A 72,089-nucleotide genomic window follows, 5' to 3' on the forward strand; every position below is an offset into this window, starting at 1 on the left:
CGATTCCATCGAAGATTCCCGCACAAACCAAAACCCCCGGAGGAAAAGACCTTGGGAGGGGCCTTGAGGGGGGGTACTGTCATGATGCCTACCTCCAAGGAGCCAGGCCGGGCCCAGCAACCCCAGAGGCAGACATCATTTTCCCCAGGGAAGTCTCAGTGGGCCCAAGTCGAGGCCCTTTGGACTCAGTCCTGGCGCCTTAGGCGCCAGGCTCATAGCGGACCCCAGTCCTGGCGCCTTAGGCGCCAGGCTCATAGAAGAGGATATGTGTTTAAGTGCTTGGGTGCACACTTACCTGATGCAGACCTTGCTGCTTCATCCAGGCCCTCTTGAGGCCAGAATAGGACTACTTTACCTGTAGGACTACTTCACCACCCGGGTGTGGTCGGGGAAGGATACATACCTGATTGGTGGAAGGATACATACCAGGAACTTCTTCCAAGGCTATTTAAACCCCACCCGAACAGCCACACGTGCTTCGCGTTGTTCTGCACCTAGCAGCTGGACGCTCACCGTGTCAGCTCCTGCATCCTGACTTCAGCCACGCCTGCCAGCATCCTGGAACACCTGCAAGGGGAGAAAGGCAGAGAATAGGAGAAGAAAAGCCCTTACCTGCTAAATCTGCATCCCGGAGTCATTTCTCCAACGGCCCTGAAAAGGAAGACATCATTTTAAAGGCATTTTGTTTCGATCGCTGCAGCGCTGCATTTTACTCACCTTTGCAAGGCGCTTCCATCTTCAGCAGCGATCTTCCGGATTCAGCTACGCCCCGGCGCCTAGAGGAAAAAAGACAAGAACAAAGGTGAGAGGGAGAAAAGGAATAAGGAAAGCTCAGTTTCCTTTTAAGTCTTACCTGTTGGATTATTCCCACTGCATTTCGGGTCCCGCCGCTTCCTGGCATCTCCGGACCCCGGCCCCTATGGGGAAAAAAGACAAAGACATTACCTGAGCGCTCATCCAGAACTGTTTCACTTCGGGTCGGCGCCATATCTCCGGCACTCCGAACCCCGGCCCCTAAGGGGAAAAAGACATAAGCATTAGCGCTTGCTGCAATTAGACAACGAACATTATTATTAAGCTTTAACTTTTGAACAGAACTTTTACAGCGCCTTACCTGAACAGTCAAGCTTACCTGAACTCCCATCAATCCTCAATCCAGTGAAGTAACTGGGTTTCAACACGCCCCTGCATCAGAAGCAGGATGAAGAGCTCATCCTTCCAAACCCTAAGGTGAGGCTTCACGGGGAATCGTGGAGGAGGTATCGTGGAGGGTTGGAAGGGAGTGGGAGGCTTGAGCATTGTTCCACAGTTGGTAGTACTCCCTTTTCACGCACAGGAGGGTATCCAACGAGCCAGGGAAGCCAGAATAGAGGGGCCCTTCCTGTCCATCTTCAGAGTTCTGCGCCTTCGACGCCGCGCCTCCGTGGGAACCAGGTGAGCATTACATTTTGTTCCTTTTTTGGTCAAGTGTTTTGAACACGTGAATTGAAGATATTGTAGATCTTGTGGCCTTTATCAGGATAAAAGGGGAAGGTGGTACCTCAAAGTCATCTTCTGAGCGTGAAATCTGCCTCTTACCTTTTGTTTCTTGTAGTGCCGATGTTTGTGCAATTACAGCGAGTATCCTGTTTGTTACCTCTTCTACTAGATCATCAATAGGTTCCTCATTCTCTGTAGTGGACAGGTTATTGATTTCTTCGTCCTGGCTACTGGCTTCACTTTCCGTGATGGTCTAAGTCAAAAGATGAATCAAATCTGCTTCATCTTCTTCCTCGTTAATAGGTTCCGGCCCTGGCTGCTGATTGGGAGGCAGGAGGTCCCTTACTCCTACTGGAGTTAAGTCGCTAGTGTGGACCGAGCTACCAGAATCTTGGCGTTCAACCTGCTTGCCAAGGGCCCCCTGTACAAGGAGCCATAAGATTTCTAATGGCAAGGCTTGGTCCACTAGTTTTCGTGGATTGACCCCTTTTCAAGGGTGGTGTCTGCATTTTCTGTAACCTGGTTTGCTTTGATAAAACCCCCTTTAGGAGTGATATTTTCGTTTGTGGAGACGATCCTGTATTCACCTCTGGTCCCAATTTAGAGAAAATCTCATATTTCCTCTGCAGATCAGTCAAACCCCTAGCCTTGGTGAGGGTCAAAGCCTTAGTTTTTGAGACAGGTACCCGCAAATCTGGTAAGGGAGAGGCCACATGTTGCCCATCCCCCTCCTGCGGAGCGAAATCCTGTCTGATGAACGTGAGGCTGCTCCCAGGTCGGATTGTAAGGACATAGGCCCACTCTACTTTTGGACCATTTGTGCTTCTGAGGTTTGCATGTTCAATCTCTGTCTCCATAATTGACAAATCCATCATGGTGCATGTAGCTGTTACCGGGGCTGGGGCAGAATCCATCTGCTTGTCTAAGTCAGCCTGTGTCTTGATTTTATCTTGAATAATTGGGACAATTATGCTGTGCAAGATCTTGGTTATGTGTTCTGTGTTTTGTATCCAAATTGGACTGTATGGCTGTGACAAAGCCTTCCAGGAACACCATCTTGGATTTAATAATCAGAAGCAAAGTCGATTGGTCCCGCAGTTGGTCATTTAGGGACTCTTGCAATTTCATGTAAGGGTCCAATGTCAAGGTAAGAATCGCAATAGAGTTGGTGTCGACTTGCCCTTTACTGGAGACCTGGTCCTCCATTTGTGCTGCCACCATGTCCATTAAGAGGTCTTCGTCTGACAAGGGATTCTCCACCCGATGATCTGGGAGTGGACCATAGGGTTTATAGAGGTAGCCTTTATACTGAGGTCCATATTCCCCAGTCGGTGATCTACGTGTGTGCCATTAATCTCCTGATGGCCGTAGTGGCCTCTAAATGTATTACATGTGGGCCTCTCGCTTTGCATGCGTGCGACCCCGCCGTTCAGCCTGGGCGATGATTCTCGCCTGATCAATGCATCTTCAGGTACGTTTTGTTGGAGAATGTTTTCTGTTCTCCGATAGAAAAACCTTTGTTTTGAGGCGAGAGTTGCTGGGGTAAGGGAAAGCTTCCATATTGACTTAATTGACGCTTGGTTCGACTTTTTAGGTGGTTGGTCGTGTAAGGATTTGCAAAGTCTGTAAATCATGTTGGCAGGTTTGACCAAAGTTGGCGTGTCCGTCCCCTCGATAATAAGGGTGAAGGCCCCTATCCCCCATTGCCTCCTCCATGGTCAAGCCCCTGGCTTCAATGTTCAGGCTGACCTTTCTTCTCCTGCTCCACGGCTCCTATGCTGTTTACGATTCCGCTTCACTCATCCAGTGTTCTAGGATTTCGGGGTGGAACGAGAGACTTACGTGGTTGAAGTATATTCTTTGGTGAGGTCGTTGTTCAACCTATTTCCACCATTATATTAATAGGGGGGGTGTTTCGTCTGTGTTACATCAATAGTTCGCTCAGACACCTGAACTGCCTGTATTTGATTTAGATCGCCAGTTTCATTGTGGGGCTCTTTATGTTTCGGCCCCACCACAAGCTTATTAGGAGGCAGTATGGCTAAAAACCCTTCCTCCTCCCCTCTAGCCATTTCTTCCAGACTTAAATCATTAGTTGGCAAACTTTAAGAGAGAAATCTGACTTTCCGCTCGCTCGTCGTGTACAGAAATGTCCAGCTGCCACAGGAGTCAAAGGAATAGTTCTGGCAGTCTTCCTACAGCTTGCCTTTCCCCCGATAGAACGGCAGAACGAAGTAATCTATTGAGAGCAGTATCTGGTCATTGCATCGAATCCATTGTATCGACAGACCAATTCATCTAAAAAATAGAATCGAAAAAAAATGCATTGAATGCATGTTTTTGGAATGTAAAGGGTTTATTTTTATTTTAATGGGTTTTAAAGGGTAAAAAAAGGGGAATTAGGGGGACCCCCCATTAAAAAAGTACATTAAAAAAATGCATCTGATGCACTTTTTTTCAATGCATTTTTTTAGATGGATTGGTCTGTCGATGCTTTGGATGTCAATGGAATGACTAGGAACCGTTGAGAGCACTTACTTTGTGTGATGGTACGGTGACATCCAAACCTCAACGTTCTCTCAGGGTCAAAATAGCGTGCACTGGGGTGCCTCCCGCCAGCCAGCTGTCAGGCACTACCACCTAGATGGACCCTACTTGGTATAGGCTTAGGCGATGTTCGCAGGCTCCTTCCGTGGTGGTTCCCTCGTCGTGCTCAAGATGTTGTCAGATTTAGCAAAGACCTTGCTTATATTATTTTTATTGCTTTAACTGCAGTAACTGCAGGCCACTTGATCAGCTACTTCGCGGAGTGAGTGGTGTTAAGTATGGAAGGAGAGGGGCAGAGCACGTCCGCTCAACACAGCGTCCCCAAGCTGTCGATTTTCTCTTCCTTAAAGCAATATTATGCTTGTGCACGGCGCTCGTCAGAATCCGCCTTGGATGCGTTGAAAGCAAAGTCATTTTCACACTGAATAAACAAAACACAGAACAGCAGCGTTATCCTTCAGTAACTGCAGGCCACTTGATCAGCCACTTCCAAATGGACTGTACTACTCTCATTTAAGTATGTGATGTGATGGATGTGTTTCAAATGCAAAAAAGGTTTGTAATAAACAAAATTTTGCTCTTAAAAAAGTTTTAAAAAAAGAAATGGGGGCTTTTCGTCAAATGAAATCTTTATTGATTTGATTTCTCCTTTAACAATAAAAAAGACAAAAACAAAACACACCAAGTCAATAAAACCACACAAAATAAAAAAAATTACATAATGTACGGAGTAATAGCCCTTCTTGAAAGACATCTTGATACAAATGCATATGGACAATACAAAAAAGATGTATTGTCACAATTCATTATTAAAAAGGAGTGAATCCCTAAATTCCCTAAAAAAGGTGTTTCAAAATTCCCTGCATAAATCAGAGTAACATGTGCAAAACAATGTAAAATTACTCAGATTCTCAACCCCTCCTGCATTGCAATGACATTTCCTATCTATCACGGACTTTTCCCACACTCTTCAATCTTTTAAAGGAAGCAAGTTCAGTCTGGACATTAGCGCCAATCTACTGCATTTAGCTGGTGTAATAGAACATATTGCGCCACCACGACACGGGATGACATTGAACTGGGACAGCCGACTCAGCCCTTTAAGACGAGGTAGCAATACTTTGAGATGAATGGGGATGCAGAAGATACTCAAACATCAATAATCCAACTAACTCAGAAAGTAGGCAAAGTTTGACTGTTTTAATATCAATTATCTAAAACAGGGAGTACAACGGACATCAACCGACGTCTCACAGCATGATCTCAACGAAGTTCATAAAAAACATCACTTTTATAGCAAAAACCCATCATTTCTGACGTCAACCTACGTATATGCTAACATCATCCTATGTGTCAAACTACAAAAACCTAGTGGCAAATGTGATTGGGTCGAAAAGAACATCCAAGTATATGTTCTATACTAATCTAAGAAAGGGATAAGCTCTTTAACGTTAGGTGGGACAACTAAGCCTTCCCTTCAAACAGGTCACTATGAAAGTCACTAAATCCACAACGTCCCATTGGTTACACAAGCTATAGGGCTCTTGACTACGCAGCCCACTATAATTGGTTGGCACTCTTACATCCGTCAGTACTTTTCCACCTACGCTAGCAGCACGCAGGCTGGTCTCCAGGTGCTGGTGGGTTGGTCTTGACCATAGCTTCCCACCAATTAGCATGTCGTCTATCATCATCTCAGTGGTCTGCACGTCTATTAAGGCTTTGAGCTTGGCCTTGGAAATGTTCTTTGCTCTGGAGAATATGAGAATATTTCGATCCTGAAATGTTACTTCTCTTCAATGTTTATAGACTATCTTCATTTTCTTGTCTCTTCATCTCTTCTGGGTGCGTCAGTCTCACTTCGTGTGATGTCATCAATCTGCTCTTTTGCTCATTTCTGACTCTTCTTCTGGGATTTCATTCAAATGGCAATCATACTGTCTTGTATGCAGGTATGGCTTTCTCAATGGGGACCTTGCTTCCAGTATTTTACTTAGTATTGGTATTTTCACTGGTACTGCACGTACTTCACGCTCTGGTTCCCAACATATAGACAATATGGGCGAGATGCTTGAGGTGGGGGTACTTGGCTCCTCCTCTACAACAAATAGACCAGCGTTAAGATCAAGCGAGGAGAGTGTACCACTATCCTCAGACTACTCCTGGTCCATCCTTACTGCTCTTTGTTTCACAATAGTTTTCAGCTGAGACAGAGGGAAATGATGAGAGGGGTCCATTTATGGTATTGACCAAATGTCCAGTAATGTACGCCCTCCCTATACCAAGCATAGTTATTGGATGCAGGGGACCGCTCAATTTCCCTGTCCACCTCCTTCAAATTTGGATTATCTGAGCGACTCAGGCAAACGTTCAAAAAATAACAAACTAAGTCGCACCTGTGCCTCAATACTAGAAATCCCTACTTAGGAACAGCGTGTAATTGGAGGTACTTTGATGGAGGCCTACTAATTTTTTCAAGATTCTATTTGGAATCCTCCCCAAAGCGGAGCAATCAGAATAGTCCCAGATCTCACTCCCGTACAACAACAGTGTGCGAAGCTTAGCCTTATGAACATCGAGACATCTGTCAAGCATACACCTGACATAGATGTGGTAGAATCTTAACAGCCCCCAAACCTTGCAGCAGCCTTCATGGAAGTTGCCTTTATTTGTCTTGACCCAAATTCCCATTTTGGGTAAAAAAGTAAGCCTAGGTAGAAGTTTGACTTAACTACCTGTTTGTTTTTTTTTTGCCATTGAGTGCCAATGAGAATTGGTTTATGTCTTTCCCGAAGATCAAAACCCTGGTCTTTGCCCTGTTCAATTTCAAACCATGGGCTGTAAAATATTCCTCAGCATAAGAGGCCACCTTGCAACCCCCATGGAGACAGATCGAGTAGGACTTTATCATCGACCTACAGGAGGGCCAAAGGGAGTGCCATGAAGCAAGGGAGGATTGGCACTAGATTCCACTGTCCCAGTATCAAAATTGGAAAGAAACAAAATAAATAGCAGCAGGTCTAGAGCCCAAACCTGCCTTACCTCTTTATTTGTTTGAAAGGTTTCCGACAGTCTTCCAGAGCACTGACACCTATTCATTCTATTTTATTTGCATTTTTAAAGCACTCACACAGCCCGAGGCGCTGTTACAGGAATATGTCTCTTAGTTGCGTATTCCTAACGCACTTAATACCCCGAGGTTTCTAAGCGTGGACCCGGGGATCGACCTGTGCTGCTTCATGTCGTCTTGTTTTCAAGCGAGCATGTTGCCGCTGAGCTATCCTCCCGGGACAATTTGTCCTTATAACATAATTGTAATAAGTTCAGGAGCCCTGTGGGTATCTTCAGCTCAGAAAAGTCTTACTTGCTGCGATGCCCTAGGGGATACCATTCTCTGCCAAATGTGCCAATGCGTGATCTACCAGGAATTCCTTGCAAGGAACAGATGAAAGGACACACATATTGCTTATAAAGCAAGTGGCCGATGGCATACTTGGTTAAAACATTTTTATAACACCAAGAACGTATTTATAGCTGCATTCCATACCAATAGATTTTAAAAGGCTGCTTAGAAATAACAATCCATCCCCTTAACACCACAGAGCTAGCTGTGAAATCCTGGGGTGGGAGTGTTGTAGGTGAAGATGGGCAGCTATTGGGCGGGGACGGCCATGGGCAGTCAAAGGGTGGGTAAAAAGTCAACAATCACCCACAAGCTGTGCCCCTCCTCACATTGCATCTCTCTTACAGCTTTGCTTCTCATGGTAATAGTTTTGGCTTATATGCAGCGCTAAATAAAAACGTTTTGTCTTTCAGTCAAGCCCTTTAAAAGTTGTCTCTGCTTTATTGCAGGGAAGATGAATATTCAACGAAGAGGGATATATTTCAATGAAGGAAGTTAGCTCAAACCACACCTGAAACAAAGCGATTTATTTCAGATCAGGCCTTCTGGGCGAAGAGCCCAGAGTGCAAAGTTTACAGCCCCCGATTTATACACGCACTACTAATGCTGATGAGTGATGTTTAATGAGGCGCCTATTTCCTATATGTGTCAAATGGCCCTTAATGTACCGGGATAGGGCTTTCACGTGGTGCTAATGTGTTTATAACCAGTGGCACAGTTTAGGGGCCACTGTAAATTCAGCCAGCTGACGGTTGCTCCTTACACCGAACTGTGGGCGCTACTGGTCTTTTTAGCACCGGTGACGCGAGCCTTGCACTGCAGTCCTCCCGGGAATTCTAGCGGGCAAATATAGCCGCGCGGGCAGGCCCTCACAATCCGAGAAACCGGCCATTGCTGCAGTCACATCAATGACCATGAATAGAATCCAAACAGACGGCGACTGCCCCCCTAGCCCGGGTGCCAGCGCACGTGTTTATCAGAAAGCTTCGACCGCAGGCACACATTCGATTACCTTTCCCGGCAACCACTGCTCATAGGAAAGTCAGCAAATAGATGTGGTGCGTTAACCGCAAACAGCTGCCCTTGCGAGGCATGTGCTGGATGTCATGGCCGGCATTGCTGAGCCGCTCCGTCATTGCTAGTGGAATGAAGAGCTCACATTACGCCCCAATTCAAGTATTCCGTGCGATTAGGATGCTCTGGACGGGTGTCACCCTCCTTCTATGCTGGCCCCTCCCAGCCCGTGAACTCACTATCTGCAGACTGGACACTAGATCTGGCAAGGGAGCGCGCCTGGAATGAGCCCACACCTACCCCTGGAGTCTGCCGCCAGGCAGCGCTGGGTTTCCCGGCTTGGAATATTACCTCACTGCGCCAGGCTCCTCGCGCATGCGTATATAAGCGGGGCCGCTCGTGGAGGCTCACACAAGATCTGACTTGGCCAGTGAGGGGATTCATCTGCGCGGAGCACCACATAGAGACGACTGGCAAACATCATGATGCTGAAAGTGGAAGAGCTGGTAGGTGCAAGACCTGCTCCTTGGATTCAATATTAAGGCTTAAGGCACAAAACAATGAGCGATCATCATGTCTCTGTTGATCACCACTAGTCCATTTGTAATTTATAATTTTAAAAAGGAATCTTATTAATTGTTTACTATTGTATTTGAATTCGGGTTTTCCTCACATGCTTTTTTGGCATTCGTTGACACACATTATTGTTGTCATTTTGACACAAATCAAGTGATGAATTCACTTCAATTTAGCTGTACAAAAATAATAAATACACTATAATGGAAGTAGTGTGTTCTAATCTTTATGATATCTGGTCTTCTTTAAAAGTTGCCTTGAGTTCCTGGAGACAATGCAAATGTATATATTTCATCATAACATAACATTTACCTTATTTTTTTGTTTTTTAAAAAAAGGTCATGTCTTGTAGATTTAAACCTGAAGAAATAAGCGGAACCCAGCCCAGAAAAAAAAGTTCTTTTGGCTTTTGCTAATGTTTGGGAGGAATTAACTTGCTGTTTAGAAACAGCCTGATTTACAAAAGTGTTTTACAATGGCACAATTCCATTGGAAAACGCTTTGTAAATTAGGCCCAGTATGTATAAAACAGACAATAAGTTCTTGAGTTATTCATATTTTCTCCCATATTTATATTTTCTGTCTATATGATCCACTGGACCAAAGCAATGCATTTTCACCTATGCACACCTCAGTAAGGTGAATTTGAGGGGACTGAGGCTGAATTGTGGAGACTAGCAATTGCAACCCTGGTCTACTTTGTTTCTTTTAACGGAGGACCTATTTAAAGGCCTTAGTTGTGTGAACCTACCACCCACTCATTGTGGCTTCTCCTGTCTGCAGGTAACAGGAAAGAAGAATGAGAAAACAGCAACTGGGGAGTTCCTCCCCGGTGGCCTTGAGAACGGAGAATACGAAAGCGCTGTCACTTTAGAGAAACAGGACGATTTGAAGACACTCCGCAAATCCTGGCCATCCCAAGAAAACACCACTGCCAAAGACGAGAAACAACTAAAGGCAGAGGTACAGAGACCCACATTATCTTTGATATTTGAATTATATTTTTGAATATTTTTTCCAGCGGTAAAGTTAAGGTGACCTGATGCCATGTAATATTGTATGTATTAGAGGTCCTTCTGGTCGTCATAAATCTCTCGCACACACAACCCAAGGATAGCATATTTAACATTTAAGCGGGATGTAGGAATACAAACTTGTGAAGCCCAGAAAAGCATTCAACAATTGCAGCATTCACAGCTGTTAAGCAGACAGGATTCTCAAATCCCAAATAACGGAAGGGCCGATGCAAAACCAGTTAACTCACCACCCCCGCATATTTGAGTGAGTACCTTTTGATGAGTGATAGTTTGAATCCTGGGCCAGAGGTCTGCAAATGAAGTTCTATTGATTTGTGTCCAACAACACAAGCTGCAAAGTTGGGGTAGGTAAGGAAGCGCAGTCAGTGCTTACCTTTGTCTCTTTCAATCAGGCCCTAGTGTTGCCATCACTGTTCCCTATATTCCTAACTCTGCCGTGCTTAGATTCCTGCCACTGTCACACTCTGCCCTTAAGGTGGAAACCTAGGCAAAGCGCTGCATTCAGTTCAGTTTGCATATGGGGTAACTGAGGCCCAATCTTTGCTCCATAACCAGCCCCGACCAGAAGTCCTCTGCCTTTAGCTGAGGAAGTGCCACTGCAACAAGCTGATGATCACTCTCCTTTTAACTTAGAGAGATAGACCCATCAGCCATCACGCGACTCAGCCTGAGAACTAACTCCCATCGCTGCCACCTCCACTTGGCAGACAATTGCTCTACATTACTGCCAGAAGACACACCATCCAGCCCTTTAACTCTGCCCCAATGCTCCACCTGCCAGGCTTATAAGGAGCAATTTTAACTCGCTGGCTTATCGCTTCCCCACCATGCTTCACTCCACTGCACATAGTACCTTCTACACATCTATTCCCCTTGGACCTCTGCCTAGCATGCGCATTGTCCTGCCTCAACTCTATGTGTTTTGCATTTTCTGACGTAAACTGGTCACTATCATCCACCCTAATGTGAGGCACCTGGTCGCAGGATTGCACAGTAAAATGCTGTTCTGTTGTAAGTGTTTCTAACTGAAACACCTTGTGCCCTCAATAAATAAATACAAATAAAAATGCATAGAACTCAACTCAACATAGAACTCCACAAAACACCTGCATACATCTAAACAAATGTATGGCTGTGTTGTATGTGTCAAAATATAATGTAGTTATTATTAACCTTGTAGGCTTGTTTTGCTCAGACGCCATTTTGGAGCTACTGTATGCTACTCAAATTACGTCCCACACACATAGCTCATGTATACTGTATTTCCTTCAGCTCATAAAGAAGAAACTGGAACAGAGACCAAAGCTTGAAAACTTAGACGATCTTCAAACTATTATTACTTTGAAGAAAAGGAAAAAATGCAAGAAGGTTATTGTTCCAGTGGTAAAAGAACCGGAACCAGAAGTTATAGTATGTATCGTATTGTGCTACAGTAAGCATGTTGCATGTTCCTTGAGATTTCGAAGGACTGTGTAGTGTGTCACATGTACTCACACGTTCTTATTTTCATCAGACGGAACCCGTGGACGCTGCAGCATTTCTGAAAGCTGCCTTGGAAAATAAGATGCCAGTAGTTGAAAAATACTTGTCAGATGGAGGGGATCCAAACGCTTGTGATGAGGTATTTATTTTTATGTTTTACCCTTGTTATGGTCACGTGTTTTAATGAATACAAATGCACTTGTTTTTTATGTAATTCAATTGTATCCCTTCCATTTTGATTTAAGAAGAATGGTATGCTGCTGGGGAGCAACTTGTCAATGATAGGGCGGCTGATGGCACAATTATTTTGCATTAAACTAAGTGTAATGAGGCAGCCCTAACCAACAATGGGGGAAGGGGAAAGTCCCCTTCCACCAGCCGAGTTTCTTTCTTAAATAGTGGGATACAATAGTGCATTTTACAGCACGCTTTCGGTGTAAAATTATGTAAAAAGCCATACAGTTTACAAACAGATTAGATTGGTAATTTATGAAAGAATCCAATAGAAACCACATACTGACAGTACGCAGGAGCATTTTACAATGCATTTTCATGATGCCTTGTCCACAAAATATGCCAGTACTCTTCCAGTATGAAAAAACATGTTCGTGCTCGCTGCACCATTGCATGTCAATATCCCCACTTAAGAACATACTCATGTTTGCTTTGCCCATAATGGAAGTAACAATACTATAAGAAAACATGTCCTTTCTCGCTTCGTCGGTTTAGGCCAGTAACCACAATTTAATGTTGGCATTGCCCATAATGCCAGGAAAAATGCTGTAGGAAAAGATATCCATACTGGCTGCACCAATACAGTTTGCACCCACTCAAGAACACTCATCATGTTGGCTTTGCCCACAATGACACTGTGAAAATATGTCCATACTGGTTGCACTAATGAAGTCCCCCTGCACTTACTGACACCCATCATGTTTGATTTCCCCAGTAAGATTGCCATGCCACACTATTAAGACATGCCCATGCTAACAGTGCCAACATAGGCCAGTATCACCACATAAGGACACTCACATTGCCTTTGCCCATAATTATAGTAATATATTGCCATGACGTTATAGAAAACATGTCCATGCTGGTGTGCACCACCCACTCACCAATCACTCCTGTGCCCCACAGTGGCCTCACGCTGGCCCCTTGATTTGCAATTCCCCCTCAACCCCTCTCTCTGTTGACCCGTCATCACATAACACTTAATCGCCTAGACTCAATCCTCTCATTTAGGCATTCATATACACATGCTCACGTATATGTAGACAGACACTCAGACATGCAAACAAACATATGGTCATATCACACATTTCAACACTCACAAAAATATTCACTCAGATGCACGCGCTCTCAGACACACTCACACACTTGATCTTTTCCTTACCTTTGGACAGTGGCTGTGATATCTTCTCCACATCTTCTGCCATTTTGGCACGGGCTGAGTAGCTTAGGTCATGGGTGAAGAGAATCCGTTCACTGCTCCTCCTTTCTGCTCTGAATCAGACTGGAGGCAGTGTCAGCATTCTGATCCCGCCCCTGGCCTGAGACAGGCAGCAGTGTGAGGGGTCAAGAGGCATTTGTTTCTCTGCATGGGGTGGATTTCCAGCACTCATTTAAGGAAATAAATCTTGCAGCGTCAGGTAATTTCTCCATAATGGCTTTAAAAGGGATGTACATGAGACATTGCAGCTCGCTTATTGCCTCTTGCCCTGGCCCATGTAAAGCCATATGAAAGACTTTGTGGACACCACCAGTCTTTGCATATTTTAGATTCTTTGAAAACGCAAAGACTATATTTGCATTATATATTAGCATTATAAAATGCAAATAAAAAGATTATTTGTTAGTTTCGTTTTTTGGACAGAGAGGTTCTGAAAAATTGGGTGGGGCGGCGCCCTAACGCTTCCCGATGGGAAGCCCCTCCCTGCAGATGGGTAAATGCTGGTGTGTGAAATGCATAACTTCTCCAGGAACACACACACATGGGCCTTTTTAGATCATCTGCCTCACAATTTAGCATCACATCAGCTACACTAATCAGTTGCAAGATGTATCACCAACACAAAGTATCCAAGTCCTTTTTGGATGACTCTGCGCATCATAGAGATTGTGTTGTTTAATTTGATCAAGAGTTATCACCTTTATGCCAAGGTACAAGTGCATATCGAAATTAAGGCAATCAAAGCCACAGCTGGCTCCACAGAACGCCAATTGTAGGTAGATGGATCTTGGTGTTCTGCGAACTGGAGGGCACCACAGTAAGCCAGACCAGCCCTAGAAACAGCACAAATATCCCCACGGCCACTGGCACATGTCAATCTCTCCCAGGCTTCATTTATCCTTGCCGCTATCCTTCAACAGGCCAATCTGATTCCACCACCGCCACATATTCAACATTTAGCCCCGCCTCCTGTTTCTATGCAGGAGTGTACTGTTCTCAGTTCAGAACACAGTGTGCCTCGTCTTACCCATCTCCCCATAACTATGTGCAGCCCCTGCATCACCATTAAAAGGTCAGGACGTTGGATGCTTCATCACCTTCCCATAAGGCTTTAGAGGGAAACACACTAGAATTGTAGGATCCTTTACACATTTCCATAAACATGACATACCTGCTTGTCACCAAACTTTTATTTAATGTCATTGTATGATTATATTTGTAAAGGTGCACAAAGCACACAGGGTGGATATATTTAATGTTATTAAGGGGGCCACAACAAAAGCCAGAGAACAGTGATTATTGTGGGCTTCGAAGTTCCCCGAGCAGATGGGAAAGGGAGGTGTTGATTATTCTACCTTATAGTCTGACGAAGGTTTATGAGGGGCTAGGGGGCTGGGCTAGGCATTACAAAGAGATATGTACGGCACATGCCAAATATGACATACAGTTAGAGACCTCAGGCACCACTTTCCCCTGTGCACAAGGCACGAATGACTTATCAGTGCTCAGTAATGGGATTTACCCTGTCAGTCACATTTGAAGCCTGACAAAATTGGCCTGTCAACCCAGTCACTATAGAAACAAGCATTGGTAAAGCCAATATGTGTTTGCTGTCACAAGCGCAGCTTCAAATACCCCCATTCCCGATATCATTCAGTTAAACAACTAAATAAATGTCATGCCATGACTAAAGGCAGCAGGCGATAATAATTAAAGTACTTAACACAAAAGAGGCAAATCCTCAAACAAATAAGGAGAAGAAAGCAAACACTGTTCTATCAATCCTGGACATCTGGGACTCTTGTCAATAGAATGACAGCAGTAAACCAATTGCATCTAAGGCAAACACAGAATGGCCTCCTTTCAGCAAATCACAATGCTAGAAAAATGTAAAAGTAGGGAATATTGACACATCTGTAAGGTACACGTGAATCATACACATTTGCCATCTACTACTATCTATACCAATTGTTTCTGCTCCCTCCACTAGATGTCACTTCAGTAAGATCTATAGCATGAATGAACATCTAAAAATGGGACCCAAATGCAAAGTAATCATGAAAATTACGAAATTGTCTTGAAAAGGAATGATAAAATTACATTCACAAAATTTTCGATAAAAACAACGGGTCTATTTTCTTTAAAATGTTTGCTTGGAGTGACATTAATTGTGCTTATTATTTGATGAAGATACATTTCTGCAAACAAATACGAAGACTGCCTCATTACGAGTGTGCCAGTCCGGTAACAACGGTGCCGGTAAGCCTACCAGCACTGTTGTTACCGCACCGGCACACTACGTGTCTGTGGGCGGGTGCCATCCTGCCCCCACGGCCAGACCTGGCGGAAGGAATGGCACCTGCCCGCAGAGTTTCACGGAACTCCCGGCACAGTTATTAGCGGTGCCGGTGCTTCCGTGATCCCCATTGCCATTGAGTCCTATTGGGATTGTGGATTAACAATTTACCGGCGCCTGACTTCCCGGAATGCCGAGGTCGTAATCCCCTGGTTATTCTGGCCAGTCAGGCGCCAGTAGATATTGCAAGTCCGGTGGCAACCCGTCGGCAGCACCGGTAGGGTTACCACCGGACTTGTAATGAGGCCCAAACCCCTCACAATGATTTGCAAACTGTAGAATGTGAAAAGAAAGATGAATCCCAAAATAGCCCGAAGAATGACTGTGGTCCTCCTGGCCCAGCAAAGCGTGAAATAGCCGGGCTATAGCTGGATCTCCGGTTCATACTGGTCTCAGACCTACGACCATTACAACCTGGCAGCAGGTTGGTGGATGATGACGCAGATGAGCTATATATATCATATATGTGTATGCGATTGAGTTGTCCTAATTCAGTCGGCATGTGTTTACAGCGTGACTGTAGAGCGAAGGGAGAAATGTGGGTTTAACAGCATCAGCACAAAGCAGGAATGATCCAAACCGGTACACACTACACAGTAAACACATTCACGATTCCCTCTCATTAACTCAGTGAGACCACCTGAAGACCTGGAAAAGGAATGATGATAACAGAACAGGGAACGACATTGCTGGGAGCTGAGTGCTATATATCTCCTGCTTCTAGCCTAGGAGAGCCTGGTTAGCTTGAAACCAACAGCAATCAGGAGCTAGTTTTGGCTCCCCAGGGCAACCTGTGCATTACAAACATCCATATATGGCATTGACTTTGAGCATTTGAAAATGGTAATACAGAAGAATTCGGACATATCTAATACACATTTAAACATAAAGGATCATATATAAAGTGCAAAATGTTAGTTTGCCTCTCCTGTAGAAGTTAGATTTGCAGTGCACTGTGTACTTGCTCCTGGTTCCCCAGCAGTAGCTCCTACTTACTGGGTGATTTCCGACTCCCAGGAGCCTGTTTTTAGCTCCTGCTTATTGAATCTTAATTTCGTGCCCTGCAGAATAGAGGGGAAATGATAGGAGGCCCTGAGGTTAGATGGAAAATGAAGGGTGCCATCATTAGAGGGACGAAGAGAATTCTGAGAAAGGGAGAAAATAGAAGAGGGAGACCTGGTGACAAGACAGAGAGATGAAAACAGAAAAGAAGAAGAGAAGAAGAAATAGAAAAGGGTGCAGGTAGAAAAACAGCCATATGCAGTCAGGCGAGGTGTTAAATGGCACAATGGTACATTTTTGGTATAGAGTCTCCGTTGAATATAGGAAAACAAACAGCTAATTTGGCAAAACACAACAGAAGAGGAAAGGAGACAAGCATGAAGTACAGGGGAAAAGGAAATACGTGGAAAAAGCAGTGTGGCAATATGAACCGGACAAGCTAGACACCAGTTGGAGAGAGTAGATATATGGGTGAGGGACTAAGGCCAAGAACACTGCAGATAAGGCAGGACTGTAAGGCTAAGAACACTGCAGATAAGGTAGGACTGATGGGGAAGCCAAACAGCAAAAGAGGACAGAAAGAGAGCAACTCAATGAAGGATGAAGCTAATGGCACTGAGGACTATCACACGCCCCCTTTTATCTTCTCTAGTCTGCCATACTTAATGTGGGCGCGGATCTCAGATGCTTTTCATGTGGTCACCCCATTTCATGTCTTATCCCAGCATGCACGGCCAGACCCCTGACTTAGGCATATGTGTGTTTGTGTGTAGGCATAATGTACCTTAGCAAATTGCGCCTAGCTTTTAGGAATTATAACTATCAGGGAGAAAACCCGTTTGTTATAACACGCATCAACTAATGGTTGCAATATGTAAAATAATTGTAAAGCGCATTGATGATCTGTGAGGACATCAGCAGGTTTTATATGCAAGGGTAATGATAAACCCCCATGAGCAAACACTAACTGGACCATGCAGAACTGCAGAAACCTAGAAACCCACGAGGGAGGCCCCTAAACACCTAAGGAAATTGCTGCACTCAAGAATCCCCCCCTTCCCTATAGCACCCCCTACTGCATACTCGGTAAATGGATGATGAAGACTGGATAAGGAGACAGTTTATGTTAATGTTATCAGGTTATTGTTTATTGTTCAGAAGTTATTTCTTCTCCTATGTCTTACCTCCTCTCTCTCCCCCTTTCCCCCTCCCCTTCTTACCCCCCTTTTTTTAGTATTTTTATATTTTTTTTAATTTTTTAATTTCTTTTCTTCCCCTTCTTTCCTCATCCTTTCCCTCTTCCTCTTTCTTTTCTCTCCCCCTCACCTTTGTTCATTATTATATTATTCCAAAGAGTTTGCATTGTATGGCATGATTGACCTGCCAAGTGTCACTGTTTTTATGATAAATGCCAATAAACAAACTTGAAAATAAAATTAAGGTGGGGTTAGTACACCTAACCTATATACAAGGGTAATTCTACATTCAGTATGCATGTTGATCCATTTTTCTCGATTTGTTGCCACAGTACAAGAGAACCGCCTTGCACAGAGCATGCTCAGAAGGACACATGGCTATTGTAGAAAAGTTGATAGAGGCTGGAGCGAAAATCGATTTCCGGGATATGGTGAGTGTCTTTTCTTCCCTAACCAATAGGAACACATTGCCAGTTATTAAGCAGCATAGAAGTCAGTGCAGGGCAGAGAGCTGTCATCTTGGCCAGGCTGCTGGTGCAATCATTCTTTACAGATGACACACAGGAGTCTTGGGAGACACTTTGAAGGAGTGTCATTTGTCTGGCACCTTTCACCAGGCCATGAAGATCAGCTGCGCCTAGAGTTACAGCTTACAGCACCGCTGGCACTGGAAATCCTAACTTTCCACTGCATACAACTTCCTGAAGTCATTCATTAACATAATGATGTAATGTTTATTTTTTCTTTTTCGAGGACTTATTTTAGACTTGTGAAGTTTGAAATGCAACGTTGATACGCTCTGGTGTATTTGTTGGATCTGAATTGCATGCAAACGCTGTAATGCTAATTTAAATGTAACATGCTGATTTCACAGGTAGTGGAATTATTTACAAATAAACACTCTTCATTGGACAAGTCATGCTGGCAACCGCAGATCACAATAACAGGAGGGTATGCCGGTAGTACTTTAGGTGTTGACACTGGACTCACTAGAAGACTTTGGGCCGCCTTAGGAGTTGGCCGGTCCTAAAATAAGGTGCCGGTAACAACTTAACATGAACCAAATGTTTTGGCAGGCAATTGTGTACTACAGAGATGCAATGTGTGTGATAGAATCATTACTATGGGTCTCATTACGGGTCTGCCGGACCCGTAAATATTTACCGGTGCCTGACTTCCCGGTAACACCGAGGGATTACAACCCCGGTGGTCCAGAAAGTCAGGCGCTGGTAAATTGTAATTCCCCATAGGATTCTATGGGAATGGGGATCACAGAAGCTCCGGCACTGTTGTTAACGGTGCTGATGCTTCTGTGATGGTATGCATACCGTGACCGCTGGGCCCGGCAGGGTCCAACATGTCCGGCACAGCGGCTCCGGCATGCAGACCTGTAATATGCCAGTCCAGAATCAACGGTGCCGGTAAGATTACCGGCACCTTTGTTTCCTGACCAGCAGGCTCAGAATGAGCCCCAATGGGCCTCATTATGGGTCCGGCAGTAACCGTGCTGGGACTACTGGTGGGTTGCTGCCAGACCCATAAATATTTACTGGCGTTTGACTTCCCAGTAACACCGGGGGATTACAACCCCAGCGGTCTGGTAAGCCAGGCACCGGTAAATTGTAATTCCCATAGAGTACCATAGGACTCTATGGGAATGGGGAACATGGAAGCACCGGCACCGTTGTTAATGGTGCCGTTGCTTCCGTGATGTCTGCATACCGTGACCGCTGTGCCTGGCAGGGTCCGACCTGGTGGGCACAGCGGCTCTGGTATGCAGACCTGTAATATGCCGGTCCGAGAAACAACGGTGCCGGTAAGCTTACCAGCACTGTTGTTTCCGGACCGGCATGCTCAGAATGAGCCCCTATGTCTTAAAGATGTATTTATATCATTTGTAATGTGCACCGTACAAATGAAATCCTGCAAAGGTGCAACTTGGACAAGAAAGTGAGTGAACAACACAGGCACAGTGGGAAGAGAGGCATAGGAGAATGTAAGTGTGGGAGGCAGAGGTGAGCAGCGTCGTGATAGTGATTAGGAAGACAAGGTGTAAGGAACAGTCTCTGATGGTAGGTGGGATGTGCTTGAGGACTTGATGAGAGCAATTCTCACCACTTCTGAACCTTTTGGTTTTGGTGAATTGTTGTGGCACTTGAGAGAGAGAGAGACAATGGAGGTTCTGAACTGAGAATATCTGGTTGGCATAGCCACCAGCAATGCCACCGCATGAAACTGCCATATCACAAAATCTCTTTTTCTAAACTGCCCTGCCAAACTACCCAATGAGAACTTCCCAAACAATATTTGCTCCAATCAGCAGATTTGTTAGAAGCACGTCTGGTGCTGGGCTTTCCATTTCCCACCTACACAGTGATTGATATTAGGCTATTTTATGGGAAATGTGGCTATTGTGTGTGTTAATTTTGACAGCAGATCTATTTTTTTTGTCCTCCCGATGCTACCTTTCTACTATCACCCAACAACCCCCCCAACCACTCTCTTTATGGCCACCCTCACTTTCTCTACACCACCCATTCCAATGTCTCTACCCCCTCCCAGCCATCCAACCTCCATTACGTGTGTTGGTTGGGTTTTGTTTGGGCGATTTTGAGCTACCTTTGATGGGTCCTCCCATGGCTGCTTTGTTCTTCATGTTTTTCCCCCCAACCAACTATCATCACCAACCCCACCCCTCTCACCCTACCCCAGTCCTCTCTACCCACTCACCCTTCCTCCGCCCTCTCTACCCTTACCCACCCAATCCCCACCCACTCTACCCTCATCCACCCTACCCCAACCTCTCTTCTCCCACCCACCCTACCCCCCACTCTCTAGCCCCACTCACCCTATTCCCACTCCCTCTGCTCCCACCCACCCTACCCCCACTTTCTCTAACCCCACCCACCCTACTCCCAACCTTTCTACCCCTATCTACCCACCCTACTCCCACCCTCTCTTATCCCACCCACTTAACTTATCCTTCTTCTCACATCCTCACCTTTGCTCTCACCCTCCCACTCACACAATTTCTCCCTAATATCTCCGCGTACTCATCATCCATGGCACGCTCCCTCAAGGACAAGGGCTTCATCCCTTTCTCTAGTCCCCTTGTAATCCACTTGCACACCTGCTTCGCTTCTCAAATCCTCCCTTAAAACATTGCAACTCTCTGTATTGTATGCTGGTGCCTGTGAAGGCAAAGAACAGCAGTAAACGCCACAATTATTGGCTTTGCCAATGCTTGTTTGAGGTGGGAATTGGCAAGAGATTGTCACTGGAGGATCCGGGAGCGGAGGCATGACTCCCTCTGGAGATTCATTCTTTTTCAGAGCGTTCAAATTTAATTCTGGCTCAAAACAGCTGCCAGTGGAGGTTGGTGAGGGCAGGGATGAGATGGCCTCTTTCCTCAAAACCAGTAGCAACTCATGCAGCTGTGCTTTGGGCTCTAAGTCCTATGGATCCTTGTGGAGGCCACAGTAGAGCGCATTTGTGTATTCCAGCTTGACTTTCATGAGAGTGTCTGTGTGAGGTCGACGCCTTCCCAAGGGTCTGGATTGATGAAAGGAACTTTAGGGTTGTTGGCCAAGACTTCAGAAAGCTTTCCTATAATGAACTGCATCACCGTAATTTCCTGCTTTCTGCTTTGAAGGGATTTGGTCTCGTTGCTCATAATTAATTTACACTATGGTTCGCTAGTTGGCCATCATTCAGAAGTTCATGCTGCGAGAGCGCCACACTATGTAGTAATAACACGTGGTAGGCATTTTCTTAACTTCACCACTCTGGTTAGTACCATTCTGTTTAGAACCATTAATATGTGACTCTGTGGAACTTGTGACAAAAACTATGAATCCTGTCTTCCCAAGGCTCGAATTCTATCAAGCACATTACTGCTCCTGGCTTTAAGTGTACAGCTAAATGAAGATGACTAAATGATGGTCAATGGCCACTTTCCACTGGCTACAGGACCTCTTAGGCGAAACATGACATTTTATGTTAATTTATGAAAGAGATGAGGATAGGGTCAGAGGTTATCCAGAGATATTGAGTGCTCCTGAATTCACAAATTACACAAAAAAGCATCTATCATCTCAGCTGACCGAATTCGGGTTCCGTCTTTTAGAAGGTGAAGTTATGAAGGAGCCTCGCATCTACATGGTGGCCTTTTGAAATGTCCATTTTCAATATTGCAATCCAAAGATACCCTGGAAAGCTCAGGATGGTTAATCAAAATGCAATGTAAACCTACCTTAAATTTCTCTTGTGCAAACCTTTTCACATTTGTTTCCGTAGCTGGAATCCACTGCCGTTCACTGGGCTTGCAGAGGAGGCAGCTTGGAAGCGCTGAAGCTCTTGCTGAACAAAGGGGCCCACATCAACGCCAGGGACAAGGTATGGACGAGTTTCCAAAGTGCTTATATCTGAGAAGTAGGCAATATTGCTGAATCTGATTCATGTGTCGCAATTAAATGTGTAGCGCTCACAACACCTCCTCATTAGGAGGATGTCCCTCCTCCCCCATTATAATAATTTCATCCTCCTAGCAAGCAAATGCTTCTCAAACATCAATGTGGTCAATTATCGGAAAAAAAACCTTCACCATTCCAAATATTGCTCATCTCTATTTGCTCAAAGGATTTCACCTTCCAAAAATCTCAGACTTCACCCTCCTTAGAGACTTGACAGGTATAGATATGACTTTGACAATCTTTCTTTCACAGTGCATGACATTCGGGTGAAGCTATGTAAAACATGGACAATATTTCATCTTCACAGTATGTTCACAGTATAGTTGTGACATAACTACCAACTGTAATAAGTTATTACGTTTTGTTTGTGACATCACAAGGAAGCCCAAACCCAACTGCTAGACCAGGTCCTCTCTTATTAATTGATCCTAAAAAATGGTGCTGCCCGGGAGTGCTTTATATTTCTGCTGCTAATGGAAGAGCTGGGGTATGGGGGAAAGGGGCAGAAAGTAAAGATAGGGGGGGGGGGAAAGGAAAATGAAGGAACATAAAACGAATTGGAATTAGAGTCAGAAATGGTATAACGATTAATTAAGAAAGGGAAAAGGGAGTTGAAAGAGATACAAAATGCCAGAAAGACTGATAAAGCAAAAAGAAAAAATAGGAAACTCCAAAGGCATACAGAAGTACAAGTGATAAATTCTAAATAGGGAAATAAAACTTAATACAAATAAATGAAAAAGGAATATGGAATAAATCACACGATGTGTCATAAGGAATTACCCTGCACTGTACATAAACTGTACATGAAAAGGACATTAGAATTCAACTCAGAGCTCCATGGCATTATGAAGGCAAATGGATGGTCCAGGTACTACTAGTTAACTTGAAATATCATTAGAATCTAGTTGGGGGTACTTTTTCCCATACACAAAATTACAGTAGAAGTTTTACTATTCATTTATTTCCATGGGGCGCAATACCTTTATGAGAATTTAGCCAATATACAATGTGTCCTGTTGTATTCATGTAAAGTTTCAATGGGGAAGCTACCACTAGTCAAAGAATATTAGAAAGTCCTTATTTTCATTAATAGTGCAATTTAACATGAGTGGAACAACTGCATTCAGCCCAAAGGGTGCACACTCCCAATTCTAACTGCCTTACACTCTCTCTTAATCCCTAGTTGCTCAGTACGCCGCTGCACGTAGCTGTCAGGACGGGGCGGTACGAGTGCGGCGAGCACCTCATTGCCTGTGAAGCGGATCTCAATGCCAAAGACAGGGTGAGTGAACCGAGTACAGTTAAGACACCCTCTTATTTCATTTGCAATCATGCAGATTTAAAAACAGGCCTCTCTATTTCGGTGCTATTGCGTCAGTCTATGGAGATAGCAGATATCCTTGCTTATTTTTAGTCTCTGGATCTTGGCAACTGCACAACATTATTGCTTCAGGAAGCATCATTTATATCTTCTAGAGCCGAGCCCTTCCAAGATGTCACCATATGTTTTACTAGCACTAAATCCTTACAGTCTGGTGCTGCACACTCTGTAATGTAAGTCCTGTGTTGTGTTCTATGGAAACAGATGTGATAACATGCTTTGTCCCTTCAGGAAGGAGACACACCCATGCATGATGGCGTAAGACTGAATCGCTACAAGATGATGAGGCTACTGATTACGTATGGCGCAAACCTAACAGTCAAGAACAATGTAAGTTTCACTTTCAAATGTCATCTATAAGTGCCAGGCTATTATTGAAGTCTATGTAAAAAGGACGAGTATACTCGTCCTTGGCACTTAAAAGGTTAAATATGTGGGCATACAATAATATCAGGTGGCAATTGGTTGCGTATTGCTTTGGTTATTCTAAAAACCCAATGGATTTAAGTACACAGGGCGTCGACAGACCCAGCCATATTCCCAATTAGCACTATTTGACTAAAAGAAACATGGAGTGAAGAATTTGAAAGCCGAGAGGTACCACCTGACTAACCCAATACCTCTTCTCAACTCATGAAGTATGGACCCTACATTGCCTCCAACTTTTACCTCAACTGCTACATACTATTGTTCCCCTTTGCCTCTGCTATTCATTTTTGGTTTTATCTATACATTTCGTTTCTATTACTGTAAATGAGAAGTTGTGCCAGGCACTCCCTACTCGGCCTGTGAATGAATATGTCTAGCGGTGCTTGTCCTAATTGTCACTCCCCTCTGGTCTCAATTATTTACCAGTTTTTCTAGCTGTGGCCTTCCATTTATAATCTTGCATTCTGCTAATTTCGTTAATGAACTTGGTTGTGTCTGTCATACCACAATCCCTTCATAGTTTCCCCCCTGCACATTTCCATTGTAAAGAAAGCTTTCAGTATTTCACTTTCCTGTAATATTGGACCATTTTTAGTTTTGGCTATTGGGTGGTGTTAAAGCCCCACCTACAAACTGAAACTACTGCATTTGAGTACAGCTGGAAATAGATTACATGTGAGGAGGAACACACGGCTTGTTTGTGTTGTTTGGTTACTTACTCACTCATTGAATGGCCGAATGGCCATGGTAATCCCTGAGGCCATTCCCCTCCCAAGACACATCATCCTGCAATCTCTTTGAGGAAGTTCCATCAAACAGTAACATTAAACTTAGACCTGCCAGTAATATTTCTAAGGAGACTGTTGTGGGTTAATGGCTTAATTGTAGTTGTAAATGCACTACTGGTGTAACACCAACATCAGAACCAAATGTGCCTTCTACCCCTTCATTTATATATGTTCTGTGCACCGAAGCCCTGTTAAAAACAAGTATTGACAAAGCCAACAGTTTGGGCTTGTGTATAGGTATCCAGGCAGTGCGACCCTACACCCAGGTAATCACACAATTTTCCACATGTTGCCATCTTATCGCCATTTATTACCATTATGGCAGTGCCTGGAAAATGGCTATCCCATGCCCACACAAAAGCTAAAACTGTTGGCTTCACCAGTGCTTTTTTAAAACTAATAACAGATCCCTCTCGATATCAACATAGGCACAATTCACCAATTTCAAACCTTCTAAATGCTGGACAGGCGCGCCAAGTATGCGGGTGCCACCCACCGCGGGAGAGGCCACCTATGCGAAAGTCCCTATACCTACAATGCGACGTTTTGAGTTCTGGCCACCAGGGAAATGGAGAAGAGGCAACATGTAGTTCTTTCTCCTTTGTTCCCCTCACCCATTTTGTTTTGTAGTATTTTTTAACTTCTGATTTGGCAACCGCACACTTTCACAAGTGACTTACAAAAAAAATGATTAGCCCGGGGTTTGTCCAGGGATGCCAATAGCAATAATACACGGTTGCAAAGGCTGTGCTGTGTGGTAACAGCCCGGCAACCTTATTAAAGGCCCTCACTGCACTCTGTCCTATTAACTGAGGCCCGGGCCGTTACAACATGTTACAACCCCTGGAACAGTGTATTATTGCTTAAAAATAATGTAGCAGTGGCTTTTTTTATACATGTGGGCCAGTTACCAAAAGGGCTTTAGACTTTACAAATGATTCTAACCCTGCCTATTTACTTAAAAACATTTGTAGTCGTCAACTTTACAAAAGACTTCTTACACCTTAAATATAATACGTTCTGCCATAACTACAGCAGAAAACTAAATCCATATAGCTCTGCACGTCGACATTGATATATGTTACGGTTTCTAGTAGTGCAGTGCTACCAGTTCAACATGCAGGGCAAAAGCGGTGTCGCCCTGCACATTTGCTCTCTAGCGTGCAAATGACGAGGACCTGGCGAAGCCCGAGCGCCAACGTACCAGGTCCCAACCATCAAATTATGTTTTGGAGCAACATGAACTCCAATATGTACTTCTCCTGAATGAGATGCTAAGGTACAGTCAGTGGTGTCTTGGCACTGCACCAGTAACGTATCTTTCTCGCTCCATTTTTAACTCTGATGAACTCAGACAGCCTGTGGTGCAGGAAAGGAAGTCTCCTGAATCTAATTACCATCTTGTTGGCACACAGCACTTAGCAAGAGCACTCACTGATGGCCACAGACAGAGCAGACAATGTACTTACAAAAAATCTCTCCTCACTCCTTTTGTGAACTATTTTGAATAGCGTTAACTTGACATTAGCGAATGCTGTTTTATTAACAGACTCCAAAGGAACATTGCAAACACTAAGCCTAGCAAAATAAGATCATTGTAATAAGATACATTTTGCATCATAGCTGCAGTCTTTTACTCAATGCTTTGGTAGTTGGGAGTAAAAGGAATTTTCAAGGACAAAAAACGTAGCACATTGTCGTTGGGTAGTTTTGGGCAAGTGAACAATATTGACATTTTAAAAATATAGGTATGATTAGAGGGGTAAAGAGAAGTGTGTAGTTTGTTGTAAGACTGTTTCATTTTGTAGCAACTACCATAAGGGAAAGAGGTTTTTAATCGCACCTGCTTCTTCTGATCCGATTTGGTAGAGCTCCTGTGTGTGGCATGCTCCTGGGGTGGTTGTTGTCTGAACATAACACAGCAGCATAGGCGACAAGAAGAAGCAGACACCTACCTGTCCATCTGTTCCTACCTGTTTTTTTGTTGGATCATTTGCCTTATTTTAGTGGGTAAAACAGACAGGTATGCAGCTTCCCTGCAGGGCTCTTTTCTAGCATGAACAGTTCCTGGTGGGTAAACCCCGTAGATCCGGTGATCCTACACACCCTCACCTTCTGCCATCCTGATAAGTAATTCAGCTTTATATTTCATATGGCATGAATGAAGGGTACCTATCAACTCCAGGGATGCATTCCACTGAGGGGCTCTGTGTGGCATCTGATAGACAACAATAGTGAACTCAAGTTCTCTGTAATGTCATTTGAACCTCTGAGGTGGAATGTATCCCCTCTGAAAGCAAGCCATCTATAATATAATGTTATGGAAAACCTCTATCACAAAGGTGAGCAGAATGAAACACAGACCAGAGGCAAACTAATTGTTTTCTCCATTCATTATCGGGATAACCAAGTCCCATGAAGGCCAAGAATATGTGTAACTCAATCTGTGTCGGGATAGTCGTTCGACAAGATGTTAAGTTATGAGGCTTTTATACTGCGCAAAATCACCTTCGTAGTGGTCTCAGAATGCTTGGCTTGTCCAGAAGGTAGGCGTACTGTGTCCCTGCCTGGGATGACCAGGCCTGGGATGGGATGGCCAGACCTTAGTCTGAGGAAAGAGGAAGAGTGGGGAAAGGTAAAGGCAGCAGGACGGCGAGTGACATTCTAGACAGACATCAGGAGGGGTGATGCGGCTAGAAAGAGGTTTATTTGTGATAGTATGGTTTTGCATAGGTGCCCTGTTAGAATCGTAGGTCACAAATTGAAGAAGGAGGTATAGCTAAGTATTTGTTTATAAATTTTAGAATGATTCACAGTGTGCTTTTCAAAGATCGTTGAAGCCTGAAGTATCTGGCTGCTTGATGGCCTTAAAGTCACACAGAAAAAGGTGAAGGCATTGATCTCGATTGGGTTTATCATCATGCCAGATCGATCCTGGAGAGATAGATCCAGGATGCTGGCCCTGGGACAAGAGGGAGTCCGGCCCAGAGTGGTCCCATGAGACATTGCAAGCCTGGCACATTGTAGGGGAAGAGCTGCGGGGGGGGGCTATTTCTCCTTATCCTCACCCCAAGAGCTCCCCTTGCTGTGGCAAGACTCAAATCTATGCAGACTTGGACGCAGATTTACCAGATTGTGGAGATTGTGTCAAATCCCAAATCTCCGTCAGCCAACAGCAACTAAGTCCAGAGGTGCCTGCAAAACCACGCCCCCTTAGGGACTTATATTGTGAGAGTGAACGATCTGTGATCCCTACTTAACTCGTTCATCGCAGTTTAGTAAAACATTGGGTGGTGTAAAGTTCCTCTCTGTATTGAGTGATTACAAGTTTAGTAAAAAATGAATTCATATGGCGCTTCATGCCGCGGTCCAGCCTCTAAGCACGAGACCGGGTATTGAGCCTGTGCTGCTCTGCTTTGTTTTGTTTCCAATACAAGTGCTGCTGAGCTATCCTCGTTGGAGTATGCAGATTACATATAAGTAACATATGTCTTGTAGGAGGATGAAGTGCATGTCATTATCTGTATATTTGCTAAAGGAGACCAGCAGAGTTATAGTTTTATGAGCAGTTCAGATAAAACCTAGCAAACGGGAGCAAAAGAAAAAGGAGACAACTGGGAGAAGACAATTAGAGACCAATAAAATTTGCATTTACATGCCTGAGTTACATCATAAAAGCAGAAGGATCAGTGCGTGAATTCACAAATGGGTATACAGTTAGCCCAGCTATCCTTTCTGAAGAGATGACAACATGCCAGTAGAGGGGAAATAACATTTTTTTTGTAATATAAAGTTAGCCAGGCTATCCAGTCTGAAAAGATGACAAAGTGTAAACAATGATGAAAACAAAATGGACTCCTGCACAGCTAGTTTACAGGAATCTTCATAAGGTGTATTTGATATATGCACCTGGAGATGGCATAATACAGAGCAGGACAAGTTGCCATGTCTCTCAAAAAGGGTTGAAACGGAACAGGGAAGTACCCAGTAAGAAGCTGCAATTTATGTTTCAAAAATAGGTGTGTTGTAAGGTTGCGTTGTAGTAGCGACTGTCACGATGAATTGCTATGAGTAAGTTCAAAGGTTATTTAAGGTACATTTTTACGAATGAGATAATAGGGTGAACAAGGTGCCCTGGTATGTGGAAAGGGTTGAGTAGCTCTGAGATAGGAAAGGAGTCTAGATTGGAAATGAATGGGGGTAGCTGTTAAAAACTTTGTGAGCATATGTTTAAGTTTAGTGCGCAAATAGCCAGGTTTAAACTGCTATTTTGAATCGGAATAGTTCAGTGATGTCCCTGGTGGGGGCGGGCAAGGAGTTTCAGATACGTGGTTCTGAGATGAAAAAAGAGGTTCCCCCATCTTCTTTTTCTGACAGGGAGGTCCATCCGAGGATGAGTGACTGGTAGATGTCAATTTTCTTGTGGGAGAGAATTGTTTAACTTGGATTTTGATGAATCCTGTGAATTGCCTTATATGTGATGCATAGCGGCTTGAAGGCTATCTTGCGTCCAATTGGGAGCCAGTTCAGAGAGATTGGTGCTGGGGAAATGGGTTCTATGTATCCATCCCGAGTAGCAGACTTGCTGCCCCATTTTGCACTCTTTGTAGCCTGGCAAATAAATCTGCCAGAGCACCCAGGTAAAAGCTATTGTAGTAGACCAGTCTGGATAAAGTGACACACTGAAACCTAGACTCTTCACTCAACTTGTGGAGATGGCAGAGCGATAGATGAGAGTTGTTGCTGTCACATAGAAACGGCTCTTGGTGAGAACGTCTCCCGATAAGGAGGATTTCCTTTTTTTCTGGATTTAGAAGGAGTTGTTTGGGTGCCATCCAGAGGTCTGCTTTATTGATACAGTCAGTGATGGGAGTTTCACACTGCATAATTGTGACTTGAGATATTAATAGATCTCGAAAAGGAGGGTAAGAGGGACAGATATAAATTGAATAGGAGTGGTGAAAGTGAGAATTCTGAGGAACACGGTGTGGGCAGATTTCGGGGTAAACTCAAAAGTAAATTTCTCTCTGGAGGTTCTGAAGTGAACGCTCTTTAGTTATTTATTAAGCCTAGGTTGTGGCTCCTCCCCGGGACTTAATGAAACAAAACAGATGTGGTGAAGAGGTGCTGGTTGATACAAAAAAATGAAATAACTCCAAACAAAATCCTTCTCATGATTCCCCTTGCAGCTTCTCAGGGCTCCTCCCCTTGTCCTCAGTCTTTCAGCGAAGTCCCAGCCTATAGAATTCATAGCTTCCTTAGCCCTGTTCTTGTGCAAAGAGGGGGAGTGGAGATGTCTCCTCCTCCACCCAGGTCTGAAATCTGCACTGGCGCCCGATGGATATTTCGTAGTAGAGAGCTGTGTTGGCCTTAAACTCAAACTTGGGGCTATTAGAAGACACAACAGACTGTGGGTTTCCTTCTGGGTCACTTGCTGCCTCCCTTGCTCAAGGTCTTAGGGCTCTCTTGTGCCCTCCCTGCCTCTCCTCCCTGTCTCATTTTGAGCTCCTACCTAGGATCTCTTCCCTAATGCCTCTTCTTCAAGCTGTTCTGCCTCCCGTCATAACTCTGCATGTTTCTGCCATATGCTCGTTCATCCACCCACTGTACTTACACATCAAATAAGCATGAGGTATGTCGTTCCCTCTCTTTGTTCCCTTTTCTCCTCTTTACCACTTCTCACCTTATCCTCCTCATCCTTCGTCTTTGTTCCCTCCTGCTTAAATACCTCCCTCTTAGGCACCCCTAGTGCCTACTTATTTGCTAGCCACTTCTTGATTCCCCACACCATCACCTAATTAGAGTATCTTAACCCCTCCATGTTATTTCCGATTCCCAATAATCCTGGACTCCTCTCCTTCACTCCTCACGTGAACTCCTCCTGAGGAACCACTATGCACAGAATCACTTTCATTCCTTGATCCCCAGGATTTTTCTTCACAGCTTCCTAGGTCACTCTCTACTCAGCCTTCTGCATCTTGCGCTCCACATTCACCTCGGTCTTTCTTTCACCAACTTCCTGGGACTCTCCTCTGACTGACTGTCTCTTGCTCCCTCTGCACTCTTTTCCAGCCATCTCCAAATGAGCTCCTTCTCCCAACTCCCCTTTGCCTTCTGAAGCAGGCCCTTCCATTTATAGCGCCTTGACCTCCCCACCCCCCAGTCCCGTCCCTCAATGGCCGGACGGGAAATCAGTGTGTCTCACTATGCAGCTTGGATGGGAACCAGGTGATGGGCCTTGTCACTGGGGGTGGCTTACAGTTCTGACGTGGGATTTGGGGATGGCTAGTACCTCTACTACGGAGGTCCCTCATCTCTTACCACATCCTGGCCCTGCCCTAGGGTGGATGTCTTTACCCAGTCTTAGGTGTAGGAGTGTGGGATCTTGCGAGGTGACTGGTTGGCTGCTTGAGCTTTCCATCTTAGTTCAGGTCCTGTTCTTTCCCCTTGTAGTTTATATAGACTGTCCCTCATACATTGCTCCTTTAAAGGGACAGGAGTGTCGAAGGAAGCAATCTGAGGCGTCACTGTCTCCCATGTGTTGTATAGTAGAGGTATCCAGGAGATCCTCTGCATAGCATGCCTGAGCCCAGCATCACCTGGCAGCGTAACGTTGAGGCAGAGTAAAGGAATATAAACATAGAACATGCCAGGTTCCCTCTCCCCTCACCTCACCCCACCCCATACCAACCCAAAATGAAAACAAAATACCAACACCACACCACCATATTGTGATGTCATAGCAGATTAGTAGGAATTCCAATATCCTTTGCCATAACATCACAGTAAGAGGATACATCATTCCTAAACATAAACATAAACATAAATATCTTCTAAAGGCTTCCAATGGAAGCAATGAACGACAACAGTATACAAGCCTGTCTCACTGTGTGTCTCACTGTGTGACTTTATAACACCTGGCAAATATCCTTTAACCGATGAGAGGAGCTTTGCATCTTTTCTTCTTTGTGACTGGAGAACAAGAAATGCATTCGCAAACCAGAGGAGCTCAGTCTGATCCAACCGAACATTAGCCTGTGCTTCAGTATATGTATGCAGATTGTTATTTTATAAAGATTTGATCATGTCATTGTGTATCTTATTTTCATATAAAGCTTTTAGACAGTGCTAGTTACCACCGTAGTGGTCTTACGGTGCCAATACCTTATCCAAGAATGACACTTTATAGGGCACTATCTGAATTAATAAGAGGACAAAGGCAGTGGATATGGCAAGGAAACACAGTGAATGCCTTTGAGTTAAAAAAGGAACCAAGATACATTTACACTAAAATCCAGGATGTGCAAGTAGAGTGTGATAAGAATACAAATATATGAAAAGGGATTGGGTTAAGCACTTAGAAGCTCCTTATGAGTACAAAAAAAGTTGGCACGTTCCTCACTCACAATTGCTCTTGCAGGCACTCTCAGCACTAAACCGATATACAGGACATGCAATTAAATGATCTGTGAGCTAACACCCTTGATGGTATTGTATAAGGTAACAGGCTGTTAACTTTCCTATATTCATGTATTAATGACAACAATGTCACTTGCCCATTCTTTCTGTGTCCTGGTGAAAAACCCTAATTCTTCAGTTACTAGGAATTTATTTTCAAAACTAGTCCAAATATAATTCGCAATCATTAAAATTCAGGACCTATTGAATAGGTATCCGATCAACTCACCATAGCCGTTTCACGTAATTGGTAAAAGGCCATTTTATTGCATTTATTGTGGAGTTTTGTAGGTTGATGTGGGGTCTGGGAGTAGGTAAAAGGGGAATTTGAGGTTTGTGGGTGTTAAGGGCATGGTATGTCCCCCATAAAGAATGCAGCAAGAACATTGAAATGGCAACGATGGTGTGTTGCACTAGATACATTGGATATGAACCTTGCATAAACATAATTTACCATCATTAAACCTCACGAGCGACTGGTTGTATAACTGACTTACTTTTGAGACTGCAAGGTGCTTTGCAATGCACGATGCACATTTTCTTACATCACCCCAGGATATGTACTGAGTCCAATTCAGGCACACTATGCAACTAGTTATTTATGGGCCACTACGTGGCTCGTTGTCCTGTTGGGTTTAGTTGCTCATGCAATGTTAGGGCAAAGTTACACCTGAGCTTCATTAGGCTACATATCAGCTAAATTGCCAGAGGGGCTGCAAGACTTTGCTTTTGCTCCGCTTGGCATGGAGTTCCGGCTTTGTGTACCTGCAGCACTGCTCTCAAAGCTCGGTCTCTGCTTCTGTGGAGTTTTGATGTCACAGAGTTCATCACCTGCACATCCTGAACCCACGCTGCACCCCGAATCTGTGTGATCGGCCAAGGCATGCCTCACTTTTGTACATGGACCCTCACCGAATATAGCTGGCCCAGATAATGCATGTCTTTCTCTGAAAATGTTTTCCCTTGTGGTCTGCTCTGTTTTTGCACATTTGGAGGGTTCAGGAAGTAGAGCAGTGTTGGGGGCAGATTGAGGCATGGAGTTACACACCCCACAGATAACGTGATGTGGCACTGTCTCCCAATGGTGTTACCCTATTAGTCAAGAGGGCAATACGCAGGGTCGAACCCAGGCAAGTTGAATAATTGGTGTCCTTGGCTGTTGTTAGTTCCTTCTCTGAAATGTGATTCCGATAAGGTATCACTAAAAATAGTGGTTTGATATAGAACTGGTGCATAGCCAGTCGTGTTCAAATATAGGCTGGGCGAAAAGGTTTGGACATAGAATGGGGTATCAATCCCATATTTGCCAATGCTGAATAACCAAGAATTATGGGCCTACTTCAGTTATCAAAAATATTTTTGGTTTTGCTTTTGGGCAAACAAAATTGACCAAACCATATTATTCAGCAATTCATGAGAGGTTCTTTGACGGTTCTAGACACCAAAGAAGCACCATTCTCTCAAACTAAGTCGAACATTTAACAATTTGCAACTGTTGGGGAATTGACATATGATTTAGGACTGCAATGGGACTATACTGAATTTCTGCTGTGAACTGTCAAACTGGGTAACTCCACAGTATATTACAAGAATCGAACATAATAGATTCTGACACTTTCTAAATCTGAAAATACTTGATGGTTGCCACCCTAATGTTGCCCCTCAATTTCTCATTAACACAGGCAGAAAAAACCCCAATGGAGCTGGTTCTTCAATGGCAGAATGGCACAAAGGAGATTCTCAATGGACTCCAAGAAAAGTCCTACAAGAGCTCACACATCGCCACATTCTGAAGGAGGACGATCAGCCACCTTTAAATCCTGGATCAACCACTAACTTTATTTTTTGCCATTCGATCAACCATGTGCGAGACTACATTCATCTACAAAGACAAACCCCACTTATACGAGAAGTCATTTATTCTATTACGTTGTACAGCAGTTGCCACTGTTTACACTTTACAACGTTTGACAAAGAGACGGAACGGAATGACCATGTAACGACACACCTTTCGAGTACATTAAATATTCCATTGAATATACTCAAGGTGACTTAACTAATGAACGTTTATTTATTTATTTACCTTCCATGTGTTTTAACAACAATATCGGTACATGTGAATATCAGCAACCTTGTAATTTAGATTAAAAAAAAGTAACTGCTTTTTATTCATTTTCACATTTGTTTTCATATGTATCAGTGAAGAATATTATACAATATTTACATTTTGAAAAAAGCACTTTAGATTAAAATTGTGAAAATGGATTTCAGATTCACTTTAATAGCTCTGTCTTTTTGGCAAGCATAGCATTTGAGTGATCATATTAATGCAGTTGTGCCAGTGTGGGTCTAAGCGTTCAAAGGCTTTTGAAGCTGTTTTTGAAAGTTGTGATTCGTTGATGTTATACACCAATAAACAACAACCAGGTGGCTAGAGAGCAGATTCTGCCTTGCACTGCGCGTTTAAGCAAGTGGCAGAAGAAGCGGTGAAGAGAGGAGAGATGTCAGTACATTCTGAAATCTTACATTGAATCGTCTTTGACAAGGATTGAACTTGAAAGTTTCATACAGAGGAGGACCATGCAGTCTGGAGAGAGTTTCTGGATTGTGTGGATGGTCATGGCAGGGCAGCAGCATGAGAGTAGTACTATCACTGTAGGTGGCATCACAACGAGACCTGCTGGCAACTTAAGTCCAATGAATGATGTATTTTTATACACGTTTACTGAAATTTCTGTACATTTTGTATTATTTATCTGTATTTAAAGTTGAATAAATTGCGTGGGTCTTTCTAGATTGTGTCTCAATGTGTAAAACGTAAGATCAAAGCATAAAAAGGAGGGGAGATGCAAAAAATAGCACAATTCTAAGTGGCTGCCTAGGACGCTTCCAGCACAGAGCCCGTTACTACACTGGAAATTATCAAACCGGTCCCTTCGTCATGGGAGAGGGCTTGTTTTGAGCGGACATACTTCCTTGCACATACCCTGGCTAACAATAACACATTCAATATTACTCACTAATGTGAAAGAAGCCATCTTCATTGTAATTTCAGACCCTATTCAGGGTGCCTTGTACACTTGTACGACCAACTGAACACCTGGCAAATTGCGCAACAATATATAGGCTGTCATCTGAATCCAAAACTACATGTTTTGTAGTTATGTTTGTCTCAGTAGTCATATAATTGCGACCACCTTCTGATATAGTGGATTCACTCATTTCCCCATACTATTCTTATCCCTAGCCAGAGCAACAGTGCTGCTATCCCAAGAGTTCGGTACACTCAATGCAACCGTATTCTTATTTTTATTAGTGTTCTTTAGTTATACAACTTTTCACACAAATATCATTTATTTATTTTCAATTTATTTATTGGCATTTTTCAATAATATCAAACAAGTTGTGTACAATGGAGCCAATCTCAAATAGTTATAAACATATGTTTAACTTAACGTCAAAAAATTACAAATACAAAAACAAAACAACCATAACTGTCTCCATATTCTGTCCGTTTCATATATCGTTAACTGTTTCGGGGGGAGGGTGGGAGCGAAGGGGAACCATCCGGCAACTACAATAGGGGAAAGGCTTCCGCAAGGTCTCTGTCCTTTGCCGTACTTCCGCTGCCGCTGGCTTTATGACAGGTCTCACATGGGTCTGGATTAAGTTCAGATTCAGGGGGGGTTTATCATCCGAGGGGTGGAACATGTGTCTGGTGAGTTCTTTCCATGCCTCGAGTGACATACTGGAGTCATCCGTGGATCTGGCCACACAGTCCTCCCATGCCACGGTCTCGGCCAGCACCCACCGTTCAGTCTCTTTGTGCCATAGTTTGAACTGAGGGCCCATGGGTTTCTTCCAGGCCATTGCTACAGTTCTTTTGGCCAGTATGCACGAAATGTCCATGAGCCTTGTTGCATGCTTGAGTTTGGCTGGTCTGGGGTAGGTTCCTAAGAGGCACTCGCCGGGTGTCCAATTATATTTACTCAGGCCTGCTTTTTCGCAAGTTTGTTGGACCCTGTCCCACAGAGCCCTTGTCCTGGGGCATTCCCATAACATGTGGATCAGATCTGCTCTTTCCCCCTTGCACCAGTTGCAGGTCGGTTGTGCCTGGGGATTGAAGGTGGCTATGCGGCACGGGGTCAGGTAAATTCTGTGTAGTATGCTCAATTGAATCTGCCTAAATCTATGGTTTCTGGACACCGTTTTGGGGAATGTGAGAGCTCTGTTCCACTCCCCTTCAGTCATTTCCCGGCCTATATCCTCCTCCCATTTGCTTTTCATTTCCATGCTCCGAGGATTTGGCATGTCGATCAGGTGGCCATATATTTGCGAAACGGGTTTACCACCCTCTCCCAAGTTGTACATCAAGGTGAGGAGTGGGTCTGTGTCTGGTTCCATCGGCCACGAGTCCCATTTGCGTCAGGCCACAGCACGAGTTCTTTGGTACACAGTGGCCGGTATGTATGCCTTCCGTCTCCTGCAGCGAGGTGAACTCTCTGAGAGTGCCTTCATCATGCAGATCTCCCCAGGTGTAGACCCCTTCCCTCTCCCAGAGCCTGATATGTTTCAAATCCGAAAGTGTTGTGCATAGGTCTCCAATCAGGGGGACTTCTGGGGTATAGGAGTTCCGTGAGTTAGTGAGCATTTTCGCCCTGTGCCAAATTTTCCTTCCCAGGTCATCCAAAAAGGGTAGAGTTCCCAGTAGTTTGGACGGTGCCCAGACCAGTTCTTTCAGATGGAATTGGGGCAGCATGGCCTGTAGCAATGGTGTTTCAGATGTGGGTTCATCATCTAGCCATTTGGTCACAAAACTAAGCTGTGCTGCTATGTGATATTTTTCTAGGTTTGGAAGTTGAATACCGCCTTGGCTATCTGGTAGGGTTAGCAATTGCAACACTATTCTATGCCTGCCCTTCCCCCATAGGAACTCTCGCAGTATGGTCTCAAGCAGTCGTAAGAAGGGCTTGTGTATATAGTAGTGTACATTTTGAAACCCATAAAGGAAACGTGGGAGAACGATCATTTTAGTCATCGAAGCCCTGCCCATCATCGAGAGGGGGAGTTTCGCCCAGAGCGCCATTGATTTGTGCAGGGCGGGGAGTGCTGCCATTGTGTTTCGTTCGTGCATTAGCTCGGGGGTATTCATAATGTGTACTCCAAGGTAGCGGAATGACGTATTCTGCCACTGGATCCCAACTTCAGGGAGTGCTTCTAAACTCTCTGTTTTCAGGGCCGCTAGGGGGAACATACAAGACTTTGACCTGCTAAAACCTATCCCAGAGACCTTGGAATAATTGTCCAGCACTTCTAACATGGTTGGTACGTTGAGGTGTGGGTCCCTGACGTATATGAGAACGTCATCCGCGTAGAGCGAGATGCTGTGATCTATGTCTCCCAGTCTAATGCCTGCATCGAAGAATTGCTTTCTAAAGTAAACAGCTATGGGTTCTAGTCCCAGTATGTAAAGCATTGGGGATAGTGGACAACCCTGTCTAGTCCCCCGCCATATATCCCAGGCCTCCGACACATACTTCCCAGATTTCACCCTTGCCTTAGGTTTAACATACAAGATGTTAATCCACCTGATGAACCCGGGACCAAACCCAAACCCCCCAAGCACTGCCACAAGCCATTCCCAGTAAATGGAGTCAAACGCTTTGACTGTGTCTAGGGACAGCAGCGCATATGAGTCCTTGTCTTTATCGGTTTGCGCTATAATGTGCTGCAGCCTGCGTAGGTTCATGGATGTATTTCGGCCCGGCACGAAGCCGCACTGATCTGGGTGAACTATGTCTCCTATTATTCTAGACAGCCGCTTTGCTAAGATCGTAGTCAGGATTTTAACGTCATAATTTAACATTGCAATCGGGCGATATGAGTCACATTGGTCTGCCGGTTTATTGGGCTTGAGGATCAGGATCACAAGCGTCTCCCTCATACTTTCGGCTAGTATCCCTTCTTCGTATGCCTCCTGGTATACTGCGTGTAATAGGGGGGTCAGGGAGGACTCATACGTTTTAAAAAACTCTGTGGGCAACCCGTCTGTTCCCGGTGCTTTGCCTGTGGCCAGGTATCTGATTGCATCGGTAATGTCTTCGGGTGTGATTTCTGCTTCTAGGGAGTCGGCTTGCTCAGGGGCCAGCCTGGGGAGCCCTATCTCTTCTAGTGTTTCTACCAAACGTTCATGCTCCTCATGTGAATACAGGTGGGTGTAAAAGCGAGTGAAAGTGTCATTTATGCCCTGCTGCGTACAGTGTGTGTTTCCATCCTCATCTTGTAGTGAGGTGGTGGGGTGTTTGGGGTGCTCTTTGCGGCAGAGCCAGGTGAGTAGTTTGCCCGGTCTGTCTGCCTCAATGTGTGCTCTATTTGTTCTGGCAGTATAGTCGAACTTTTCCAGCCTGTTCCACGCAGTTATGTTCCGCTCTCTAAGTTTCACAAGCTCCTCTTCCCTCTGTTGGGTGTCTATGGGGGTAGCCTCAAGTCGTTCAATCTGCCGTTCCACTAGGTCTAGTTCTTTCCTGAGCTGCTTCTTGATACCTCCCGCCTTTGCAATTACTTCTCCCCTGGTTACCACCTTTAGACCATCCCACACTGTGCTATTGTAAGCTACACTAGCGGTGTTAACCTCTAGGTATGCATCAATAGAATCGCATAATTCTTCTCGGAAAGCTGGGTCCCTCAGGGCATCTGTGGGCATTTTCCACATGGGAATGGGGGGTCTGTGCCCTCTGTGGTTCCATGTTATCAGAAGCGGGGAGTGATCAGCGATATTCCTCCCCAGGTATTGTGCTCCCTCCACCCGGGGTAAGTGTTCCCTGTCTATGAATATGTAATCTAGTCTTGTGTGTAACTTATGTGGGGATGAGTAAAATGAGTGTTCGCGTGCTTCAGGATGTTTTTCCCGCCACATATCTGTCATTTCCAGCCTCCCCAACATGACGGATAGTGCTGTCGTAGCGGTCGATGGGCCTCCTAGCTGTGGTGTGGATCTGTCCAGCCGCGGGTCATGCACACAATTAAAATCCCCCCCCCCAAATAAAGAGATCATTCCTGTACTGTGCAACTCTAGGGTACAGTGAGTTCAGGTAGGACGGGTATGTTATTGTTAGGGACATAGGAGTTCATGATGCATACTGCTTCTTGTTCAATGAATCCCCAAATTACGACGAACCTACCTTCCGTGTCTATCTCAGTTTTGTACACCCGGAATGGGAGCTGCGGGTGAATACAGGTGTAGACCCCTCTTGCGTATTTAGAATAAGTGGTACCAAACCCCTGTCTACCCCAATGTGTTTGTAGCTTGGCCACCGAGTCCGCCGTGCAGTGGGTCTCCTGTAATAATGCTATCATTACCCCTTTTCTCCGCAGGTATGTTTTGATCCTGTTCCTTCGGAGATAAGTCCTTAGGCCCCTTACATTCCATGTAATTATTTTTATGGTGGTCGCAGCCATAGGGGTTTAGTAACGGATCTGTTGTCCCCCCCTTTCCCCGCCTCTGCCGCCCCCGGGCCTGGACCTGTTAACCAGGGGTCGGTCTGTGTTGGGGTTGGGGCGTGAGCCTCATCGTTTCCTCCCTCCATTCCCCCCTCCCTCTCAGTGTCAATTGGAGACTTATTAACATTAACAATCCTCATTCTAGTGAATGAGGGCAACAAACCTTTCAACTCAAAACTGCTCCCAGCAGTTGCCTCAAACTTGCAGCGCTCGGGGGCACTCGATCCTTCCAGGCCTTTCCGGGCCTCCCGGTGCGGGTGGTGTGTCGGCAGTCGGCCTCCACGTGTTGCAGGGGGATGTGTTGGCTTCGTTGTTATTCGCATGGGTCGGTGCGCTCCTGCCCGTCATGGCGTACATAGAGTTGTAGATCTCAAGCTGTCCGGTATTCATTCGGCAGTTGTGCGAACCTTCATTTTCCTGTCGTTTAGTGCTTTTAATGGCCTGTGACTTCATGCGCAGTGCTTTCCTTATCATCGGCAAGGTTGTTGTCCTCAAGCCACATATTTGCCGCTGCCGGAGTCTCAAGAAAGATAGCTTTCCCCTTGTATAGTACCTTAAGGCGGGACGGGTACAGTAGCATGTACTTGAGGTTTAGCTTGCGCAACCTAGCTTTCACCGGTACAAATGAGTTCCGTGCTCGCTGCACCGCGGGGGTATAGTCTGGGTAAATGACTATTTTGGCGCCATGTTTCTCGATCTGCCCTCCTTCTCTTGAGAATCTCAGTATAGTCTCTCTGTTGCGAAAGTTCAAGACTTTTGCAATAATAGGGCGCTTCGGGAGCCTAGTGGGGGCCTCTTCTGAAGTGATCTGTGGGCCCGTTCTATTGAGAAGCCCTGGGTCAGTTTGCCGGCCCTGATTTCTTGCAAGAGCATCGTTTCTATGAAATCGGTCGGGTCTGGGCCCTCCGTGTCTTCCGGTACCCCCAGGATTCGGATGTTGCCGCGGCGGACACGTCCTTCAGTGTCCTCTGATCGCGCCTCTAGCCGCGCTACTTGCAACTCAAGGTCTTGGACCTTAGATTTAAGTTCTGTGGTGTTGTTAACATTGTCTTGGAGCGTTGCCTCCGTCGTGGCCACCCTTTTTGTAAGGTTATGGGCGTCCTGTCTCATCAGTTGCATGTCTGACTTGATTTCATCGATCCTGGTTTCGATGGACGTCCGTAGCGCCGCTATGTCTTGTAGCACTTGTGTATTTGTCGGATCGTCCTCCTTAGCCGTCGGGTCGTCTGCTGCCTCTGTCCCCTGTTGTTTCGCCCTGACCGTGGTGAAGGAGTCCATGGTCGTGGTTTTCAATTTGCTTTTGGGGGGCGACATCGCCTGTCTTTGGGCGTGCTCCGCGGTCTTTTCCCGTTCAGCGGGGACGTGTATGTAGGATCGATTGCGAGGGCGGTCGTTGCAGATGGGGAGTCCTCGGCCCGCGGATGTTCTGGAGGCAACCGCCCGTCGCCTTCTCTCTTCTTCGTGCCTCTCTGTGTCTCTCGCGGCCTCCCGCCAGCCAGGGCCTCTGCTGCACGTGGTCTCGCGCTGAGGGTCCCCCCCTTTGTCTCTTCCTCCCAGCACTCGGTTTTGGAGATAGAGACCCGGGTCACTGCCGGCCGCGGGGGTCCGCCCCCCCCCGGGGTGTCGCCAGATCACTGGGTTGGACGCTGTGGGCCCTCCTCTCTCACCTCCGGAGGCTAACCGCCCTGCAGCGGTGCATCTCAGATGGGGCCGGCGGACGCCGCCATTTTGTTGGGCCAGGGCCTCCTCTCTGTTTGCTTTGGTTAACCGTTATCTCGGTCCGATTTTCTTGCGGAAACTTCGTCGGGGTAGGGAAACGGTTCTACTTCCCGTAGCTACTTCAGGCGTGCTTGTTCAGCTTAAGCAGGCCGAACGATTTGGTTCGTTGTAGGATCTCGGGCAGGAGCGCGAGGAGAACACGTCCTCACTCCATGCGCGCTGGCCACACCCCCTCCACAAATATCATTTATACATTATACAATTACTCATCATAATCCATAATCCAGTTAATTTTCCACCATACAGTCTCGTTAGCAACTCATACATGTCTCAATAACTCAGTTATACAATTCATCAGTTAATTAAGTTTCAATTACTCATCATGTTCACCTACCTTACACCTCCTTATTGTTAATCACCCATCAAATTACAATACACCCTCATTCCTATTAAAACCCCAAACTTCATGAACAGACAAAAATTCAGTAAACTCGTTCATTTCATCATATAATTAATATTCTCAATACCGAAATCTCCTTTTACTCCCTTCTTAGATTAGCCATCAACCTTTTAAAAGTCTCCCCCGTCCTTTTAATTGTATTGAATAATGCTAGTAGTATTATTATTTGGAGTATATTTGGGGTATTTTTATTTATTTACTATCTCAAGTATATCCTCATACTCAAAGGAAAAGAACATAATCTCCTTCAGAGGCTTTGCCACCTCATCAGCGCCAAATTCTTTAATTAAATACTCACACCAAACATCTTCTTCAATAATATTTAAGAAGGATCGTTCCCTTTAACATTGCAACTGGTAAGGGTCCTCCATAGTTTTTTTTTACTGTCCCCTTTATTTATTATGTTACATTGTTTGCCATTCGTTGGTCCTTTTTGGCTCTTCCAATTTCTTGGTGGAGTACAGCCAGCTCTGTATAACACTCCTTACATCTGCACATTTCTTGTCTCATATTCCTTTTGCGTATGACATTCGCTTGGTCGTAAGGTCCAACATTATTCTTCGAATCTTTACTTATTTTAAGTTTCCAATTGGAAGAAATTGTGTCGTTAGATCTTTAACCCAAGCAATAATTTCATTGGAGGGACGCAGATGGAGAACATTTATATTATTATACTCATATCCAATAATATATTGTGTTATAGCCTCTAAGCTTCGATATGTCCACCGAATCAGATTCATCTCCCAATTATTAAAACTTCCCCCAGTTTTGTATGCCTACTTTCAACCACTTGTTCAAACCTCAGACTTAGTGATAATATTGCTTGGTCAGTGAACCAGTTAAAATACGCATTCAGTGCTTTCAAACTGCATCCCCTCTTCACTTAGGAAACAATAGTCAATGACTTATTACCCAATCTCCACGTTACTGCTGCCAGAGTATCACCTGGAGTATTACCCTTTAACCTTTTTAATTCCAAGTCTCTACAGAAATTCAAACAGGAATTCCCTTGCCTTTTAGGGGTGGAATGTCCTATTCGAAACACCTTAAGAGTAATATCTATGTTTTTCTCTTCCTGCCTATTCAGACACCAGGCATTCAAATCCCCTCCCAATATAATCAGCTCTTGAGGATTACGGGCCTGCCTCTGCAAGATTACCTTGTATACCTGCAATTGAATTTTTCAGTATGCCGGCCCCGCCGGAGGGTCATACACATTAACCATGTTTCCTTTAGCATGATAATGTCAGAAGCCCCTAACTGTTTACTTGAATCCTGCACCCCTCTGAAGAGAGGGGAATGTCCATGTGTATTCTGTAAAATAATTTCCAGACTTAATGGCCATAACATAGGTACTCAGAGAACCCTCTACGCGGAACCAACTGAAACTAAAATACCTTGTTCTATTGACAGACACTAAAGATCTCTACAATCATGTTTTTGCTATCTGTGCCATAGTAGAGGAGACTATCAATGTTCGTATCAGTAAAACCCGGCCACAAATGGATGGTACACACTAAATACCAGGCAAATCTCCCCTGAGTAAGAGTACCAAAAGCCACCCCAGACAGGTGCAACTGCCTCTTTTGGTGTCATCAGTGAGAAGAAGCTGAGAAGAAGCTGCAATACAGCTGCCTGTCTAGGCAGAGATCGCAAGGTGTCCACAACTGGATTCCCCTACTCACTTAGGGTGAAAATCCATTTTCCCAATTACCCAACAATATGCAATGTCATGTACAGAGAACAAAAAAAAAAAAGAACATACTGTGTGTCTGGGATGCAACCCACTCAGGAGGATTTCAATTGCATTTTAGTCAAAACGCAATTAAGCTCTTGCCATGTTGGCTACTTTAGCCAGTGACAGAGTCTTCACATAAATAGGGATTTCTATTTTTAAATGGCATATTTGTAAATTTCTAGTAGCATAAACGAACGTGCGCATATACACACACACCCTATACATGCACACTTTCTTTCCATTTCTAATAAGAAACAATGAAACCTTCAACGAGTTCCATGGACCGAAGTATAGACATTTATTTTCACACATATACAAGCTGAATTATTTCTAGGCACTAGCAGTGTGAGTTGACTTACATCAGTAGCTGCCATTTGCAATACACGGCAGAGTTATAATCCTTGTTTTAGGCAAGGATTTTCTCAGTTGTGTTATGCAGACTTTTGTATTTTCCAAAAAGGTGTATCATGCGTGGATATTTAACCAAGGCCTGTAAGAATGGGGTGGGAGATTTAATTGTTGTGTCATTTAGAGCCAGTGGGGTTTTTATTGCTGCTGAACTGGAGGAAGCACGCGTATGACTCTGATAACTAGATGGAGAATGTTCCCCAACCTTGAGGAAAAATAGAGAAGTTTTACATTTTGTTTTGGGAATGTTCATCAGGACCCACACGTTACACAGCCCTTGATCTGGTATTTGTCAACAAAAGAGGCGATAGAGGATGGAGTATAATGGATGCAAGGTAAACCCAGCCTTTAATACCAATACACAAAAAGCTGGTCGAAAACAGGATTAAGTGACAAGCTCTCACTCAAATTCTCCAAGTTTTCAATAGATTACAACAACAGTTTATGAAGTGCGGATTTGTCACTGTTGATGTCATGAGGACAAACACGTTTCAAAAACCTCTCTCTTAAATTCATTGGTTCACACTACTTAGGCTACATATATTTCATAGAGGTATACCAGTCATGATTGGAGGGTCACTATGAAATAACTCCACCATGGGGCCACCCACTTAGATAACACATGTGCTCCATCACCATTAATAAGCTTCATTGGTTGCATTAAACTGGGGTGAGTATGAACTCTGTGATGAATCTGGTGTCATCACTCCTTACCCTGCGTTAACCTCCCCCTATGTGAAATGGGAACGGCAGCTGCTACCTAATCCTGACCCTGGGGGTGGCTATATGAGGGAGTACCACCTGGGGGGTGGGGGGTGACCCTTGGGGAGATAAGATGAGATCATTGGGGAAAGTCACATGCCCCCATTCTCCTCCAGGGATGTTTCATTTATTCCTCATACCTTAATGGCTTATTGTCACACTCTTCCCCAACCTCTTGGTAAATCTACTTTGGTTACTTCCCAAACTCTCATTAGGGATAATATTTTGACAACTGGGCCGAGGAAGAGGCAGGGAGCAGTGAGGATGACTTCCAATGAAGTTCAATATCTACTTCTGCAGCGCCATTCACGAAATGGCTGCATAACCACTGACACAAGAAAGACCAACACAGTAATGAAGATCACTAGGGCCGGGCGACCAACACAGTGGTCTAGTTGTTGGAAAAGGTAAAACCAAGCTGGGAACTTTAAAATCAAGCCGGCTACAGGTGACGAAGAGAAGAGGAGAGAGCTGCAGACGCTGGTCTCCCTCGTGACGTGTAACAAAGCCAGACACCACGCTGAAGAGAAACACGCTGCAGCAGGCGACGTGAAGGCAAACCTGCAACCGGGAAGAAGCCGAGGTGCAGACGGTTCAACGCTCAAGAGGAGAGAGCAGCGGGAACCGTGCACCAAGAAAGAAGGCACAGTGAAGCGCTTAAGGGTGCGCAAGTGGAGCCAATACACTGAAGCAGAAGGAAGCGAAGGAATGCTGAAGGCAACCGATAAGCCCAGGGAAAACAAGTGGGTTCCCGGGTTGCAGCCGCAAGCGTATGCCTCTCTGTAGGAATGACACAAAATGAAAGAAACCGAAGCAAGGGGTAGCCAGAAAATACAGATAAACCCTAAGATAACAAATGGGTTACCGGGTTCTCTAACCGAGTGTGTTGCTTTATAAAAAAGCAGCGACAGACCCAAAATAAAGTTATTAAACAATTGATAGTATTTGTAGTACCAGTTACGAATTTGTTGTTAAACCCCTACCTTAAAGAGAAAGTGTTGTGTACAATTAAGTTCTGGCAAGGAAGGATACCGGGTGAAGTTAAGGGTTTGTGTAATAAAGTCCTGGCAGGGGAGTATACCAGGTGAAGGTAAGTTAAATGTTAGAACTACAAAGTCCTGACAGGAGATTACACCAGTTGAAGATAGATATGGGTGCATATTGTAGTGTGTTTCTAGGAAGGATCATGCCCTTGAGAGTATGAACTATTGTGTGAACCGAAGGAAAAGAGAGTCCTTAGGAAGAAAGATACCCTTGTGATTTTGAACACAGGACATACTTTTGTTTGGACATCTTGACACAGAACAGACCTATTAGGTTTGGTTGAGTAGGGGAAATTACTCCTAGATTAGGGATAGTGACGCATTTTCCAACCCCATTTGTTTTAATAAAGGTTTGTAGCCACACACATGTCTCCTCTGTGTCCACGTCTCATTGCTGGCTCCTCAAAGCTATAATTGGTTGGCAGATAGTGTTGCCAGCCTTGGGCATTGATAGGGTGTGATTAATATGGAGTTTCATAATGGGGGCAGAGAGAGCAGTGTGTCCCTGTTATTTCCAATAAAACAACAGCTATCATTATCGCAGTGCCATGTCTGCGAAGATCCAAGGTTGTCTTTGGAGATTTGTCTGTGGGGCACCCCATTGCATGTGCATTATCTCATTCCTGGCCCCTTGTAACTAACAGCTGCTTTATAATTTTTATAGATTTATCTATCTCTACATGTGACCGACTCGCCTGGTTGACTACTTGAGACATCATTGCATCAGCAGGATGTTTGTTTTACTTGCCGGTATGTTTACCTGGATATAAAAAGGCAGTCTGCATTGCATTGCAGCTAATTCATTATAATGTCCAAACACTAGGCAGCCTGGGATCAGTTTTCTGTCTTTCCCATTTCAGTGAAAATCTCCCTGAACTATTGCGTGACATGCCTTTCTAGTCTGCTGCTGTGCGGCTCTTTCAGGCTGTTAAGATTTATTTATTTATTTGTTCCATTTCCCTCGATTTGTAAAGCATGTCTTGCTGTCCATTTGATTTGCTTTAAAGATGGCAATGGCTGTATCACGTGCACTCATCATGCTGGCATTTCACTGCAGTATTTTACTGGAATCTAATGCATTACGCTGATATCCCTGTAAATGTATGTTGCATCTATTCCTGTATGCAATTTGAATATGCTATGCAGCATCTATCCCTTTATGCATTTTAATATGCTCCTAGCTGTGAGTCCCTCGCTTTTGTATGCTGGAACCTGGCTCCCCCCTTTCCTGATATCAACACTATGCTCTATTTTAATCGAGTTTTAGTTCCTACACTAAAGTCATTTAAGCTAACTATTTCTTTTTGGCACTTTACATGTGCTGCCTATTGGAGTGTTAGTCATGGATTTTGATTTAGCGCATGCGTTCTCTTCACTTTTATATTTCTGGAATGGAGTAGGGTTGTCTCAGCTTGTATCGTTTTACACCTGCTCAGTACTGGTGAATACTGGGGGCAGAAGTTGGCACTTACGTGTTTGTCTGTACCTTTAGATTCCCCCCTCTGGTTGAGTCCTCAACCACTCCTTCATTTTTTCCAATCACAATATAGCCATTTTTAGGCAGCCACGCTTTTGGGACCCACCCCCTCAAGCTACCTCTCTGTGCTACATATTTGGTTTAGGTAGGTAAATTCCTCTTAGAGCAGGGTCAGAGAAGCATTTTCCCAACCCCTTTTATTTTCAATAAAAGTCTTCAACCAAAATCGTGGCTAACTTGAGTCCTAGTTTCATTCCGGACTCCTCACACCTGTTAAAACAATAATGTATCGTCCTTCGCTGGGCCTCCCTGCATTTTAATATTTCATGAGCCATTATCTGGACCTCTCCTCCGTTTGGCCTGTCAGGGAATATTTTAGCACCTTGTTTGGAGGTGCATTATCCATCTGACGAGCTTCAACATTATCCATCATGTGTTTCCCCTTTATATAGTTATCTATGTATGTGAAGTCTGCTGATGTCATATATCTCAGAACAGCCAATTGCCCTTCAAGTTGTTCTCTTGTCATGCACAGTGCAAGATGTACCAAGCAATGTGCTCTATATTCAGGTACTTCTTGAGGTATGAATACTCTGGAGGCAGTCATGGCATATGGGATAAGAGAGCAAACAAAACAGTTTGCACTTGATTTTTCTCTCCCCACCTTTTCCATAGGCCTATACCAGGAATTTCTATCAATATTTATGGGGATGTCGGAGTACCTTTTCCTGTAATATTCATTGTCTATAGTGCTTCATCTAGCTCTTACTTTCTCCACAATTTGGCAAAATACTGTATCCTGCTGGAAATGTGCATGTCCTTCTACTTCTTCACTAACTTTATACCATAGGGACATATTTACAATACCAAAATAGATCAACTGTGTGGTGAGACAATATAGGGAATAGAAACAGCAATGAGAGAAAAATAAAAATAATCATGACAGCCATAATATCCACTGTTTGGCGGTGCAGTCTCCTACGTGTATAGCAAGGCATCAATACACATTCTCTAAAATGGGGATAGAAAAACATTGTATATGGTTAAATTGCTGTTACCATAGGAAGAGCAATTTTTGGGTGGTTTATAACTTCGCTCTCCCTGGACGAATCCTCACCAAACTTTGCAACAAAGGTATTTGGCCCACTCTAATTTCTTTTGCAAAGTCTGGTGAGGTTCGGTTCAGGGGGGGGCAAAGTTATAGGAGGGATCCAAAACGTCTTTTTCCCCATAGACTGAATGGGGAAAAAACTTTGCGCACGCCTACAACCCAAACTGCTGGACGGATTTTCACCAAATTTGCAGCAGGAGCAGTGGCTTGGTCTCGAAAGCGTGCTTTTGTAAATGTGGTGAAAATCCGTCCAGTACTTTTCTTTCAAATGATGTAAAAGTAGGTCTGGCACAATTTGTGATATCTATGCCCGCTCCGCGGTCGCACTTCCCTGTTCGCTCCGCGGACAAGAAATCGATTGGCTAATTCATAGCATCATGTCCGTGGACATGTGGCGCTTTCACTGATTGGTTGTGGAACAGCGTGAAGTGCGTCAGATTTCTTTGCGGCCTCTGCCATATTTTGTTCATGTTTTGGTGTACACGAACATCGCCGGTAACACATACAAAACAAGACACTAATGCACTTGTTACAATTATGAAATACTGTTTCCGAAGGTGAGCTTTACTTAGGTTGGAATGGAATGTCGCAGCGAAAAATTGAAAAGTGGTGTTTTCTTGCCACCAAATTCAAACGGTAAAGTGGAAGTTGGTGCTCAATGCACGGCGACCAATGCCTGCGTCTGTGTTACAATGTTTTCAGATTAATATTGAAGCCGGACTGGCGTCCTATGTTTTGAAATCTGAGGTGGCCACCTGGAGTGTTTGATGCAAACAGTGGATTACGCGGCGTATGGGAGTAGTGGTTCTCATGATAGGATGCTCATATGTTGTTGCAAAGTGAGAATGTATTTGCCTTCTGAGTGAAGGTCAGTTGATTTTCTTTTTTGGTTGCGAGCTCAGTAGACCCACGCATCCAAGTCAATTCAGAAGGGGCTATTGTTTTTTGACATTGAGTGAAAGTGAAACTTTAAAAGCTACGCAAGGAATGAAAGCTTGGAAAAAAAATACTATTTGATAAGCCTATATTTTAAAAACGTTTGTAAGGAACATGAAATATCAGTTCTTGAAGATTCTTTGATGCTAACAGTTTGCTGTCTGACTGTGGCAAAAATAATGGAGGCTGTCAAGATGATGTAAGTTTAATTTTGAGGACTGTACACCAATTTTGACAATGTAACTGAAGTATTATATTTTTGCGCAGTTGTAATTTTCCTCCAATAACAAAGAGTGTACATTGTTCGCGTTTGCAGGCTATGACTCGAGACACCGTTGGTGACAGTTATTTCTTTTTCTTTGAAATGTTATGCTTGCCCACATAGCTTTGTGTATCAGTTTGCACGTTCTTTTGGTCTTTTGTAACATTACAAATTGTAATTTTTTCTTGCTTGTCCATTCATGCTGCCTCCATAACTGAATTACCATCTCACTGTGTAGTTGTCCTTGTTTTAACCCTTACGGCGAGTGCTGTTTATCTGCGTTTGTAGGGTGTCATTATATGTACCCATGGTTAACTCTAATATTTCTTTAAAATGTCATGTTTGCCAATTTACATTAGTGTAGTATTTTCCACAATATTTGTGTCTGTTTTGGAAATTTTTCCTAAAGGTTGGGTATTGACACAGATTTTCTCTTATGTTTTCCGCCTAGCTACATTTTGCCGTACTGTGCGTGCCATGGTTTGCAGATGCCGAGTGACGGCTTCTTTCTACGTCAGATGCAACTGCTGGTGACCGGGTGCCTGTCCATTATAATGTTATGGGATGACAGGCCAGGGCCGCTCTGTCCCTACGCTGAACTAGCGACAAGGAGCGACTTAATATCATTTATGGTGGTGTAAGGCCACGGTGATGTCGCCGTGTTGGAAATACCTGTGCAAACAAATCAAGTGCTTTCACAGAAATGCATACTTTGTGTATGCGAAATTAACTGCATGTGTCTCTCCATGAACATTTTCAATGTTGGCCTTAGAGACATTGCTTCAAATTATTTGGAAATGGGATTAGTTCGTTCATCTCTGATAGTTGTTTGTTAAATAAAAGTACTTTCCAAATTCTAAAATGTTACCGTTTTCTTTTAAAATCCCGTTTATCATTTCGAAATGTAAAGTACCACGTTATACGTCGCTGTATGTTTATTTACTGGTTCTGCGTCACGGTACATACTGTTGCTTTTTCCTTGCTGTCATGGAAAGCGAACAGGGGCTATGTATGGAACAACCGCCTTTCCTTTCGATGGTGGCCGGGCCGGATTATAACCAGAAATCCTATTTTTTCCGTAGCATTAACAAGCATACGTTAATGCTCTGCACATCTATATTATTACTGTCAAATCTTATTGCGTATATGTCCTTTACTGTGAAAGGTGGTTCTTATCGCAACATTTACTTTGTTAACGGATGGTTTTCTTTTTTGGTAGGATAGCTAATAAGGCCATTGGCGAAAGGAAATGAGGAAAGACGCATCAAACAGTGATAGGGGGGAGTGGGTTTCCGGTGCAAAAATATTGTGCGTTTGTTATTTCTAAGGTTGGGGCAGTGTTTGTCATGCTCCTTCATTACAGTAGTGCTGCTGTTTCTTGGGGAGGAGGGATGGCCTTAGCTGATGTCATTTTCAGATAACTAAAACATTTGCTGAAAGTATGCAATGTGTACTACATTGTTAATGGCTAACTACCAATACGTGTTGGCGCTGTGCAAGGCATATGTTGCAGGTGGATGTTCCTACATCAATATAAAATCTGTTTCCACATTGTCCACAACACAAACATTTTACTGTTAAGTGTTTACGGATTCGGGGACACGTTACCGTGCTGTACACCAGCATATTGTCAAGTGGTATTCTCCACAAGGTGTTTAAATAAGTCAGAAGTTGCTTTACATTATGGTTACGTGGCACTACTGTAAACCGATCATCTTTAGCAAAAAGAATTTGCAAAAGGGACGGTATGGTTAAGTTGCTCTACTGGAAACATGTAAAATTGAGTAAAAACAACTTTGTTAAAGGGACGTTATGGTTAAGTTGCAATACTAAAAACCTGGAAATTCACAAAAGAAACTTTATAAACGTGACATTATGGTTCAAAGTACAATCGAAAACCCCCTGAAATTCGACAGTTATGGTAGGCAAAGCAACCATAACTGCCCGCACCTATGTGCACTGCTAACACTAACACCCAGGACATCAAAGATGACATGACAAATGTCATTGATGACATCACTGATGACATCACATGTGTATCCCCTTCGTTTTTGTTCACTGCCATATCTAGGCCAGGTGGGTTTATTTACTGACAGTCAGAAACTTCACTTTCAAAAGGTATTACATTTATTAATGTTGCTATTCTCACATGTTCTTAAACTACTGTCTTTAGAATTTAATTGCAGTGTTTGATGTACTTATACAGCGGAAGAAGCAGGCATGAAACACAGCAATCATTTTTGTGCATGAATCCAATCATGTATGTTATACACAGTTGCTAATGATACTGCCTCTTGCATGCTTACTTTACTCTACACATATAAGCCCCATCTTTGTATGCATTGTAGTCTATTTGTGTTTTGTGTGTAGTACTAGATATATGTATCTAAGTGATGCATTATTAGCAACTTAGTACATGTTTCACAGACCAGAAAAGTGTGATATGGAAACATTCACCTTTTTATTAGACAACTTTGGAAAGTACAAACTTAGCACCTCTGTGGTGTATGCTGCAGCCAATACCTGCATTTCTGTATGAGTAGGTTCCTGTACTAGAAAGAACACTGCAATGGAATTTTCTTTACAACACTATGTTGCGTGATGAAGTATGTACTTTATTACACATGTCCCGATATTCCCTGATATTTTTTTGCTAAAGTTACATTCACAACCCCTCATCTGAAAAGTAAATACACATGTGATGTCATCAGTGATGTCATCAATGACATTTGTGATGTCATCTTTGATATCCTGGGTGTTAGTGTTAACAGTGCACAGTGGTGTGGGCAGTTAACGTCCCTCTAACAAAGTTTTTTCTAGTGAATATATGTATATATATATTTATATATATATATATATATATATATATATTCAGTAAGAAAAATGTTGCTAAACGTACCATAACTGGTGAATTTCAAGGGTTTTTCAGTTTTACTTGGAACCATAACGTCCCGTTAACAAAGTTTTTTTGTATGAATTTCATAGGTTTTTAGTAGCATAACTTAACCATAACGTCCCTTTAACAAAGTTTTTTTACGGAATTTCATAGGTTTCTAGTAGTGGTACGTAACCATAATGTAAACGAATATCTGACTTCATTGCACACCTTTCGGAGCATGCCACATGACCATATGCTGGCGCACAGCATGGTGACGTGTTCGAAAACCCGTACACACTTCACAATAAGATCTGTGATTTGTGGACAGTGTGGAACTACATTTTCTACTGATGTAGGAACTTGCAACTTCAACATTTCCCTTGCACAGCTCCAACACCTATTCGTACTCAGCCATCAACAATCTAGTACACAGTACATACTTTTAGCAAAACTGCTATTTATCTTAAAACGACATCAGGTAATGCCATCCCTCCTCCCCAAGAAACATCACCACTGCTGTAATGAAGGAGCACGAGGAACACTTCCCCAAGCTTACAAATAACACACGCACAACATTTTCCCCCGTCCACCTACCCCTCCATATTACTGTTTGGTGCCTCTTTCCTCAGTTCCGGCCGCAACTTTCGTTCTTAGCTGTCCTCCCAAAAAAAGCCATCCATAAACAAAAGAAATGTTCCTTTAGGAACCACCTTTCACAGTTAAAAAATAGAACTAAAAAAACTGCATAGGCTCCATCTACTGTATATTTCTCAGTAAAGTACATAGACGCAATAAGATTTTTCAACATTTCCACTTGCAGTTTGTGTTATGCTAATGGGAATATTGTAGAGTTCATCCTCCGTTCCAGGGACTGGAACGGTGGATAAAGGGCCAGCAGGCCAAGTTATAAGCCCAATCGAAGCGTGGGTGCATAACGAGATCTCTGGATCATTACCCCCCCCCCCTTCAACCCCTAAAATGGGGGATGAATGCCATTAACAATCTAGATTTCCAAAGCAGTACCCCGTGCTACTGAAAAAGATGATTTTTTTGTCCTAAACCGGGACGCCTGTGGCATCCCGGTTTAGGAAAGAAAATCCTTTTCCAACATGGCCACCATAGAAAGGGAAGGTGGGTGTTTCATACAGGGCCCCTCTTCGCTTTCCATTGCAGCCTGCAAAAAGCAAAAAGGAAACCCTGTGACCATATTACCACAAGCAAATTTTTCTTCCCTTTCAAATGTATCCTAATGTCGAACAACTTTACCACAAAGGCAGTCACAGGTGGACATGGCCACTTTAATCCTATGTTTTGTCCCTTCTGGTCATGGCCAGTAGCCACATTGTCCGGATCATGACCTTATACCATGACCCCGTCATTCTGCCCACTGCCCATGGCTACAACCTATCCCTCAGTCATTGAAGCTGTACAGCTATTTTTTTAAACTACATTATGACACTTGTCAAATACGAAAACACTGCCACATATCCAACGCCATGCTTTTCGGTCGTTGCCAATCAGCCTTATGCAAATTTACTGTAAATCAACCCACGTTTTTTTTTTTCAAAACTGTCAAAAGAATACACAAATGATTCGTCATATTAGGTGTGCACAAAATCCCTACAAACTTTGTAAACTCATTCGCAATCACGTCAGAAATATTCCAACCATCAGCATTAACCCTCACCTCCCCACACATTATTTCATAAATTTCACAAGTGCAACAGTCAGAAAATATTATTATCCCGAGGGTTTGACCATGTATTTTTTCACAAATGTTGATCCATCGCAAACATTTCCAATGCACCTTACCTCATTTTTCCTCTTTTAGAAACATACGAAATCTGACAGCAGAGCGCATCCATCTTGTGCTAATCTTGTCCATTGCTGCATCTGCCTAAGATAAATTGCCCTGACATTACTAAATCATATGGCCCGCCCCTGACCCTCACATAACCAACCCTAGTGATATTCAATACCTTTCTCGATGACATTCCTCTCCAGCGTAGCCAAATGCGCCCATAAGCACCTACATGCCGTGACGCAGAACCTGAAAATGAACACACATCGACTTACAACATAGCACATCACAATTTGAAATAATAAACCGGTTTTTAAAAGAAAACAGTAACACTTTACAATTTGTAAAGTACTTTTATTTCACAATAAACTGTCCGAGAACATCGGACTATTCCCATATTCAATGAAATTGCAAATTTGTTTATGTGCTCTTGATCGAAAATGTTAATAGTGAGGCACACATTGTTCTTTTCCCATACACAAAGTATTCGTTTTCGATAAAGGAACTGCTTCGGTCGCACAGTGAATTCCAGGGCGTCGGCATGAACTTGGGCCTAGACCACAATAAAAGATGTTATGTTACTCCTAAGCGCCAGTGCAGCGTATGGTCACATGGGCCCTGCGCGATTGTCCCACAAAACAGTCACAGTGATCCAGCTGTTCACGACTACGTGCACCTGGCGTATAAAAAATCCATCATTTGGCATCTGGAATCCATGGCAAGCGCAGCAAGGCAGCATGCAACTATTTGGAAAACATAACAGAAAATACGTATCAATACCCAACTTTTATTACAATACATCTATTGATTTATTAATTCGGCATACTAACGATTAGTACACACAGCAAACAATTCAAAAAAGACAAAAAGAACGTGGAAACTGATACACAAATCGATGTGGCCATACATGACATTTTAAAGGAATATTAGCATTGAACATGGGTGAATCTGGTGATAGTCTACAAACGCTGAGATTCTGCACTCCCCATAACTACAAAAAAATTGAATTAAAAGACAAGCTCTCACTCAAGTTCTCCAAATTTTCAATAGATTACAACAGCTTATAAAGTGCTGATTTGTCCCTGTTGATGGCATGATGACAAACACGTTGCAAAAACATGCATTGGTTCATACTACTTAGGCAACATACATTTCATATAGGTATACCAGTCATTAATAGAGGGCCCTCATCTAATACCTCCACCCTGGGGGGATCCCACTTCAGATAACACATATGCTCCTTAACCATTAATAAGGTTCATTGGTTGACATTAAACTGGGGTTAGTATGAGCTCTCATTGATTTGCAGATAGTGTGGCCAACCTTGGGCATTGATAAAGTGTGATCAATATGGAGTTTCATAATAGGGGTAGAGAGATCAGTGTGTCCCTGTTATTTAGACAACTGCTCTCACTATCCCAGTGCCATGTCTGTGAAGATCCAAGGCTGTCTTTGAAGGTTTGTCAGATAGGCACCACCTTGCAGGTGCATTATCTCATTCTTGGCCACTTGTAACTAACAGCTGCTTTAAATCACTTGCTACTGGACTGTGTTTCAATTTTCAAACCTTTACATGTATTCAGATTTTAGCTATCTCTACACGTGCACGACTCACCTTACTGACTACATAAGGCATCCATCATTGCGTCAGCAGGATGTTTATCTTTTTTGCTGGTGTGGGCACCTGGACATAAAAAGGCTGTTTGCCTTGCGCCAAAGCAAAATAATTTTAATGGTCGAACATTTGCCAGCCTACGATCAGTTTTCTGTCTTTGCCGTTTCTGTGAACAACCTTCCTGCAACCTTGACATTCCTTTCTAGTGAGCGGCTGTGCAGCATTTTTGCAGGCAGCTAAGATTTATTTGTTCCATGGCCCATTTGAGGGGTACCTCGATTTGTAAACCCTGTCTTGCTGTCAATCTGCAATGTTTTAAAGATGGCAATGGCTGTATCACACATACTCTTAATGCTAGCATCTCACTGCAGTATTTTACTGGGACCTCATGTATTTTCTGCCATACGTTGACTTCCTTGTAAATGCATGCTGCATCTATCCGTGCATGCATTTTAATCTGTGCCTAGCAGTGTAGTGAGTCCATCTCTTTTTTATGCTAGTACCTGGCTCCTCCCTATCCTGGTGTCAACACTATGCTCTATTTAAATCTAGTTTTAGTTCCTTCACTAATGTCATTTATGCTATTTCTGTATGGCAGTTTACATGTGCTGCCTATTTAAATGTAAGTCATGGATTCTTCTTCAGCGCATGTGTTCTCTTCACTTTTATATTTCTGGAATCGAGTAAGGTTGTCTCAGCTTGTATTGTTTTTCACCTGCTCGGTTCTGGTGAGTACTGGGGGCAGCCATTGGTACTTGCATGTTTATCTGTACCCGTACAGGAACTGTTATTTGGAGTTTGTCAGTCAGTGTGAGAGCTCTGGTAGAGTAAAGTTTAGACTCCTTTCTAATTCTCCTGGCCCCGGAACTTTTGTTCGTGCTGATGTGAGTTGGCTCGTGCTCTGTATCGATTGCAGTCTCTTTCAGTTTCATTTGCTTCAACATTGTTTGTAATATTATTAGGGTATTTATTGAGCATGGACTTAGCTTGGGTTAGCAATGGAGCGCTTTACAATCATATTGGGAAGAACAAGGTTAGGGAGCAGACGAACAAGGGAGTGGGAATCTAATAACAGGAGAGGGAGGGCAAGTGTAATCAATGGATCTACAAGTAACCACGGGAGGAAACAGATAGGATCAGATCATTCAGTCTCACATATGGCGAGGAGTGGATGGTGTATTAATGTGTACTAATTCAAACCCAGAGAAAGGCAGATTGGTCCTATCGCCATGACATTAGTCTTCACATTTGCAGCACCTCCTCATGTGAATTGCCAGACACCAGAGGCAGCCATCAAGAAAGGATATACCTTGTATATGTTTAGGGAAGGCTGAATGGTGCAATTGAACATAGGAAGAAATTGTAAATTTGATGGTGGATAACCTTCACCCGATCCCCACAGTCTCCCAGAACACAATCCTCTGAGGGTAATTGCTCTACTCTGCCAGAAACACTTTCTAAGTGAGGGGTACTCCTTTGCAGGGCACATATCTGAGGAGTGGATTTGAAGTGAGTGATTTGGGGTGAGCGGTCTACGGTGCAACACCTCTGCCTTGCCATCTAAGTCTCTGCCCAATTTTGAATATGTTTCTCAATCTACCAAATGACTTAGAGCATTATGATAGTTAGTCATTGGAGTTACAGGGATGGGGCAGGCCTACTATAAGAGAAACCGGAGATGGGGCATGACACACCCTGCTTCATAATGGGCAGTGGCAGTTGCAGGCCTCCATTACATTCTCCGTCAGAGCCAGCCACTGATTTGAGGATTACTACTGCTTTCCAGACCATGCCAGGATGTGGTAGAAATCCCTCTCACATATTGTTTTTACCACCTGCCAAAGACCCAAGAACTGGGATAGCCTTTAAAAGCTAGCCTAATGGCAGGCACAACTTGTATTCCCTATATGGATGTCTGGTAGAGGTGGGGCAGGAGGCCCACCAGCATAGGCCTTAAATTTGGAACCTGACCTGCGAAACTCCCTAGGACTTTGGCCCAGAGGAGAGGAATGGAAGGCAGGATACTGCCAGCAATAGAACTGTGTCATATACCATCACATTTTCACCTCCCTTCTGGTCTGGTTGCCTCCAATCAGCAGTCCTTGCTCCAGATATGGGAGCCTTTCAAGGTGTAGGTGGTCATACCACCACAGGAGCTGCTATTATGCTTCTCCAATGGTCATCTCTAAATATCATCCACTCATGTCAAAAGTAGGGCAATTCAGTACCACAAACCACAGACTCTACGGGATAGGGGAGGAGCTATGGACATTTTGCATGGCCTTTTGTGAGCATTAAAAAAGTTTTCCTTGAGTCTATGAACATAATTTAGGCTCTGTGTATCATGAGAATTCATCCCTTGTTCACACAGGGAATCACCCCCTTTGAGGCTAGGGAAGTGAGTCCACTATACAAGACCCACCTTAGGGGTCAGGGAAAGTCAGATTCCCTAGGAGTGATTCCCCTCTAGGGGACAAAGACTCCCATTCCTACAAGGAATTCACTATGAAGAAGACTGTGTCAGCACATATGGGTATAGAAGAGACTGGTGTTACTTCTATTCTATTTTGTGTACAACAAATGCTGACATTCTTTTACAGTATTGGCTCAATGTAAAACTGGCCTTCCCTTGTACTCAGCAACTGACGAAAAGCAACACGCCCCTTTGAAGTATGGCAGTGAGATTAAAGGGACGAAGAACCTTGAATGGAGGAGGAAGTATCCTCTGACATACAGATGTCCTGGAGGGGTGGAGCCGCTCTACACCGCAGAACCAGCGGTAGCATGGAGAGGTGCTGAGAGAAGGCAGAGATGCCGAGAGGCCGGCACCGAGAAAGGCCATACAGCCAAGTACGAGACAGGGATGGAAGGAACGTTTTACCTGGTGGCGTGATCACGCTGCAGCCGTGGTGGGTCTGGGACCTGGGAAACTAAGCCAAGGACAGGAGAGAATGGAGAAATGACTCCACCCACTGGAAGGCAAGGGCCCCAGTGACTGCTGAATTGGGCAGAAGCAGACTAGTAAGAGACAGAGATGGAAGGACTGTCTTACCTGGTTGCATCACTATGCTGCAACTGTGGCAGGTTTTGGACCCGGGAAACTATGCTAAGGCCAGGATAGACTGGATAGATGAATCCTCCAATTTAAACGTGAGGACGGCAGAGCCTGTTGAATTGGGCAGAAGAAGAGAAGCTGAAGTTTACGTGTTGGCAAAAAAGGGAGAACGATAAAATCCCTGCTAGGACCCCATCCTGCTGGAGCACACCCGAAGGCATAGAAGGTACCAGGGTTGCCCAGGGTGGAGGTAGGCGCACGGAAACAGGCAGAGAGAAAGAAACTGACAAGGAGGGCTACGGGAGCCCTAGAAACCCGAGTATTGAATCTTGGCAAGAAGCACATAGCCAACCAGACAGACCTGGAGAGCCCTCAAGTAATAAGTGACATTGATACAATCCTAAGGAGGGGTTCAATCAACCTGTTCAAGATAAAGAACCAATAAAGTGGTCAAGGTGGTGGAAAAGTAATAAGGGAAACATTCCTGCACATAACATACTTGAGACATTTGATTTATATAGAGACTTACAAGTCTACCTGAAGAGGCTAAAAGAGCTGAGAACACTTATTTTCTAAACTATTTTTGAATGAACAGAAAACTCCAGAGAGGGATCCAAAGGAGAATAGGCTGGACATAGTCTAAGTTGAGAAGCTTGTGCTTTGGCTTATCTTTTTATGTTGTTTTCCATGTTGAGTCCTTTCCCATGAGGCTAGGTAGGTGAGGCTGCTACCCAATATTTCCCCCAGGGGTGTTTTCATACGGCAGGATCTCATGGGGACAAGGACAATCACCTAAGGTATAGCCCATTGAAGGGCATCACACCCCAACCATCCCTAACCTCCACCTTCATTCCTAAATCATGTCCTTGAAAATAGACCCATGTATTATTGTAGTGCTTGGGATACAGAAAGTACCAAGACCAAGAGCACAGAGAACAGGATGATCACTCGTTCTGGTACTGGTACGAGGTGGCCCAGGAGAGGCAAGGGGCGCAGAAATGCTCCGGAGCAGGAGTTTCAAATCCTGTCGGCAGACCATAGACAGGTGAAGCAGGACGTCGGCAAACCACTGAGGGAGTCCTTGTTGGAGGGAGCTGACCCAAGACCCAGCCCAGCTGAGAGAAGTGGTGGCATGACTCCAGGAGCTGGGCTGTTTGGCTCAACAATGACGCTGAGACCGTAAGAAGCTAGGAGCCGCGAAGCTGCCGCAGTACATCCTGGTGTTTCAAAGTTATTTTCTGTATCTATTGACTTGATCTTTGTCTTGCCACTCTCTCACGATATTAACAAAGTCCCAAATCGTTCTCTGGGTTCCAGTGGATCTATCTCTTCCACTATGACGAGGAAGATTTTCTCTGAGGCCTGCCTCACTGGCTTTGGGGTGCCAGACCCTTCTCTGGTTGTCAGTAGATTTATTCCTGCCACTGTGACGAGGATACTTTTCTTGGATGCACAAATCTTCTCTCTGAGAGTCAGCAGAAACTCTCCGGAGCAGGAGTTTCACATCCTGTCGGCAGACTATAGACAGGGGAAGCAGGACGTCGGCAGACCACTGAGGGAGTCATTCTCCTGGGAAAGAAACAGAATTCTTTGAATATTGTGAGGGGTCAGAAATGTGAGGCAGACAAGTAGATAGAGTTTTTCCACAAGTAGCCATTTTATTAAATGATATAGGTATGGTAAACGCCACACTTTCCCTAACCTAATGAGGATTTCCCTGCCTATCTAACTAAGACTAAAGGAAAACACTCTAAAAAGATATCTGTCCCTCACACTTATACATACAACAAATCATACAGGTATCATATGGCTGGTTAAACTCAATAAAATAACAATAATGTTCAAACATAAACTCAATGCACATCTATCCTTGTAATTAGGGTTGGTCCCCTTCCCCAAGATTCATTCAGGATTTTCCAAACCAAAGTTCAAATTAGAACAGTTCTTTTCAATAGCCAATTTATGTTCCATATATGATATAAAGTTCTTCTTACTCCACATGTCTTGGCATTTGAACCGTTTGATTGTTCAACAAAATATATCACTGTTCAAAATGCTTGTCAAGATTCCACAGTTCTTGCTTGATGAACCAAAAGACTTTGGGCCTCATTACGAGGTTGCCGGTAACCCCTAACCCCACAACACTGAATCCAGCACCTGACTTCCCAGTGTCACCGGTACATTAGTAGTCCCGGTGGCGCGGGAAGTCACGCACCGGATTTTGTAACTTCCCATTCCCATAGAGTCCCATAGGGGAAGACGGAGGCGGTGGCACTGTTGCTAGCGATGCCAGTGCTGCAGTGAAGAATCTGCCTACTGGGGCTGCTGCGCCTTGCAGGGTCAGACTTGTCGGGCGCAGCGGCCCCGGCTGGCAGACTCATAGTGTGGCGGTACAGCAGAAACAAGGGTGCCGGTAGCTTACCAGTGCCCTTGTTTCCGGACCGCCACACTAGTAATGACGCCTTTGTCTTTGCACTTCCAGCTATGTTTCAATACAAATTCTCTTCTTTTCAAAACAAATAATTCCACAGGTCTTCTTTTTAAACAAAGTTTTGTCAGTATGGTTTTTCAACAGTTTATTACAACATCTTGGTGGCCTTATCACTTTCCTACCACCACAACCTTATACCACTTAGCAGTACTTCAATTGTCTTCTTTCTGGTCCAATACCTTTCCAGGGCTAACCACTAACAGTCTCTTTCTTGGTGTACTCGCTGTCAGGACAAAACTTCTACTACTACTACTACTACTACTACTGCTACTACAAGTACTCCGTGGTGAGGCTGTTTCAAACTTTAAGACCCACTTCAATGCTTAATGTGGAAAAGTAAAAATCTAACAACTGTTACATTAATAGTTCACAATACATTGACAATGGTTCTAACTTTGATTAATTTCCCCCAGGATATTGGTTACAAGGAGTTTCTGTTGTGCTATCCATTTTGGCTTTGGCAATGCTGGTTACGCTGTTTCTCCACTTGTTCTCTCTTCATATAAGAGTTACTCCCACTTTCACAATGATAGATACAATGTTCCTAAATTCTGTCTCTTAACATAAGACTCACGCTTAATTGGCTTCCAGTCATTAGTTTGGTATTCAAAACTCTTAGCGTTAGTCAGCAGTCTATTTTGCAGCACCCCAGGGTTCCCTGACAGAGGCAAATTCACTGTCCTTCTTGTGCGCCTCCCAACGACTCGCTGCTTCTTCAACCTTCGTCGAATTTACATTGGTGGCTGACGGCTCCAGTTGCATTTCCCTCACTTGTGCCTCCTGTAGTTGGAGCTTTCTCTGCTCCTACTGCACTCCGGTGAACACCACACACCGGAGTTGCACGCAGCAGTACCAGGAGAGCTCCTCTCTCCCTTTGGACAGCCAACCTTTACACTGCTTCCTGCTGCACGTACTCAGCATCCCACAGGGCCTCTGACTTCGACTAGCTCCATAAAACAGCAACTCGCTTTCAACCTAGAGCCAGCTGCCTCTCGTTCAACTTGCTTCAGCTGTCCTTTCAACTGCTTCTTCCATGACTTCTCCCACGGCTTCCTTCTAATGGCCTGCACCTGAGGGGCCTTAATTATTGGGTGGGTCATTAGAACAGGTAGACTTCCCCCCCATAATTCAGCGCCTGTGAGCCCCTTTTCTTCATCCCATTACCTAGAGCATTATGGGACTTGAAGTCCCTAATGTTCTTGTTATTCCTAACATCAAAAGTTTCAGTTTTACTATAGGTCAATAAGGTCATGGGATATTTAGGTAAGTTGATTTGAGGGTTCTCTCAGTTCTCCTGATTTGAGTCTCCTCCCATGTGATACTCCAGCAGAATGCTACCCCCAGGGTCATGATCAGGAAGCGTCTGCTTTTTCCTAGCCACATGAGAGGGTTCTCAGGCCAGTGCCCTTGGGATGATCACTTCAGACTCATCACAATATACTCAGGAGATACCAGGGTACGGCAGTCATTCCCACTGGCTTTGTTGTAAACTATACTGGAAAGTACGGACCAACACCAGGAGAAGGGAGTCATTCTCCTGGTCCTGAGAGTGAGTTGAACAAAGATTTTATTCGAACCACCAGCCAGGAGAAGGGAGTCATTCCCCAGGGATTGCATTACAAAAGAACACATTTGGGACATCACCTGGAGTCATTCCTCTAGAGAAGGTACTTTCTGTTGAGTTATTCTTTAGTTGTAGTGTGAGGGATAGAAGTACGTTGTGACACAGGACAGTGAAGTTTTATTTTGACGGACATTCTGACAAATCCTTTAGTTTTAGTTTGAGCCAGCAAAATCCCTTTAAGAAGATAGAGATAGTGAGGCTTTCCTTTATTACAAATATAGATTTGTAACCATCATCAAGTCACCATTGTCAACTTCCTTCTTCGACACCCTTACATTTTTCACAATGGCAGGGACAGATAGCTATTATGTTTGGACTGCCGACTACTTTTGATTTTGATGACAGACTAGCACCCATATCTTAAGTTTTATTTTAATTGAATTTTTCAAATAATATTTTATTATTTTTAAAGGTTCATGAACAAATAATATAGGACAATAATTTGTATGTACATATTGTAGAATAGATACAAACTTAACAGCTATCAAAGTCGTAACGTAAAAGGAGTCAACAAAAAAAAAGGGGAATTGGGGGAAATGAGGGCGGTGATGGAAAAGAACAATTGAGGAAAAGGAAAACAGAAATAGTGAAACCATACACTGCACACAGATGTTAATGAGGAGTCAAACCAAGTGACCTTAAGGCACAATTGTACACTGTTAAGCATAAAGGTCATTAAAGATACCCCCGATACTCTCATACCTATGATGTTGATCTTTGTTTTATAGGTAGGTACAGTTCCTATTAGCAGTAGGGATAGATAGGCATTTTCTTTTAAGTTTAATGAACACCCTTGAAATGTCATCCTTGGATCAGACACATTCTTCAGATTCGCCACATAATCCAAGGAGTGCTGTGCAAAGAGGTGCACTATCCGCTGGACTTGGTCTGGTAGTGCAGGCAGCAGAGTTGAGCCTAGAGCCAGCAGGGAATGCCCTGGCCACAGGTGGGCACTACAGCTAGCGACAAGAGTGAAGGATATGCTCTAGGCACAACACACACAATGTATAGCTGCAGGCTGCTTCTTGCAGGGAGCACAGCCAGGGGTGCTGTGCCTGGGCACAAGTCATGTTCTAGGTCCTTTACCAGTAGGCCGTGCCAGAGTGTAGTGCAGGCAGAGGGCATGTTTTTGGGACATGACCACAGGCCATGCCCCAGCCACTATCCCCATTGCCTGGCCATAGGCCATCCTCTACCATGCTATGTATTGGTATTGATATTGATATTGATATTTTATTTCTATCGCGCTCGTACACAAGTGTTTCAGAGCACAACAAGGCAAGGGAGGGGAACATGGGAGAACAAAACAGCGATCTTACTAGGCCCAGTGACATTTAGAACGCGCAAGTGCATGGGAGAGGGGGAGGGGAAAAGTGCATGGAAGGGGGAGAAGTGGAAAGTGCGAAGCAGAGGAGGAACAAATAAATAACAATAAATAATAAATGCAACAAACATTGGTAATGCAGCCAGCAATTTGCAAGTGCTAGGTTTAAGGCAGCAAACAGGGTAGGTCTGATAAGTGCAGGAAGAAAAAGGGGGGGGGGCTGTATGGGTACAGATACAGACCCCAGTGCAAGGGTGACCCCGAGGCAGTGCAGGAGGGTGGCAGGGTGAGCAGGTACCTGGGCCCGAACGACAGAGGGTGGCCAGGTGCACGGTGCCAAGAGAGAACAGATCAGCAGGGGACAGGGGGAGCGAAGGCAGAAGAAAAGAGTAAGGTCTTGAGGTGCTTCCGGAACCGGAGATGGTTCTCCTCAAGTTATAGAGTGGCAGGGAGGCTGTTCCAGAGGGAAGCCCCAGCCGAAGCCAGAGATCTACCCCCAGCTCATTTTGAAAAACGACTGACCCTGAGGGTGTGTTGGAGGTAGAGGAGCGAAGAGCTTGAGAGGGGAGGTATTTGCGGAGGGGCAGCTGAAGGTATTTTGTACCCAGGCCCCAGAAAGCCTTGTGGACAATGCAGAGGTTATGGGCCATATACTGCATGCACCACCTTTCTTGTGAGCACTAAAGGCTGAACTCATAAAAAGGTGGGTGCACAACCTGCAGAATGTGACCGCAGAGCATGCCCTATGGGTAAGGACATTTCTATGGGTAGGGACACTGCACCACAGCCTAGCCACTGCCTAGGCCCTGAAGGTTGTTCAAGTAGGGGTAGTTAGTTGAGACATAGATGCAGCTAAAGACCGGGCTCACTTCCCTCAGGGCAGAACTGCAGCTCCTGATCCACAGGTGTGCTGGCATGGGCAGACAAAGCCCTGAGTGTGGCATTCATAGGGCATGGCAGAGGCTATGCCCTGCAGATAGTGATGATATGGGTACTGACCCACGGCATGGCCTACCACAGGGAATGACCACGGCAGAGGCAGTGAACCTGGGGCATGGCTGCAGGACATGCCATGAAGGAACTTCAATTAGGGGCACTGTACTGTTGGCATTACAAGAAACTATCTGTTGCAATTGCAGTCAGGAGCAAAAGAAATAAAAAAAGAGAGAAAAATGATGAATCAAAGTTAATGTTCTCAACTAAGGTTTGATAGTGACCTATTTTGATGATAATAATAAAAATAAATATTCCAGGAAACACTCTATTGTGCGGACATTATGGTTGATGTGCAAAACCTAAAAAACATTGACATTTACAAGTTCTATTCAGCATTGCAATCGTGTCACCCTCCAACGCAGTGCTCATAGCATTACATATGACAGCAATGGCTCAAAACGTGGTATAATGGGTAAGGGTAGTGTGCCGGCACAAAAGGTGCGGGTCAAGACCAAAGTCTAGGTCCACCTCTGGGTAATAAGACATCAACCTCCTCAACGAGCCTGCCATTCCACAGTTCACAGAAAAATGCAACACCATCAGTGATTTCTTTCACTGGCTTGATCAGACGATCGCTGTCCTGTGATCACAACCCAGATGATTTGACAATCTTACCTCCCATCACACACCTACCCTTCACTAGAAAAATAATTGGAAAGACAGTCACTCCCTCCCCTCGCCCCCGTCCGCCCGGACCACCCAACAGCAAGCGGGAATTTGCAATATCCTGCAACAATGCGGCTTCTGCCTAAAATGCAGCAGAGATGGCCACAATCCAGATCATTGAGGAAGCCTAGGAGATTTCTGCTGCCATATGCTTGACACTCCTCACAATATAAAGGCCAGACAAAAGGAGTACATGTTTATTGGCGACTATGTGCAAATTATGCCAAAACACCAAAGTACTGTACTGTTGGTACTAAACTAAAGGTATCAGGATGGTTACTCGCCAGGAGGTGGGTAGTGCTTTGAACAACTTAAGAAAGGAAAGTGTCTTTTTGGGGGAAAAATAAACGTTCAAACAAAAAGTTATCCCAGTTCACACATCAGGGACGGGTCTCTCACAATCAACTAACACTGTAGCCAGTGATCTTATCTTCTTGAGTTTAAGGGGTTTCTGCACTCTCCTTCTATGATTTTATTGGGGTCTCTAATCCATGTTTCGCATTCCCGGGATCAAAGGATTCCTGCACCCTTCTTCTAGCTTTTTGAACAGGAGCCTCTTCCTGAGTCTCAGCTCTTGAATGCAGCCTGCTGTCAGATTCTGAAGGTGGGGCCATGGGTGGCATGCCTTGCAGCAGGGTTTGCAGCAACATGATGGCAGGAATCGTGCCCTAAGTCTTTATGTGGTTCCTCACTATGCATCTCTTTAACAGAATGCCATCTCTGAGGGCAGAATAGCCTGTGTTTTTTTTTAACCAAAAAATGATGTTGTTAGCTCTGTCTCTGAAAGTGAGGTCTCCTAATCAGACCCCCTCTTTTATAAGGCTCCATGCTAAAAAGCACTGTGCGCCCATGTACCTCTACTGAGCCTGTCTACTAACACCTCTCAGCAACTGCCGTGTGGTTTTGTCAACAGGATAGTCACAAGGTGACTTTCATTGCTGCCAGCAGCTGTTGGGACCAAAGGTCCAGCAGCCAGGATCGGCATTTATCCATGGGCAATTCTGTATATAAATTAAACCATAGAACCGTGGGCCCCACAACCTGGTGGCCAATGATACGTTTGAATATAATCATATCCGTTTATGACATGGTGGTCCCTGGAAATCCACATTTATACTGTCTAAAACCATTTGCTGTCATTCTATTGTCAGCATGGTTTAAAGTGACCTTTGTGTCAATGATTTGGGATGTGCCCCAGCAAAAGCCCTTGTCATCTGTGAGAAAGGGTTGTCTCCTCCCAGGAAGACACAAACTGCCCCCGGTGGATAGAGAGAGGTTCAGTGCTTCAAGGACAGGTTCTGTAAGGCCAAAGGAAATCACACCAGGTTGGTAAATAACAGAGACTCTTTGATGTAGGCGGACAGGAAAAGGGGGAAATGTATTGTAGCCAGGAGAGAAGCATCAGGTCCACAGAGGTGTGCCACCATCTTGGATTCTCTCAGGGCTCCCAAACTTCCTGTATCCTTCTCCCCACTTCCTGCAGACAGAGCACTTTGGTTATGTCATTACCTGAGAGAAGATACTGAACAGCAGTCAGGATTGGACCCCTTACAAATGAATTGAAGGAAGGGAATCAATCACCTGCAGGGGGGTTCCTATTTAAGGGGCAAGACCCCACCTCCTGTTGAATCTTCTTTGGACATCTGCAGAAGAAGGATTACATTTGGAATTCTTTTGAAATATAACCTCCTCCAAAGCCCTATGCCACAGAGGTGAAGACAGAGACCTCCAGGAAGAGGACAATCCCTTTTCCCTTTACCGCCCCTGAGGAACATTTGGGGTGACCTGTTGAGTGGACAAAGCCTCTGCAACTGAGGCCACTAGTACCTAAAAAGCTACTCATTGGAGGTGACATACCCCTTCAAGTTCTAAGACCTTCCTCGATGGGAAGTGCAGACGAAAGGACTTACCTTACCCCACGATAATGCTGGACGGGGTCCTTCAGCAACCAGTCAAGAAACACCTCTAAACCCAGTTTTCCCGCTTTGATCATTTTTAAGCTGCCTTTGATAATCACCATTTTTCTATCCATTGCCTGCATGCGTTCCAGCATTTGAACCGATTGCCACTGAAGAAATCCTTCACATAATTGGAGCTCTTTGAGCCAACTCATCTGATTCGAGGCACTGACTCGACCCATTGCCTGCTTGTTTTCTTTGCCCGATTTGAGCCGATCACCACTACAGGACTGCAGTGCACCACTGGACTGCCTCAAGCTGACTCGACTGTCTCCATGGCTGCGATATAGCGGGAAACCACTGACATCTCAATGATTACTTAACCCATGTATAGCACCTATAAACCTGGCTCGATACTGTTCATCCCCAACAACAAGCATTAAAGGGTATTTGAAGTGGTTCTGTCTACGTGGACTACCTTAAAGGGACCTAGTGATTTTTTATTCCATACCTTCCACCTTTTTAGAGACATCTTCACTGAATTTCGCATTCCTACTGAAATGATTGCCTGTGCACTCCTGTCTTCAAACCCATAGTCTTTTTTCCAAAGTCTGTATTCTCTATGTTTTCCCTTGCAGGGCTGGGTCTTTAGCGTTTTTAGTTGTGTGTATTTTGTTATTTTAATTAGAGTATCCTATTTTTGTAGAATGTTGGTTGTACAGTCTTGTTATTGAAATGTTTGGGTGTACTCCAATAGTGCGACAGGCACTCCAAAAATGCAGTAGTTGATGAGACTCAAGATTCAGATAGGCATTTTTATTGCATCCAAAATGCCCATTCATGTTAACACGTGTTTCGGCCTTAGCACAGCCTTCCTCAAAACAGGGCAAGATCTCATAAAGATTAGATTGCCACATTAACCTGACAGTCACCAATATCAATAAATAGAGTGACACATGTTAACCAAATGGGATAACAGAAAATAAAAATGTTGTTCACAATCACATATAAAACATTATAACATAATTACATTTGAGAACAGGCAAATATTGTAGGGTTGGCAGAAGGGAGGATTTGTAGTGAGAGTAAGATCATTGCAGATCAAAGTATAGGTCTTGGATGTATGACTTAAGGAGTTCTTGGTGGGTGACTGATGGATTACTCACATTCTTTCTCTCGGATCCAGTCCCACTCTTTCCCATGCATTTAACATTGGGTCTGTACCCATGTAAGGGGATTGGAGGGTGTAGGCATGGCCGGCTCCACTGGCGGCTGTTTCTCGATTCATATGGTGGCAATGTAACAAGTCCCTGTCTTCCATGTGTGGGGCTTTGTCAGGGGATCCTGTCCATTCCACCCACAGTAGCATCTGACATGGGGCAGCCCCCAGCTCCTATTGCAAGAGCACCATTCACCAGCAAGGTCAGCGAGAGGCTTGGACATACTACTTATGTGCTGCTTGACCTTTTGGCTATGTTTGACATAGGTGGCCTCATCCACACCCACTCCACACATGTTTTGCTGACTTAGTGTTATGCTGGCTCTCATCCTACCTCACAGATACCAGTTTGCCAAAGTATGTTACTACACAGCTTCATGCTGACCTGTCACATGACTCAATATGGACACCCATCAACCTAGACACAGAGCCCCTAGAGGAAATCCTTTCAAAAGATATCAAGTTCCAGCAACATGCAGACGACACAGCATTATATTTTAAGAGCAACCCTGCCTATGACATCCATATACATATATTGACTCTGCCCTTTCCAGTCACGGATGTCTAGTGCCTACTTGAAATTAAATGCAATGAAGACATCATTAATTCTCCTTGAAAGTCACACTAGACATATACAAGTTCAGAAATGGCTACCAGACTTGAACCTTGATGGGCTCACGCCTGATTAAGTACCATACGCCAAGTACCTTGAATTTACCATCAATGAGCTTTCAGTTAAATCTGACATCACCAAGAAAATGCAGACAGCATGGTATCAGCTATCCCTACTTTGCAAAATCAAGTCATTATTGCCAGCAGTTGACTTTAGAACTGCCTTCTATGCCTCAGTCCTCCTCCAGCTAGTCAGTGGCAATGCCTTCCTTGCAGAGATCCCAGCATCGACCCTTTCGCTTCTTTAAATTTGACATCAACGTAGTCTTCAGAGAACAATATTGGCTTCCTCCACAGGCCCGAACCGCCCTTCAAAATAGAATGACTCAACGTAAATGGACTACCTACCAGTACCCTTTTGCATCATGCAGAGAAACACATGATTTCAGGAGGTAAACGTTAATGAAGCCTTGGCATCACTAGAACTAAAGTTAAAAACAGGAGACAAGCATTTTGCTGCTATGTACCCACAATCTTGAACATCCCACTTATCGGATTCAGACTGACCCCAAACCCCTGCACTTCAAAGAGGTTTAGATGGAAGAAAATGGTTTTTAGTTCCTTCCTATATACTTATCACACCTCTCCTTTTCTCCTTTCCGTACATCTATGCTGAATTTCTGGAGAGATTTCCTTTGTTTGTTAACTAACACTGCTCCATATAAATCCTATACGCACATGTTGGCGCCAAAGGCCAACAGTGTGCCAGCATGCCAAGGCCACAAGCAACACCCTCAGACTAATGTGGATAACTGTATTGTGTTTGGGGTGTGCAGGACCTAAAGAGCTAGGCCAAATGCCATTCTTTTCCAGTGCTGTCCTCAGAGCTACTGCTTCTAGGGCATGTCAGCAACCCATTCACTAGTTTGTTTACCAAGAGGACGTGCATGCCCTTTGGGTAGGGATGTAGGTCCATTATACCTGGGGAAAGGCTGCAGTACTAAGAGGTCATGGCTACACGCCATCTGTGGATACTGAGGAAAGGATCTACATACATTCAGCATGCCCACAGGGCATGTATGTAGGCCATGCTCTGTGGCTATTGAATGCAAGGTTGTTGCACAATGCCCCGTGTGTAGATCCCACATGGGTTAGTATGCAAATTCTATGGCCATAGACAATGCCCAATTTGGGTTGCAGGGGATAGTCTGTGTGCTGTGCCCATGTGACATGGCTGTACTGCTGGCATGGTATCCTCACTGATTTCATCAACGACGTTGGCGCTAACCATAAATAGACAATTTCAGCACTTTTTCAATCTTGCAGTTGGAGTATATTCTTGGCACTCACAATTTATTTTTAATAACATTAGATAAGATCTGATGATGTCAATACCGTAATTTCCTCTAACTTCAGTAAGTGAATCTGCCTTTACATTCTCCAGGCACGGATTGCTAGCTTTAATTAATGTAATATTTTTCTGGGGTTGCTTTGGTCCTAGTTCTGTGTAGAGGGCTGCATGTTTTCATATTAGGCATGTAGAGGCCAACCTGGAGCAAATCAGGGAAGAGGACCTGTCATCAAATTAAGATGAACTTGAAGAGAATAGGTTGAAAGGAAGGGGAGAGGATCATCAGCTGAAGAAATCAGAAGGAACCCATAGCGTTATAATTAATGAGACAAAAATAACTACGCTATGATCCTGAGACGAGTGTGGAGGGAACGTTTACAGTAAGGGGTGAGATAGTGGCAGGCAAGGGAGACTGGACACCATGTTGCAGCTAATATACCCTCCACAATGACATGTCACCATAAAAATGGAGGCACAGCACAATCAACTAATTAAAGATGCACACATTATACAGATACTACTGGTCCCAGAAAATATGTCAGAAAGAAAGGTTTAAGTTACTTAGCTGTAACTATTGTTCTCCAGAATTGGTCTGGTATGGATTCACATGCTCATGAGTATTCCCCGTCGTCTGGCCGGGAATCCTCGGTAAAAGGATAAATAGTTTCACTTTAAAACTGTATTTCTCCTCTAAACCAATCACTGTCCTCTGGGTCATACTGCCCCAATCCAATGACAGTCCTCTCCTTAAGCTCCGAAGAAGAGCCGTAGTGGGTCCAGAGGCAGGGTTTGCATGCAAATCCATGCCAGACCCATGCTGGAGAGCAATAGTTACAAGTAAGAAACAAACCTTCTCCAGCATGGGGTCTGGCAAGAATTCACTTGCTCATGAATAACGAATAGTGTGAGTGGTCCTGTCTGCGGCTGTCTTTCCTGGAGGTCTGTTTCCACCCTCAGTTTTTGTAGGTGCAGCTTCTTTACAAAGTCTCACAACCACCGCGGAGCGGAGTGGTGTGTGAGTGGTGCTGTCTGCGGCTGTCTGCGCGCTGTTGTGCGCCTTGAACTGTTTT

At 44.2% G+C, this 72,089-nt stretch overlaps 1 protein-coding gene across 1 annotated transcript; it reads left to right on the forward strand.

Moving 5' to 3' along the window:
• The first annotated feature begins 8,816 nt into the window (after positions 1-8,816).
• On the forward strand, positions 8,817-34,867 carry ANKRD1 (ankyrin repeat domain 1). The gene is made up of 9 exons (XM_069611310.1): positions 8,817-8,949; positions 9,803-9,982; positions 11,329-11,466; positions 11,570-11,677; positions 17,875-17,973; positions 21,839-21,937; positions 23,201-23,299; positions 23,630-23,728; positions 33,756-34,867. Exons 1-9 carry the CDS (start codon positions 8,926-8,928, stop codon positions 33,864-33,866), a joined length of 957 nt encoding a protein of 318 aa, XP_069467411.1. The 5' UTR covers positions 8,817-8,925; the 3' UTR covers positions 33,867-34,867.
• Positions 34,868-72,089: the final 37,222 nt, after the last annotated feature.

This window comes from Ambystoma mexicanum, chromosome 8 (genome assembly GCF_040938575.1).
Source record: "Ambystoma mexicanum isolate Mex_15411 chromosome 8, UKY_AmexF1_1, whole genome shotgun sequence".
Lineage (NCBI taxonomy): Eukaryota > Metazoa > Chordata > Amphibia > Caudata > Ambystomatidae > Ambystoma > Ambystoma mexicanum.

What these genes read in the sequence shown, in the direction of transcription:
- ANKRD1 (XM_069611310.1), top strand. Translation starts at nt 8,926, where the DNA reads ATGATGCTGAAAGTGGAAGAGCTG. An exon ending in ATCCAAACGCTTGTGATGAG is followed by an intron (nt 11,678 to 17,874) that starts GTATTTATTTTT and finishes TTGTTGCCACAG; the next exon opens with TACAAGAGAACCGCCTTGCA. An exon ending in ACATCAACGCCAGGGACAAG is followed by an intron (nt 21,938 to 23,200) that starts GTATGGACGAGT and finishes CTTAATCCCTAG; the next exon opens with TTGCTCAGTACGCCGCTGCA.